This window comes from Saimiri boliviensis, chromosome X (assembly GCF_048565385.1).
Source record: "Saimiri boliviensis isolate mSaiBol1 chromosome X, mSaiBol1.pri, whole genome shotgun sequence".
Lineage (NCBI taxonomy): Eukaryota > Metazoa > Chordata > Mammalia > Primates > Cebidae > Saimiri > Saimiri boliviensis.
Window position 1 is genome coordinate 50,094,894 of NC_133470.1, and position 71,272 is coordinate 50,166,165.

General features: G+C 45.0%; 2 protein-coding genes across 4 annotated transcripts in view; one reads left to right on the top strand and one right to left on the bottom strand.

Annotated features, from left to right (window-relative positions):
- Positions 1-17,923: 17,923 nt before the first annotated feature.
- ITIH6 (inter-alpha-trypsin inhibitor heavy chain family member 6) lies at positions 17,924-57,032 on the bottom strand. Its single transcript, XM_003943707.4, has 13 exons — positions 56,855-57,032; positions 55,736-55,890; positions 50,736-50,846; positions 49,650-49,897; positions 47,317-47,486; positions 32,475-32,591; positions 26,745-26,916; positions 23,963-25,996; positions 22,060-22,152; positions 20,974-21,009; positions 20,697-20,810; positions 19,031-19,408; positions 17,924-18,135 (listed from the first exon to the last, which is right to left on the bottom strand). Exons 1-13 carry the CDS (start codon positions 56,954-56,956, stop codon positions 17,924-17,926), a joined length of 3,942 nt encoding a protein of 1,313 aa, XP_003943756.1. The 5' UTR covers positions 56,957-57,032.
- A 9,412-nt stretch (positions 57,033-66,444) lies between these two features.
- Positions 66,445-71,272, top strand: part of MAGED2 (MAGE family member D2) — an 8,315-nt gene continuing 3,487 nt past the window's right edge. Inside the window, exons 1-7 of one of the 3 annotated variants that reach the window (XM_010331561.3) lie at positions 66,445-66,549; positions 68,053-68,130; positions 68,471-68,968; positions 69,636-69,944; positions 70,065-70,128; positions 70,390-70,469; positions 70,967-71,061. In XM_010331561.3, the coding sequence (XP_010329863.1) occupies positions 68,086-68,130; positions 68,471-68,968; positions 69,636-69,944; positions 70,065-70,128; positions 70,390-70,469; positions 70,967-71,061 (1,091 nt within the window). In that variant the 5' untranslated portion in view covers positions 66,445-66,549; positions 68,053-68,085. Of the gene's footprint in view, positions 66,550-67,077; positions 67,185-67,828; positions 67,974-68,052; positions 68,131-68,470; positions 68,969-69,635; positions 69,945-70,064; positions 70,129-70,389; positions 70,470-70,966; positions 71,062-71,272 lie in introns of those variants that run through there. The other 2 variants (XM_010331562.3, XM_074392336.1) reach the window with 2 other exon arrangements.

Below are 71,272 nucleotides of genomic sequence, written 5' to 3' on the forward strand. Positions count from 1 at the left end.
CTAAGCTTAGTGCCTGGGTGATGATAAAATAATCTGTACAACACACCCCCCGGGACACATGTGGCACACATTTACCTATGTAACAAACCTGCACGTGTACCCCTCAACTTAAAAATTAAATAAAAAATAGTCAAAAGACCTGAATACACATTTCTCTAAAGAAAACATACAAATGACCAAGAGATATATGAAAAATGTTCAACATCACTAATCATCAGGGAAATGCAAATCGAAACCGCAGTGAGATATCACCTTACCCTTATTAAAATGGTTGCTATCAAAAAGAGAAAAAATAAATGCTGGTGAGGATGCATAGAAAAGGGAACTCTTACACGCTGTTGGTAGAAATGTAAATTTGTACAACAGTATGTAGGTTTCTCAAAAAATTAAAAATAGAACCACTGTTTGACCTAGCAGTCCCATTACTGGGTATATATCCAAAAGAAATGAAATCAGTATATTAAAGCAATGTCTGTACTCCCATGTTTATTGCAGCACTATTTGCAACAGCCGAGTTATGAAATCAGCCTACATTCCCATCTAAAGATGAATGGATAAAGAAAATGAAACACACACACACTCAACGCACACACAATGGAATACTATTAAGCCATAAAGCAGAATGAAATCCTGTCATGTGCAGCAACATGGATGAGCTTGGAGGATACTATATGTTAAGTGAAATAAGCCAGGCACAAGAGGGCAAACACTGCATGATTTCCCTCATATGTGGACCCCAAAACAGTTGATTTAATAGAAGTAGAGAGTAGACTAGTGATTACCAAAGGCTGGGAAGTGTAGAGACAGGGGCTGGGAGAGGTTGGTCAATGGGTACAAATTTACAGTTAGATAGGAAGAATACGTTCTTGTGTTCTATTACACAGTAGGGTTACTATAGGAAATAACAATGTGGTATGTATTTCAAGATAGCTGGAAGAGATTTTGAATGTTGTCACCACCAAGAAATGATATATGTTCAAAGTCAGAGACATAGTAATTCTTCCAATAATTACTCCCATTTGATCGTTATACAATGTATACACGCATTGAAACATCACACTGTACCCCAGAAATATGTACAATTATTATGTGTCAATTATCCATTTCAAAACTAATTAATTAAATAAAACAAAGTTCAGACTGTTTCCAAAGCTGCTCCAGGTTTTAATTTTTCTTTCGAGTCACCTAGGTGAACGCATGCAGCCTTAGGACTGGGCAGGAGGCTTGTGATCTCTCAGGCTCCACCCAGGAATATGCTTGTGACCACAACCTCGGGATAGTAGAGGCTGAACTATTAGGTTCTCACCCACTTGCCCACTGCCAAGCAGCCACTTCCACTGACAATAATGCTGATCATGGGCACTGTCTACTGCTCCAAGTCAAGTGAGCTCCCGTTGACAGTGGTAGGGACACTGCAGGTGCTCATTGCCTGCACCACCCTGGCAGAACTTCTTCACTTGTCTCGCTGAGGGATGGGGATGGGAGAAACCCAAGATTCCCACTGTTTTTGCTCCAAGTTCAGTAGTTTAAAAAATATAAACACTTCTTAGATTGTTGTATGCTTTTGGGCTCTGAAAGAGTTGTGTTTTGTCAATTTTGTCTAGCTTGATAGTTCCTCTTTTTGGTAGCGGGATTTGCTCATCTCCTTATTTAGCCATAGCAGGAAATCTCTCAGCATTATTTTACTCATACTACATAAAATTGAGAAACTGAGGTTATCTATACTGAAGAACTTCATTAATTATCATTCGATTTATGTGGGACGGATGAGCAGTTGATGGAGCTTATCCCGGGAAAGGCTAATACTCCACAAAGCCATCTCTAAGCCCCCTTATTACCTGGTATACACAAAACTCTCTCTTTTTTGTTTGCTCTTGTCTGTTTATATCTATCTCCTCTCAGGTTTTGGAATGTCTCAGGGCTAGGGATGAGGTCTGACTGCGCTCCGATTCCCAAACTTCTCCAGCAATAACCTAGCACAGAGAAGTTTTCTGTAAATGTTAAGATGAATGAATCCACCAACTGGGGAAGAGATCTATCGGAGGTGTGACCCACTGACTTTATCCCCGCAGTGTGGATTATCCCCAACATGACTCAGATAGACAGGATGAAAAACAGCCTTGGAGAAGGACTTGGTAAGTTTCTCTGCCACTAACTTACTGTGAGATCCCAGGCAAAGACTTTTCCCTCTCGAAGCCTCAGCTACTTCATCTAAGAAAGGAGAGTGTTGTAGTGGAGAGTCTTTAAGGTTCCTCCTACTTCTGCTTGTCTGTGAGGAATAATAATGACATTAAATACCATTTGTGTGTCAGAACTTGAGTTGGATAATCTGAATACTTGCATGTGTATATAAATCATATATTTCATTCTTAAAACCCTGCAAAATAGGACTGATTCTCTCCATTTTACAAAGCAGAGACAGACAGTGGGGAGAACTGGCTGACTTGAAGTCGCATAGCAGGGGAGAAGGAAATGATGTGTGCCCACACCTGCTCGAGTGGCTGACAGTAGAGGAGACTATTGCTGGACACTCTGTTCTGTACCATTCAGCTTTTTGTACCATATGTCTGTTTGCTCCTAGCCCTAGTGGTCCTTGAGCTCTAGCCCTGGACCCCTGGAGGGACAGGTTTAACCATCTCCTATGCGAATTTTCTTTTATTTTTTTTATTGCATTTTAGGTTTGGGGGTACATGTGAAGAACATGCAAGATTGTTGCATAGGTATACACATGGCAGTGTGGTTTGCTGCCTTCCTTCCCCTCACCTGTATCTGTCATTTCTTCCCATGCTACCTCTTCCCACCTCCCCACCTCCCCGGCCCTCCTCCATTTCCCCCCAACAGACCCCAGTGTGTAGTGCTCCCCTCCCTGTGTCCATGTGTTCTCATTGTTCAACACCCGCCTATGAGTGAGAACATGCAGTGTTTGATTTTCTGCTCTTGTGTCAGTTTGCTGAGAATGATGGTTTCCAGGTTCATCCATGTCCCTACAAAGGACGTGAACTCATCGTTTTTGATGGCTGCGTAATATTCCATGGTATATATGTACCACATTTTCCCTATGCAGTCTATCATCGATGGGCATTTGGGTTGGTTCCAGGTCTTTGCTATTGTAAACAGTGCTGCAAGGAACATTCGTGTGCATGTGTCCTTATAGTAGAATGATTTATAATCCTTTGGATATATACCCAGTAATGGGATTGCTGGGTCAAATGGGATTTCTATTTTTAGGTCATTGAGGAATCGCCACACTGTCTTCCACAATGGTTGAATTAATTTTCACTCCCACCAACAGTGTAAAAGTGTTCCTATTTCTCCACATCCTCTCCAGCATCTGTTGTCTCCAGATTTTTTAATGATCGCCATTCTAACTGGTGTGAGATGGTATCTCAATGTGGTCCTATGCGAATTTTCTAACGTAAACAGCCAGTTAGTGACCAGGTAGGGACCAGATAAGGAAAAAGAGGATTAGGTTGGGCGCGGTGGCTCACGCCTGTAATCCCAGCACTTTGGGAGGCTGAGGCGGGTGGATCACGAGGTCAAGAGATCGAGAGCATCCTGGTCAACATGGTGAAACCCCGTCTCTACTAAAAATACAAAAACTTAATTGGGCATGGTTGTGTGTGCCTGTAATCTCAGCTACTCAGGAGGCTGAGGCAGGAGAATTGCCTGAACCCAGGAGGCGGAGGTTGCGGTAAGCTGAGATCGCACTCCAGCCTGGGTAACAAGAGAGAAACTCCATCTCAAAAAAAAAAAAAAAAAAAAAGGAGACTTAAAGGTAGAGACAGAATGCAATGCTCTCTTCCTCTTCTCTTGCTTTTTGAGAAGTCTGTCCATCTCTGAAGGTCCAGAAGCTTCACTTCCTCTGGAAGCCCTCCCAGTCTTAAACCTTGTTCCAGAGGATTCGGTGCTATTTTCCTAAGAGTTCCCATGTAGGAGAAGCACTCATGCCAATCAGCCTCGAAGGAAGACAGGGAAGACATCTGTCTAATAATCTCCACATTTTTCTCCTAGTGTTGCTAGTTTACCATACTTGGGAAATGCTTATTGGGCAACTGGTCGCAGAGTATGTGGTTCCACTGTAGAAGCCCTGGGTAGAATGACAGTAAGCCAGATATAGTGGGTATTTTACTTCTGTTTTGGTCACCAATTCTTTTCCTGTGCTTGGTAATACACTATCTTATGAGGCAGAGCCTACCTGCCACCAGAGAAGCTGAAAAAGCCACTTACTCACTACCCAAACTTCTTTGAAACTAGGGCTTTGGGCACGTAACCAGACTCCACCAGTTACATTAATATATCCCTTGGAATCAGGAGTTAATGCTTAAGGAAGCCGGGAATGCATGGAACCTATTCTGGTGATGGGTGAATACAGCTGCAGATGGGACAATCTGGTTTCCAGAGGCAATGGAAGTGTCCAGTCTACCACTACAAATGGTGGCATCCAGTTTCTAGTGATGTTGTGAACAGTGTTTCCTCTTGGAAACTTCTGAGGTGAGATTTTGGGCATCATCTCTGGCTATGTTGCTTCTGTACCTGGTTCCCCAGCTCTTTCATACTCTGAACTATCCGATACCTGTTGAGCAAATTCCTTTCTACTTAAATCAGCCAGAACTTATTTCTATTGCTTATAACCAAGAACTGACACGTTGGGGATTCTACTCCTGGTTCTGCCATTGACTTGTTTTGTCCTCTAAAGTAAATTGTGCACAATTGCTTGGCCTCATTTTTATCCTCTGTTCACAATGGCATTGCCAAATTGCAGATTCCACCTGTCTGACATAAAGGAGAAGGGGATATGATGTTTTGACATCTATCATTGGTTGCTGTGAAGAAACAGCTACAGGAGGATCTGTCAGAGCTCATCAACGTGTTGTCATTTTGTGCCATGGCTTCTAGGAAGGTCAAGATTTTTGGCTACATTGCAATAGCTTTATGTTGACTTGATCTTCTGATACAAGTGCTCTTCCATTATTACTGAATACTTTTTCCTTTGAACTGGTTCACAGTGTTTACTGTAGCTAAACCATTTATTCCAATATAGTGCCATGCTTGGTAGTTTATCTAGCATCAATTTTACCCCTCATCCAATATACAGCAGCTATTCAATTAGGTGGGGTTGACATAATCTTACATTCAACAATGGGCCCATATTTGGCCTAAGCCAGTTAGCACAAATTCATATCCTAGGACACAATGATTGGTTCTGAAATGGACATGCACCCAAATTAGATCAACTTGCGTTCAGTGGTTGTTGCCAAAGGTAGTCACCCTGTGATCAGTAGCGTCAAGCTTAACATAGAGTGGCTTTGTGGAAGGTAGAATGGAGAGATGGAAGGAAGCTGGATCCTTGGTGACATCGCTAAGCAGCTGGACTTGTTTAGCATTCATCTGCACCCCGCTGTACTTCTGGATTCCTTTTCAGTTATGCAAGCTGATTAATTCTTGTTACTAAAGCGATTTGAGTTGGATTTGCTGTTACTTGCGATCAAAAACATCCTAACAAAAACATCTGTGAAATCTCAAGATGTTCAGAGAAAGAAGTGAAATTAATTAATGAATAAATGTTTTAGGAGGCCCACAGATACCTTAAACTAATATATGCTCCCTACCAAAGCTTGCTTCTTCTCCTGTGTTCCTCCATCTGAGGCAATGGCTCCAACATTCACTCAGTTGCCCAAGCCAGAAATAAACATAGAAGTCATGCTAGACTCCTTTCTCTCCCTTACCGCTAATCAAATCAGTTATCATAGCATCTGCTTTTTACCTTTTTGTTATCTCTGTAATCTGCCCTCATCTCTCCAATTCATTGCCACTGCTCTAGTCCTAATACCATAGTCCACAAGAACCTCCATGGTTTGGCTCCTGTTCCCCTCACATCTCATCCTCCTCTCCTGCCCCTGAATTCTCTGTTCTCACTATGCTGAACTGTTCCCTGCACAAAATTTGGCAATTTCATTTGTTCCGTTGTAGAAGGTCGGCTCTATGAGTGAAGGGACCATGTCCAGTTGTTCACTTCTGAATTCCCAGCATGCAACAACGTATTCAGTACATACTAGGAGCTTAATAATGTTAGTGGACTTAATGAATGAATAAAAGAATGAACTTTTCAGCCTTGCTCAAGATAACCCCTATGTCTGAGATACGCTTTTCTGATGCTGTTCTCCTCTTTGGCTAATTCTTTGTCCTTCTAGACTAAGCTTGGGTATTACCCTGTCTGGAAAGCCTGCCCTGACCCCCAAGCTGGATTCCTTGAACATCTGGGGCTCCTACAGATCCCTGCGCTTGCTTCTGTTCTAGCATTGGTTACATTGTATTGTCATTACTTCAACATCTGTATCGCCGGGCGCGGTGGCTCACGCCTGTAATCCCAGCACTTTGGGAGGCCAAGGCAGGTGGATCACGAGGTCAAGAGATTGAGACCATCCCGGTCAACATGGTGAAATCCCGTCTCTACTAAAAGTACTAAAATTAGCTGGGCATGGTGGCACGTGCCTGTAATCCCAGCTACTCAGGAGGCTGAGGCAGGAGAATTGCCTGAACCCAGGAGGCGGAGGTTGCAGTGAGCCGAGATCGCACCATTGCACTCCAGCCTGGGTAACAAGAGTGAAACTCCGTCTCAAAACAAAAACAAAAACAAAAACAAATCTGTATCACCAAGTAGTGTGATTTCGGTGTTCCTGGAAGTCAGAAGCTAGGTCACATTATCTGTTTTATTCATAGGGCGTAGCATAGGGTCAAGTACAGAGAGCCTGTGATGAAAGTTTGTTGAATGAATGAATGAATGAAAGATGTGCATGTGAGCCAAGAGTGGAGCATTTGTGTTTGTTCATTCCTACCCACTAACACCTCAGTGAGGCCCAACCTTCTCCCTTCCCTTCTCTTCTCTTCTCTTCTTCTTTAAGTCTGGCTCCAAACACCTCTACTCCTTGCCCCAAGCTGTACCCGTTCTACTCGACCTGAAAGAAAGCTCACGTTTCTCATGGACACCCCCTCCTTCCACTTCACTTTTTTCTCCCTGTTATCCATCTTCCTCTTCAGTCAGCACTCTCCTCACACGGAGCACTGTCATGTCCTCCTGTTTCAGGACTCAGGATGAGGCCCCTTTCTTCCCTATTCTCTCTTTTTCTCCTCTTTGATAACGGTAGAGCACTCTGATTCTGCAAGGCCTGGCATCAAAAGTATTTCAGACCCTTGTGTTCCACTGTCTGTGCATCTTTCTGTCTGTATGTCCCGTTGTTTGCGTATCCCAGTGTCTTTGTGTTCCAGTGTCTGAGTATCACAGTGTTTGAGTATATCCCAGTGACTGTGTCCAAGTGTCAGTATGTTTTTGCTTCTGTGCATTCTAGTGTCTTTATATCCTAGTGTCTTTGTGTTCTAGTGTCTCAGTGTCCCAGTGACTGTATGAGCTAGCTTTTCTCTATGCCTAAGTGTCTATGTGTCTTAGGGTCAGGTCAGTGTCTGTATATTGACCTCTATGGGTAGGTGGCAATGTCTCTGTGCCCCAGTGTCTGTGATGTCCCAGTGACTGTACTGGACAGTGTTCGAGTGTCTCAGTGTCTGTGTATAGATTTCGGTGTCTTTGTTTTTCCAGTTTCAATATGTCCCAGTGGCTGTGCACCTCAATGTCTATGTTTCCTAGTGTTTGTGTGTTGTAGGGTGTGGAGTATGTTCCAATGACTGTGTGTCCCAGTCTGTGTGTTCCAGTGTTTGCATATCTCAGTGTCTGTGTGTCCCAGTGTCTGTGTGTGCTACAGTGTCTGTGTGTGTCTGTTAACCATGTGTGGTCGGGTTTGTATGTTCCAGTCAGTATGTTCCATTGTCTGTATCTCCTAATGCTTGTTTCCCCTTGTCTGTGCCTCCAATTTTCTGTGTGTGATAGTGTTGTTTATTTCCCAGTGACTGTATGTCCACATGTCTGAGTGTTCTGGTGTCTGTGCAAGTCCAAGTGTGTGTGTGTGTGTTTCTGTGTCCCAGAGCCTGTGTATCTTAGTTTCTGTGTGCCCCATTATTTGTGCATGCCAGCACCCATGTTTCCTAGAGTTTGTGTGTCACGGAGTCTGTAAACCTTTCTAGGTTGGTGTGTCCCAATGTCTGTGTACCCTGTGTGTGTATGTGTGTGTGGACCATTATCTGTATGTCCCAGTGCCTGTATCTCTCACTGCCGGTGTCCTAGTGTCTGAATGTCTCAATGACTGTAGATCCCCATGTCTCTGTATATGCCAGCGCCTGTGTGTCTTAAGGGCTATGTATGTGTCTCAGTGTCTGTGTATGCAAATTTCTTTTTATGTAGATGAGGGCACTAGAGTTTGTGTGCCCCCAGCATCTGTGTGGCTGCATGTGGGCTGTGTATCTGAGCTTCAGTGTTTCTGTATACCTCAGTGTCTGTATCTTAGTCTGTGTGTCCTAGTGTCTGTATGTCTCAAAGTCTGTGCATTTCCATGTTTGTAACTTCCAGTGTCTATGTGTCCTGGAGTCTGTGCATGTCCCAATGACTGTTCCAGTTAGTGTCTGTGTTGATATCTGTATGTCCCAGTGTTTGTGTGTCCTACATAGATTGAGTCTCGCTCTATGTATACCAGATGTATATCTCCCAATGTTGATTTAACTCCATGTCTTTAAGTGGCAGTGTCTCTGTGTCCCAGTGTCTGTGCGTGTCTCAGTGTCAATGTTGCTAAGTGTAGGTGTTACAGTGTCTGTTTGTCCCCATGCCTATATATATCAGTGTCGGTGCACCCCAGTGTCTGTGTTTTAGGTGTCTCTCTCATGTCCCTCTGTGTGTCTCAGGGTCTTTGTATCTCAGTGTCTGTGTGTTTTACCATCTTTGTGCTCAAGAGTCTGTATATCTCTTTTTTTTTTGAGACATTTTAACAATATTGAGCCTTCCAATCCATTAACATGGAATATATTTCCATTTTTTAATAACTTCTTCAATATCTTACATCAATGTTTTATAGTTTTTGTTGCAGAGATCTTTCACTTCTTTAGTTAACTTAATTCCTAGGTATTTTATTTGTAGCTACTGTAAATAGGATTACTATCCTAATTTCTTTTTAAGATTGTCTGCAATTGCCATATAAAAATGCTGCTGATTTTTGTATGTTGGTTTTGTATTCTGAAAATTTACTGAATTTATCATTTCTAATGTTTTGCTTGTGGAGTCTTTAGGTTTCTCCAAATATAAAATCCTATTATCTGCAAACGGGTAACTCAACTTCTTCCTTTCCCATTTGGTTACTTTTTATTTCTTTCTCTTGTCTAATTGTTGTAGCTGGGACTTCTAGTACTACGTTGTATAACAGTGGTGAAAGTGGGCATGCTTGTTGTGTTCCAGAATTTAGAGGAAAGGCTTTCAGTTTTTCCCCAGTTAGAATGATACTAGCTGTGGGTCTGCCATATATGGTTTTTATTATGTTGAGATATGTTCCTTCTATAACCGGTTTTTGGAGGGTTTTTATCATGAAGGAATGTTGAATTTCATCAATGTTTTTTCAACATTAATTGAAATGATTATATGGTTTTATTCTTCATTTGGTTGATGGTAATGTATCACACAGATTGATTTGCATACGTTGAACCATACTTGCATCCCTGGGATAAATCCTACTTGGTGATGATTAATGATCTTTTCCATGTGTTGTTGAATTCAATTTACTAGTATTTTGTTGAGGATTTGCATCCATACTCATCAGAGTTATTGGCCTACAGTTCTCTGTCTCTCTCTCTCTCTCTTTTTGATGTGTCTTTGGTTTTGATATCAGGGCAATACTGTCTTCGTAGAATGAGTTTGAAAGTATTCCCTCTTCCTCTATTTTTTGGAATAATTTGAGTAGGATTTTTTTTTTTTTTTTTTTGAGATGGAGTTTCGCTCTTGTTACCCAGACTGGAGTGCAATGGCGCGATCTCGGCTCACTGCAACCTCCGCCTCCTGGGTTCAAGCAATTCTCCTGCCTCAGCCTCCCAAGTAGCTGGGACTACAGGCGTGCGCCACCATGCCCAGCTAATTTTTGTATTTTTAGTAGAGACAGGGTTTCACCTTGTTGACCAGGATGGTCTCGATCTCTTGACCTCGTGATCCACTCGCCTCGGCCTCCCAAAGTGCTGGGATTATAGGCGTGAGCCACCGGACCCGGCCAGGATTGCTATTAGTTCTTTAAATGTTTGGTAGAATTCACCAGTGAATGGAGATTCCTGAACCTCACACTAGACTTAACAAATCAGAATGTCTGGGTGAGGGCCCTGGGCTTTTCTTTACTGGGAGACTTTTTATCCAATCCTGTTAATAGTTATTGGTTTGCTCAGGTTTTGGATTTCTTCATGATTCAATCTTGGTAGGTTGTATGTGTCTAGGAATTTGTCCATTTCTTATAGATTTTCCAATTTATTGGCATACAGCTGCTCATAATAGCCACTAAAGATCCTTTGAATTTCTGCAGTATCATTTTGTAATGTCTCTTTTTTCTCCTCTTATTTTATTTATTTGGATAATTTCTCTTTTTTCTTAGTCTGGCTAAAGGTTTGTCAATTTTGTTGAACTTTTCACAAAAACAACTTTTTCTTTTATTCATCTTTTGTATTGTTTTCTTTATTTTAATTTCCCTTATTTCTACTCTGATCTTTATCATTGATTTTCTTTTACTAATTTTAGGTTCGGTTTGCTCTTGCTTTTCTAGTTCCTTCAGATGCATCATTAGGTTAAGTTTTTCTTCTTCTTTAATGTAGACATTTATAGCTATCAATTTCCCTCTGAGTACTGCTTTTGCTATATCCCATAGGTTTTGTGATGTTGTGTTCCCATTATCTTTTCTTTCAAGAAGAGTTTTAATTTCCTTCTTAATTTCTTCATTGATCCATTGGTTGACAAAATTTCTCCTGTTATTGATTTAGAAATCAATAGTTTTACTTCATTGTGGTCAAAGAAGATCCTTGATGTTTTTTCAGTTTTTTGAATGTTTTAAGACTTCTTTTGTGATCTAACATATGGTCTTTCCTTGAAAATGATCCAGGTGCTAAGAAAATAATTCGTATTCTGCAGCCATTGGATGAAACATTCTGTAAATATGTATCAGGTGCATTTACTCTATAGTGCAGATTAAGTCTCAGTTTGTTAATTTTCTGTCTGGATGATTTGTCCAATACTAAAAGTGGGATGTTGCAGTCTCCACCTCTTATTCTATCGAGGTCTATCTCTGTCTTTGGTTGTAATGATATTTACTTTATATATCTGGGTATTCCACTGTCGGGTGCATATATATTTAAAATCGTCATAGATCTTCTTGCTGAACTGATCCCTTTATCGTTATATAGTTTTTGCCTTGAAATCTATTTTTTTTCCTTATAAAAGTACAGCTACTCCTACTCTTTTTGGGTTTCCATTGTCATCGAATATCTTTTTCCATCCCTTTATTTGCAGTCTATGTGTGTCTTGATAGTTGAAGCGTGCTTCTTGTAGGCACCAGATCAATGGATCTTGTTTTTTAATTTTTTAAAATCTATTCAGCCACTCTATGTCTTTTGATTGGAGTGTTTAACCCATTTGCATTCAATGTTATTATTTTTTTTTATTTTTTTTATTTTTTTTTTTTTGAGACGGAGTTTCGCTCTTGTTACCCAGGCTGGAGTGCAATGGCACGATCTCGGCTCACCGCAACCTCCGCCTCCTGGGTTCAGGCAATTCTCCTGCCTCAGCCTCCTGAGTAGCTGGGATTACAGGCATGTGCCACCATACCCAGCTAATTTTTTTTTTGTATTATTAGTAGAGACGGGGTTTCACCATGTTGACCAGGTTGGTCTCGATCTCTCGACCTTGTGATCCACCCGCCTCGGCCTCCCAAAGTGCTGGGATTACAGGCTTGAGCCACCGCGCCCGGCCGTCAATGTTATTATTGATAAGGACTTACTCCTGGCATTTTGTTACTGGTTTTCCTATTTTTTGTGGTCTGCTCTGCCTTCTTTTTTTCCTTTCTGTCTTCCTTTTAGCAAAGATGATTTTCTTTGGTGATATGATTTAGGTTCTTACTTTTTTTGTTTTCTGTGTATCCATTGTGTATTTTTTGCTTTGAGGTTACCATGAGGCTTGTAAATACTATCTTATAACCCTGAGGGTTTTTTTTTCTTTTTTTTTTGGTGTGATCTCTTCTTTCTCCTTCCTATCTTCCTTTTAGTGAAGATGATTTGCTATAATGATATAATTTAGTTTCTTGCTTTTTATTTTTTGTGTGTCTGTTGCATGATTTTTGGTTTGAGGTTACCACGAGGCTTTCAAATACTATCTTAATAACCCATTATTTTAAGCTGATAACAACACTGTTTGTACAAAGAAACAAGCATAAATAAAATTATTAAAGACTTTTCACCTTAACTTCATCTCCTCATTTTCTAATTTTTTTTTTTTTGTTACTATTTAGGTCTTATTGTACTATGTCTTGAAAAGTTGTTGTAGTTAGTATTTTTGATTGGTCCATCATTTAGTCTTTCTACTTAGGATAAGAGAAGTTTACACACCACAGTTATAGTGTTACATTCTGTGTTTTTTTTTTGTGTGTGTATGTGTGTGTGTGTGTACCTTCAGGTGATTATTTATTGCTCAGTAATATCCTTTTCTTTCTGATTGAAGTACTCCCTTTAACACTTCTTGTAGTATGAGTCTGCTATGAAATCCCTCAGCTTTTGTTTGCCTGGGAAAGTCTTTATTTCTCCATGTTTGAAGTATATTTTCGTGTGATTTGCTTTTCTAGGGTAAAAGTATTTTTCCTTTTGCATTTTAAATATGCCATGCCACTCTCTCTTGGCCTTTATGGTTGGTTTCCACTGAAAAATCTGCTGTCAGACATATTGGAGATTCATTGTCTGTTATTTGTTTTACTGTTTTTAGGATGGTTTCTTTAACCTTGACTTTTGGGAGTTTGATTATTAAATACCTTGAGGTAATCTTCTTTGGGTTAAATCTACTTGGCGTTCTATAATCTTTTTGTACTTGAATGTTGATATCTTTCTCTAAGTTTGGGAATTTCTCTGTTATTATCCCTTTGAATAAATTTTCTACCCCTGTCTCTTTCTCTACGTCCTCTTTTAGGCTAATACTCTTAGATTTGCCCTATTGAAACTATTTTCTAGATCTTGCAGGCTTTGCTGTTTTTAATTCTTTTTTCTTTTGTCTCTGAATTTTCAAATAGCTTGTCTTGAAGCTCACTAATTCCATCTTCTGCTTGATCATTTCTGCTATTAAAAGGCTTTGAGGCATTCTTCAATATATCAATTGCATTTTTCAACCCCAGAATTTCTGTTTCATTCTTTCAAGTTATTTCAATCTCTTAGAATTCTGAATTCCTTCTCTGTGTTAGCTTGAATTTGAGTTTTCTTAACACAGCTATTTTGAATTCTCTTTGATATCACATTTCTTTAATATATGAAAGGTCACATATCTCTATTTCTCCAGGATTGGTCCTTGGTGCCTGATTTAGTTCATTTCGTGAGGTCATGCTCTTCTCGATGGTCTTGAGACTTGTGGATGTTTGCCTGTGTTTGGGCATTGAAGAGTTAGGTATTTAGTCTAGTCTTCACAATCTGGGCCTGTTTGTGCCCATCCTTCTTGGGAAGGCTTTCCAGATATTAGAAAAGACTTGGGTGTTGTGATCTAGGCTGTATGGGCATCAGGGGCACCCAAATCCCAGTAATGCTGTGGTTCTTGCAGACTTTTAAAGGTATTGTCTTGATGGTCTTGGACAAGATCTGGAAGAATCCTTTGGATTTCCAGGCAGACTCTTTTTCCTCTTCTTTCTCTTTCTCCCAAAAATAAGTCCTTCTGTTATGAGCCACCTGGAGCTCTGGGTGGAGTGAAACAAGCACCCCTGCGGCCAGCGCTATTAAAACTGCACTGTGTCAGACTTGAAGCCAGCACAGCACTGGGCCTCACCCAAGTCTTGGCATAACCACTCTCTGGCTACCACCTATGTTTGTTCAAGACCCTGGGGCTCTGTAATCAGCAGTGGCAACGTCAGTCAGGCTTATATCCTTCCCTTCAGGGCAGTGAATTCTCTCAGGTCTCAAGCAGGTCCAGAGATGTCATCCAGGTACCAGATACTGGAGTCAAAAACCTTGGAAATCTACTTGGTGTTCTATTTTACTACAGCTGAGCTGAAACTCCATCCACAAGACACAGTCCTTCCACTCTTCCCTCACTTTTCTAAAGACAGAGGAGCCTCCACTCCATGGCCACTCCCACCACAGGCTTGCGGGGAGTACTGCCAGACTACCACTGATGTTCCCTTAAGAATTCAGGGCTCTTCAGTCAGCTTGTGTTGGATGTTGCCTGGCTTGGGACTCACCATTTGGGGCAGCGGGCTCCCTTCTGCCCTAGGGCAGGTAGAGAAATGTAATCCAAGATCCAGTACCTGGAATTGGTGACCCCCCGTGTCCTCTTCATGCTCTACACTGCAAGGTTGAGCTGGTAGCTAAGGTGCAAGACAACTTCCACTTTAGCGGCAGGAGTCTTGCCCCATAGCCATCACAGCTGGGAATGTGTTGAGTCTTATCTGAAGCCAACATGTCGCAGAGTCCTACGGCTTTTGACATAGTGTCTGGGTATCACTGCTAATTATTCAGGGACCAAGGGCTCTTCAGTTAGCAGGTACGGAACTGGGTACTTGCCACAGCTGGGTCCTTCCCTTCAATGTGGCAGGTTCCCTTCTTGCCCAGGGTGTGTCTAGAAATGTTGTCTGGGAACCGCGGCCTAGAAAGGGGGCCTCACAACTCTGACCAGTGCCCTGTCCCATTATGCTTTGGTGGTTTCCAAGATGCAAGACAAAGTCCTCCCCAACCTTCCCTCTTGTCTCCTCAAGTGGAAGGAAGAAGTCTCTTTTGGAGCTGCCAGCTGTGCAGCCTGGGCTTAGGGGAGGTGTTGCGCCAGGACTCCCTTTGCCACCCTGGTTGCTGTCTCAGTCAGTTGAGTGCCCTCCCCTCCCCAGTCCACTGTCTCAGAGCCCAGGTCAGCACTGGGACTTGCTTAGGACTCGCAGACCTTGTGTCCTAGACTGCCTTTCATGTTTATTTGCGGCCCCAGAGCACTTTGGCCCAAGGTGGTGTGGCTTGTGGGAACTCGAATTTCAATGCTGGGATGAGCAATTCTCCTCTGGCTAGGGGTGGTTTAAATGCTCCCTCTCTATGCGGGCATCAGCCCAGTTCCTTATTTTGCTTTCTGCTGTGACAGGACAGCACTGAGTTCAGTGCCTCGCTTCAATTGCTGTGCTTCCCTCACCCAAGTAGTCAGATTCTCTCTCCACACCCCTCAGCCTCTGCTGGGCGATGGGGAGGTGGTGTTGGTGATTCGAGACTGTTTTTCCCACCACTTCAGTGCCTCTTTCAGTGACATGAAGTTAAAACCAGGTACTGTGAGTGCTCATCTGACTTTCTGTTCTTATGAAGCTGCTTTTTTGTGTGTGTAGATAGTTGTTTAATTTGTGTCCTTGTGAGGAAGGCAGGGGCTGATAGGTGCAGTCTTCTATTACTCCATCTGACATTGCCTCCCTCTGCATTCTTCTGTCTGGGTGTCTCTGAGGCTCTGTGTTCCAGGGTCTGTGTGTTCACAAATCTGCAAAGGCCTCTTTCCATATGCCCTGTGTTAGTGAGTCCCTGAGTCTGTGCGTTTCTGGAAGTTTGCTTGCCATGTCCGTGTCTCTGTCTGTGTTTCTGTATTTATCCTCTTCTCCATCTATTTTCCCCAGCTTTTGTCAATATCTCTCTATTATTGTTTCTTTATGTTACCGTGGCCGTGTCTTAAGTTGTTCTGTGATTCAGTCCCTCTTATTTTCAGTTCCTGTGTCTTTTTCTCCGGGCTCCCATGACTGCTGACATTTCGATCAGTCTGTTTGTCAGGCTGTCTTTCTGCATCTGTTTCTCTTTCTGTGTCACTCTGCCCCTGGTTTTGTTTTGGTCTGGCTCACCTCCTCTGTGTTCCTGCCTCTCTGTTTGCGTCTGGTGTCTGGTTCCATTATCTTTTTATCTGTAAGCCACTATCTCTGTGTACTTGGGTCTGATTCCCAGTTCCCATGCCTTCTGTTGTGGCCTTGATTGTCTATTTGTGCGTAACTTTTTCTGGTGCTGCCGGGTGCATTTTGGTTCTGTGTCTTCGCATCCTTCCTTGCTTCTCTGGATATACTTCTTTGTCACATGTTTATGCCCATTTCCTTATACTCTGTCTGTCTGTTTCTATGTGTTTAGGTTTCCTTGTTCCGGTTTCTATCTTACCAGACATGTCCCTGTGTTTCCGTGTCTGCGTCTAGCCTGTGTCCATATGACTGTGTTTGTGGGTTCACATCCCTATGTCTACTTGTTCTGGGTTCTCTGTCTCTGAATTCCCAATGTCCCTATCACTATGTCACCATGTCCCCATTTTACCTGGGTCTGCACCTTACCTCTCCTTATGTCTCTGGCTTGAACCTTATCTCTTTTCTTGTAACTGGGCAAAGTGTCTGAGTCTCCATGTCTTTATCTGTGGATCTGTGAACACATGAGTCTGTGCTCCTGTCTCACTCTTAGTGTATTCCTCTGCCTATGTCCCTATCTTTGTCACCAAGCCTGGGTCTGTGTAACATCTCTGTTTCTGTATCTTTATATGGCTCTGGCCCTGTGTTTCTGTGTTCTCTTCCTGTTCCCTGCCTCAAAATCAGCATGTCAGTGTATCTCTGAGTTTCTACCCTTCTGACCTTGGACTGTGGTCCTGGTCAGTGCCTCCCTGGTTACCTATGTCCCCATGTCTCTGTGTGTTTTCATATCTCTGCTCCTGTGTCTGGATCTCTGTATTTATCTATCTCTTAGTTTGTATATAGTTATATAGCAGTGTCTTTACATTACTTATTGTGCGTTTGTACCTAAGTGACCTTGTTTTTTACTGCTCACCTCTTTGTGACAGGGACAGTAACTGAAAACCACAAAGACACAGAGGCTCAGCAAGAGAGCATCTCTTCATTTCTCTCCGAGTTTATGTCCCTGATGCTGCCACTCTGGCTCCCTGCCCCCATCTTTTTATGTCTCTATACTCCTATGTCCATGTTTGTTTTGTGATTCCTGTGTTTCCATAAGTGTCTGTCCCTCTCTTCTTCATCCATGTCTGTGTCCTTGCCACTGTTTTTCTGGGTGTGATCCTGTGTCTTTGGTTGTGAGTGTGTATATATGTGTGTCTACTGCTATGTCATGGGATCCTTTTTTGTTAACTAATTAATTCACTCTTTTAACAAATAGTTACTAAGCACCTATTATGTGAGAGGCACTGGGGCTACATAGATGATTCAGAGAAGGTCCTTGCCCTCAAAGAGCTCACAGTCTAAGTCAGGTATCCAAGACAAGTCAACAGATGGTTACTACACAGTGTAAGTGCTGTGAGCTTGGAGGGCGGGGAGCTATAGGAACCCAGAGGACAGGACCAAGCTCAATCTAGGGCAGGCATCAGGAAAGGCCTCCTAGAGGAGGCAATAACTAGGACTTGAAGGATGAATTACATTCACCTACAGGAACGAAGGAAGCATGTCTCATGCAGAAGGAAAAGCACACGCAATGGTGGTCCCGTGGTAGGAGTGAGCATGGTTTGTTAGGGAAACTCTAAGAGCCTTAAATACATAGGAGTTAGGGAAAGTTGTGAGCAGAACTACTGACTGTTTTTTGTTTTACAAAAGTGACTTGTAAAGCTGGTGTGGATCTTGGATTTGGAGGGAGTGAGACTGGTGACATGACGGACCATGAAGATGCAGGGGTTTCTGACTCTAGGCCTCTGCATGTCTGTGTGTTTGTATACCCTTGTGTATGTGTTCCTTAGAACATGCGTGAGTCTGTGTGTCCCTGTGCGTGCTTCCATGTCCTTGGGTCTCTGTGGCTGGCTCACCCCATGTCGTGGTTTCTGGATCTCCCAAATTCAGGTCTCCTGGCTCTGCCATCACAGGACATAGGAGAGGTAGGGGTGACCCAGAAGCTGCTCTACATGAGAGCGCTTCACCAGCCAGCAGGAAGCCCAGCGGGGCAGCAGCTTCGGTGAGTCCTTCAGCAACCTCTTGCCTAGAATCACAGGCACATCTGGACCTTGGTGCCTTTGTAAGCGTGGCCCCATAGGTCCTGTCACCAGTCGGATGTCTGCGTGCTGGAACTGCCCTGAGGAAGAGAGATGCAGGGCTAGTCAGGGCAACGGCCTGAGTCCCTGTTCAGAGATTTACAAGGAACTTACAGAAGGAAATCCAGAGGGATTTAGAGGAGGAGGAAGGAGGCGCAGCAAAGGACCAGAGGAGGGCAGAGGCTGAGCATTGTGGGAACTGTGCAGGAGCCAGATGGGACTAGAGGGTAATATGGAAGTAGGGAGCCAAAGTGGATGGATGAAATGGCAGAGAAAGGGGGATAGCCAGGCTTGGAGGAGAAGACAGGGAAGATTAGGAAGCAGGAGACAAAAGGAGGGAGAAGGCCGAGAGGAGGGAAAAATATCTGTTTGACCCACTGTCAGTGCTCAGACTCTTTCGTGGGAGCCTCTGCCTCAGGTTCTGCCAGTGTCTCCTGACCTACAGCCTGGCTTCCTGCAACCTCTCTTCATAGCAGTCTCCAGAGGGATCTTTGTAACACCCAAATACGGCTGTGTCTCTCCTCTGCTTAGAACCCTTCAGGAATCCTCATTGCTTTCAAGATAAAGCCAAATTCTTCATCCTGGCATTCAACTCTGACCACTTAGCTCCATTTCCTCCAACTTCTGTTCCTTTTCTCCATACCCTTGTTTAGCCTTTCAGACGCGGCACGGGTGTCTTTCTCGAGCTCTGAGACTGGGCAAGTTCCCCCACTCTGGTTTTCTGTAGCCCCTGGGCAGCTTTCTGTCCTGCAATGATCCGTTCCTGTGTTCACTATCCCTAACTGGGTCTGTCCTCTCCCAAGATGAAGGGCTCCTCAAGGGAAGAGCCTGTCTCTGTTTCCTCTTCCTGGTTGGGGGCATGGGTGCCTTTCACCCTGGCAGGGTCTTTTTGGGGGCTGGTGCCCCCCGGCCCCTCTCAGCCTCAGCTGGACTTACCCATCAGGCCACGGGCTGAGGGGCTGAGGCCCAAGCCATTGGCCACGTAGAACCCCAGATGGGGTAGTTGCAGGGTACTGGGATGTCTGTAGCGGTGCCGGAGGACCAGGAACTCAAGGTAGGGCCCAAGGCGGATGGTAAGGCGGGCTGCAGCAGCCACGTAGAGCTCCAGCTGGGGCCTCTTCAGCATGGCAGGTCGGTCCCAGGACAGGCGCAAGGTACCCTCGCCTCGCAAAGATATAGAACTGCGGCTGACGGTGATAGTGTAGGCCCGGGGCTTGTCTGTAGTGACTGTGATGATCTGGAAGTAGGTGCGAGTCTGGTCCTCATGGCCCGGCCTTGGTGGTGCGCCAAGCAGCTTCCCACTCACATGCAGCCCTGGAGGGAGGGGAGTGTGGGCCTGGAGCAGTGGCTTTTGCGTGGTCATTTACATGGTGACCCACAGCATGGGCAGATGAAGTAGTACAGATTTGTGGCTTGAAAGCCCGCTCCGGAGAGAACTACATGTATAGATTCATGTGCTTGCCTCAGAGTGTGTAAATGTGTGTGTTTGGTTCTGCTCCTATGAGTAACTCTGGGCATATCAGTACATCTGCATGTTGGAGAAGGTGGTATGTTAGAAGGTGGTATGTTCTTGTGTGCCGTTTTGGTGGTATGTTTATGTGTGTGCCCCTAGATATGTTGGTGTTCTATGTCTTGAGGCAATAGTGTATGTTGTGTGTACCTAGTTATGTGTTAGTCCGTACTGATGTGTATCTGGAACATCAGTGTGTGTGCATTCAGATTTGTATCATTGTTTGGCTTGGTGGATATTTCCATGCATCAGTATGTTTCATATAACTAGAGTAGCAGAGTATGTTTGCCACCTGTACGTGTTGAATTCCTGGAAATTGGGATCAAGCTGGAGGTCTTCAGTGCTTGTATGCCCGAGGGTGTTGCTGTGCATGCCATTGTATATATCTGGGCATGTATTGTGTGTCACCATGTGTCTAGGTGCATATTATAAGAATGTTTAGAGAAAGTTAGCCAAAGTTTTAGCGGAAAAATGCCTGGGAAAGCTTCACCAGAGAATTCCTCTATACCATGACAATGCTTCTACTCATTTCTATCATCAAACAAGGACAATTTTTCAAGAGTTTTAATTGGAAATCATTAGGCATTTACCTTACAGTCCTGGTTTGGCTCCAATTTATGTTTCTTTCCTAATATTAAAAAATCTTGAAAGGACACCAATTTTTCTTCCTTTTTAAAATAATGCATAAAAGACTTTCATTAACATGGTTAAATTCCCAGGACCCTCAGTTCTTTAGGGATGGACTAACTGGCTGCTATTGTTGCTTACAAAAGTGTCTTGTACTTGATGCAGCCCATGTTGAGAAATAAAGTTTATGTTTTTAGTTTTTACCTTTTAATTCCATTTTACCACAAACTTTTTGAAGTCCCATCATATTTGTGTGAGTTTACTCCACGCCCTTTTGTGTGTCTGTGAGTATCTTGGTGTTTGAATGGATTCATGTGTGTTCCTTTGTGTCTTGGTGTGTTCTTGTGTGCATGTTAGAGAGGTGCATTGCTGTGTGTCTGGGGTATTAGTCCACAAATGTCTAAGGGTATTGACATGGATCTATCCAGCTGTGGTGTTTGGGGCTGAAGTTCTTGGGGCTCTTACCTGCCTTTGGGTCCTCTATGAGCTGTAGCAAGTCCCCGGGGTGCCCATTCAGTGTGAAGCAGATCTTCTCCTCTGAGTGTGGGATTTGGATCACAAAGTGGGGGTCCCCATCCACTGCAAGGCAGAAGATACAACTCTAAAGTTCAAGGAATAAATGGAAAGGAGAGGGAAGAGAGAGGAGGGGAAGGGAAGAGGTCATGTCTATTTCCCCAGCCCCAGTCCCAGTGCACAAGCTACCCTGTACTCAAACAGGGGAGCCATGGGGTGACTGGCTTACCTGAGGAGGAGAAGGTGAAGACGCTAGGCGATGTGCCTGCAAAGGAGAGAGACACTGTGTTGGGAAGGGAGTAATCGATCATATTCCTAGGAATTCTGGGACCTCCTTCCAGATAAGGGCCATACTCCCGTCAGCATTTAAGGCTTCTCTGAAATCCAGTCCCTGCCTAGCTCTCCAGTCTTTACGCTCTAGCCCAACCAAACTGTAGTTATGAGTGTCCTGCCTTCTCTTCCTAGTGACCCTTTACTCCTGGTTTTCCTGCCACCGGGGATGTTTTCCTTTCCCTTAACTATGAAGGATCAATTTCCAATTATCCTTCAAGGCTAGCCCAAATGCTATTTTCTCTTGCTCTCTGCCGGTGGTAGGTAGAATTCTAAGATGGCTCCAGGATCCTTTGGTGTACACACTCTGTAAAATTTCCCAGAGTTGTGAATATGATGAAATATCCTTCCAGAAACAGTTTATTTCATGTGACCCTATTGACCTTATGAAGGGGATTATTATCCAGGTGGGCCTGACCTAATCATGTAAGCCCTTAAAATTTGCATCTAGAGGTCAGAGAGAGAGGAATCAGAAAAATTTAAAGTGTGAGAAGGGTTTAGCGTTAGGGGAATGCTCCCTGGCTGCCTTGGAAGATGGAGAGGGACCACGTGACAAGGAATGCAGGAGACTTCTAAGCACTGAGAGTGGCCCCAGGTAACCTCTAGCAGCTGAGAGTGATCCCCCAGCCAATAGCCAGCAAGAAAACAGGGACCTCAGTTCCAGCAGCACAAAGAACTAAAATCTGTCAACAACGTGAATGAGAGTGGAAGAGGATGAGAGTTCAGTGTGACAGACACCTTCATTTCAGTCCTGTGAGACCCTGAGCAGAGAATTTAACTAACCTATTTCTAGACTACTGACTTACAGAACTGTGAGATTATTAAAATTGGTGTTGTTTTAAGCTACTAAATTTGTGGTAATTGTTACACAACCATAGAAAACGAATACATTACCTCCTTCTGGGCTCCCGCAATGTCAGTAAGAGTCCCAATGGAATGGAAATGAAGACCTAGCGGATCTTTGTCAGGGGAGCTCCTTGCTCACCTTTTGCTAACCCCACAGAACGTCCTTGAGATTCCATGCTGCCTCCAGCTCCTCCCAGGATCTCCTCAGAATCACCATCCCAGTTTGGACTTCCTGCCAAGCACAGAAGAAATAAGAAAACCCTTCTAATTCCTAGGGAAAAGGCTCACAATCCTTCTGACGAGGAGTGCCCTCACTGGCTTTGCAGGCTAACCTGTCCATCTCCAGGAATGGGACTTTATGCTCTCCACAGCCTCTTAGTCTCTCAAGCTCAGATATGTTCAAAGTTCTTCCTTATACCATTTATACATTCATTTGTCCATTCATTCATTCATTCATTCAGGCATTGCTTAGGTATCAGGTATATGGTGGTGAAAAAGAGAGACATATTTTCTGACCCGGTGAAGCTCATAGTTTAGTAGGGGGTGGCAGACATGAATGAAATAATCATTTATCACAAATGGTGATAAATGCTATCAGAAAAAATTAACGGGGTGACTGAGGGAGTTCAACAGAGACCTGAAGTAGCCTGCTTAGGGGAGGGTGGGTAAGGAGATCTGAGCTGAGATCTAAGGCATGAGCTGGAGTTTGAAGGGCGATGGAAGGGATGAGGGCCGCAGGAAGGGGTAGGTGACAAAGCCAGTCAGGTGATTATCAAGCAGAGAGAGAGAGTAGCTTGAAAAAAAGTCCCTGAGTGGAGACAGGATAGGGCATTCATTGGAGGAGCAAAGTAGAGACCAGAGAGGCTGGAGTTAAGAGAATGGGTGGGAGAGGGTGAGGTCATACAGGAATGAGGGTAGGGAGCAGATCACACAGAGCCTGTTGGCCCTGAAGAGGACTTTTAACTTCATTTTAAGTATGATGGGAAACAACTGAGGGATTTTTAAATAGGGAAGGGTCATGAAGTGATTTGTGTCTTTAAAGGATCCCTTTGGCTGCTGGGAAAGAGTGGCATGTAGCAGGACAGGAGAGGACGCAGGGAAACCAGTGAGGAGGCTGGAACAGTTTTCGAGGTGAGACGCAATGGTGGTCTGCTGTCGCATAGTGACACTGAGGTGGCGGGAAGTGGATGGATTCGGTAAATACATTAGAAGTAACACTGCCAATAATTGAGGCTGGATGGGGGGTGTCTGAGGAAACATGCACGTAGAGGATGTCATACCCAAATTTGCATCCCTGTGACTTAGGCACCCTCAACTGGTTCAAATCCTGCCCTATAAGGTCACGTAGGAAATGTCTCTACTTCTCTCAGGAAGGCAGGATACTGGAGTGCTGAATCACATTCATTCTGTGACCAGATGGTATGAGTTCAACTCTCTGACTAGCTGTGTGACATGGGGAAAGTTATTTTACCTCTCTGGGCTTCATTCTCCTCCTGTGTAAATGAAGATGTCAACAGTTTCTCGTGAGGTTTAATTGAGACACGGGTACAATATGTAGAGCAGTACTGTGCATAAGAAGAGCTTACAAATGTTGACTTATTATTTTATAGGTTTTTTTTGAAATTAAAGATAATTTTAATGATCTTCCCCAATCCTTCTACCCCTGTCATTAAGCAGGACTATTCACAGAGCTCAGAAAAACCAGTAAGACCTGACTTGCCAATGATACATCCCTCCCGTGCCTGGGAAACATCAGCAGTTCTCTTGTCCAACGTAATGAATGTCAAAGCTAACCCCTGGCTAATTTGTTTCTGTTCAGCCTTCCCAGTCTCAACATCTCTCCTCTCCCAAGGCCTCTAATTCCATGTATGTATACTGAAACCCAGAGAAGTTAAGTAACTGGTCCAAAGTCCCAAAGCAAGCAAGCAAGGAAGCAGCGATTCCAGTACTGGAGTCTGCATAAGCCTTGCAGATTCCCAGCTCCTGATACTGTCTATTCATACCTCACCCTCATGCCTCAACCTCTTACCCGTGGCACTCACCATCTGCATCAGGAGTGAGGAAGGTATAGAATGCTGGGGGGTTCAAGGACTCCACAAATTTGGATTCCACTGTTGACTCAGACAGCAGCACTAGCTCCTCAGGCAGAAGGAGCAGACTGATGGCCTCAGGGAGGTTGCTGGAAGGCAGCAAGATTGGCAGGTTTGGAGGGTTGCCTTCTGTTGCAGGCCTGGAGCTGTTGAGTAGGCTCATTGTTGGAACTCCTGGCCTAGATGGTCCCAGAACTTGCCTGGTCTTCTGGGGACGCAGCAGCAGGTCATGCTGATGCCAGAACTTTCCAGGGGGCAGAGTGGGGGCAAAGGGCATGGGGAGGGGTTCACCAAGGACAGAGGTGATCGTGGTACTGCTGGGACCTGTGGAACTTAAGATTGTATTTGGGAATGTGCTTAGGCTCTCAGGAGGTGGGGGTCTCGGTCTGTCAGATCTAGGAGGTAGCAGGGTTTGGGGAATGTGGCGGCTTGGGGTCTCCGGCTTGGAAAGTGGTACGCTTGTGGAAATTTGGTGTGGTGGGGCACTCGGTTTAAGAGATAATGAGATTTTAGGGGTCTTGGATAAGAGGATCCCAGGTCTGGGGTGTGGCATGTTGTTTCGGGTCTTGGGAGCAGGAACCCTAGGTCTGGTGTTTGGTGGGTACTTGGGAACCTGAAGTGTAGAGACGCCAGGTCTTGACAGTGGCAGGCCTTTAGGTGACTGTGATGTGACTGCCCCAAGTTGGGGGTGTGATGGAGCACCAGGTTTGGAATGCAGTGGAGTAACAGGTTTCACAGTGCTAGCTTTGGGCGAGGCTGGGATGCCAGGTTTCAGAGCTGGGCCTTGTGTCCTGGAGTTCATGGGTAATATATCAGGATTCTGCTGTGATGGAGTGCTGGGCTTCAGAGGCAACAGAGCACCAGAATTTGAGGGTACAGGAACAGTAGGTTTTGTCCTGAGAGTTGGCTGGGCCAAGGTGCCAGAATCCTGTTGTGCTGGAGTTTTGGCCTTTGGGTATGTGGGCGTCGGTAGGGTACGAGGGCTCACTCCCAATGACTCCAATTCTTTGGAACTGAGCATCTTCTTGGTAGAGGCTGTAGTAGTTGAGGATAAGTAGAACTTTGGTTTTACAGGTCTTGTTTTGGGGGAGATAACCTTGGGCACCAAGGCTGGCTGAGCTGTGCTTATCCCTAGGCCACGCCTGCTGCTGGATGGGGGCATTACAGTGTTTGGTCCAGCTGTGGTGGAGGTCTGTCTCCTGGTCTCCTCACTGGCCTCTTTGGGTTGCACCATGATCAGTGAAGTCAGAGGTGTGACAAAGCTGTATTCAAGGGACAGGTTGAGGACTTTGGCAGACAGCAGGTGGCGAGTGGTGGTGTCACGAGCTTGGAGGCGTGCATCCAACAGCTCTCCAATGGTGACATAGGCCCAGAGGCGGCGGATGAAGTGGGCCACATTTGGGGCTGGCTCCCCTGGGCAACCAAATGCCTTCTGGCTATTGTTGGTGGCCCGTTCACTGTGGTGGGCCACAAGAAGCTGATCCTTGGGGCCACGGGCTGCCAGGTGGATACCCAGCTCCTGTTTGCCTGGCTGCACTTGGCCTGCCACCACCAACTCTGAGCCACCAAAGTAGTTGGGGAAAACGGCCCAAGGGGAGGCCCCAACCAAGCCGCCCAGGTAGTCCAGACGCACATCTGCCAGCAGAGGCATGGAGATCTCCTCATAGAGGCCCTCCAGCTGTAGGGCTGCATCAGTGCTCTCATATATGCGCCGGGCTATTCCCCGGTTTTCCAGGGAAAGGCGGCGCAGCAGTGTAAAGTCAGCATCATCCCCAAAGGCCAAGCTGAAAAGGGATACCCTGTGGCCTAGTGCCTGACGGACATTGGAGAGGATCACACTGGGGGTCGTCACGCCGGTTGTGGGCTCCCCATCTGTCAGGAAGATGATAAGAGGGATCCTTCCCACACTGGGGACCCTCCCAGGCTCCTGGTTGCTATGGTTCAGCACTGAAGCAGCTGCCAGCAGAGCTGAGTTGATGTCGGTCCCTAATTGGGGAACAGATTGTGAGACCATCTTCTCTGGTCACTTTTACCCCCATTACAGACACACTGGGCACCTCACCAACCTCCCAGGCTCACAGCTCCTTATCTTTGCTCAAGCTGTATTCACTGTTTCTCCTTCCCAACTTCTTCACTCCCACCCAGACTTGCTGATATCTGACATTGGGGCCCACATGTCCTTGGCTTTTATCACTCTCTGTCTCATATTGTTCTTTGTTTCCTTGGTGGTGCAGGGTCGGGAGGGGAGATGTCTCATTCCCGAGTCAGACTGGCGGGTTCCCAAGGGTAGCACCCCCTCCCCCACACCTTCTTGCCACAGGGGAAGAAAGGACAGAGTTGACAGGAGGCAGTGGGAGCCTTCAGTAATTGTCAGAGATGATTGCTCAAAAGCCAGAGTCAGGGCAGCAGCTTGCTCAAATGCTTGGAAATAAATATCTAGATCATTGATTTAAAGAAAGTTTAGCAAATTCTTTCAAGGGTTTGCTTTAAAGATGAGGAAACTGAGACCAAAAAGAAATGCGCCCTAAGATACATGGAGAATCAGCTGCGCTCTTTCTTCAAGGAAAGGGTGATGGGAGAACACAGAGGACAAAGGACCGTATTTGTGCGAAATCTAGTCTTGATATTTCAGGCACTGTGAGAATTGAGGAGGATGGGGGAATGAAGAGGGGGTTTCAGGAATTTCCCATATCATCATAGCCTGTCCCTTTGGGTGGGTAGAGCTAATACTTACAGCCATCAGCTTCCATACGATGCAGGTAGTCTTTGGCACTGTGGACATTCTGGGTGGTGGCCTGGATTGAGCCTCCAGCTTTCCAGACACTAACTGTGTCAGAAAAGGAGATGATGTTGAAGTAGTCATTGACTTGAAGGTCACTGAGAATCACATTCATGGCCTTTTTAGTCTGTGGGATATGGATGAAATGAAGGGAATGGGACAAGACTTAAGGTCTATGAGATTGGAAGGTTCTTTCTACATAAGGCACTAAAATCTAAGCGTTACATGGTTTTAAGACCCTCTGATTGCAGGACTCTGTGAATCTAGGATTCTCAGGTGAAAGTACTCTATGGGTTCCAAGGCATAGAACTACACTGTTTAATATGGTAGCTAACAGGCACATGTAGTTACTTACATTTGAATACAAATTAGCTAAAATCAAAGAAAAATTTAAACATTCAATTCTTTACTTGCAGTAGCCACATTTCAAGTGTTCAATAGCCATATGTGGTCGGGGGCTACTATATTAGATAGCACAGAATTTTAGGTCATTTCCATCATCAAGAACTTCATATTGGGCACCAGTGCTCTAAAAGGTTCAAGCTCCATGTTTTGCTGTTGTTGTTGTTGTTTTTGTTTTGTTTTAAGATGGGGTTTCTCCATGATGGCCAGGCTGGTCTTGAACTCCTTACCTCAGGTGATCCACCCACCTCGGCCTCTCAAAGTGCTAGGATTACAGGAGTGAGCCACTGTGCCTGGCCAAAGCTCCATGTTTTTAGAGCTGGAAAATTCATTTGCTATATGATCTCTGGACTCCATGACCCAGGATTCAATGATTCCAGGACTCTAAAGTTTAGGACCTTTATGATCCTAGGTCTCTATAGCTGCCTTTCAATGACTTTGCACGCTTTGCTTCTGCTCTAATCCGCTTTTATGCCTCACCCTCCATTTCTTCCAGGCTAGTCACACCAGCCCCTAGAAAACTCAGATTCTAGTTCGACTCCATAAACCTTGCTCTTGTTGTGCTCTTTAGATAGCATACTCTCCCACTTCCCCTTTATTTATTCACAACTTTACTATTCTTTCATTTGCTCCTTCTCTGGACAGCTCTTCCTTAAGTTGCCAATCCTGACCCATGCCCTTCTCACTTACATATTCCGTTTCCCAGTCCGTTCACTGTTTTCCATGAAATATTTTTACTTTTCATCCAAATGTTAAATCCTGTGAGAGAAGGGCTTATAATGCTTCTCGCTCTTGTCTCCATGGCAATACTAGCATAGGGCTAGGCCCATAGGAGGTTCAGGTAATAGAGTATATAGGGTCTACTGTTCAGTATCATTTACAGGACACTTACTCACTTACTGTGTTCCAGGCACTGTGCTAAATACTTTAGATGCATCAGCTTATTTAATCATCACATCAACACAATGAAGAAGGTACTAATATTATCCTCATTTTACAGGTGATGACACTGAGGTTCAGAGAGATGATGACTTGCTTAAGGTCACACAGCTAGTCATTGATGGACGAAGGATTCAAATACACATGTGGGAGGTTTTAAATCAGTGATTCTAAGCACAGCATTATGCTTTCAATCCTTTATACAGGTATGGATTTCAGAGACCACAGGAAAGACACTTGCAACCCATTTTTCTCTACACCTCAAACTGATAGGAAATGTCTTGAATGCTTCTTTTTTTTTTTTTTTTTTTTTTTTTTTGAGACGGAATTTCGCTCTTGTTACCCAGGCTGGAGTGCAATGGCGCGATCTCAACTCACCGCAACCTCCGCCTCCTGGGTTCAGGCAATGCTCCTGCCTCAGCCTCCTGAGTAGCTGGGATTACAGGCACGTGCCACCATGCCCAGCTAATTTTTTGTATTTTTAGTAGAGACGGGCTTTCACCACGTTGACCAGGATGGTCTCGATCTGTTGACCTCGTGATCCACCCACCTCGGCCTCCCAAAGTGCTGGGATTACAGGCGTGAGCTACGGCGCCCGGCCGTCTTGAATGCTTCTAAGTGGATTAGAGTCTTTCCCGCCATAGGGAGAGCTCTGGGGCTAGGTTGTACATTCTGGGACAGGGAGCTAAGCACCATACTCTTGTTTCCATTGAGAGGGAAGAGACTTAAGAGGATGACCTTTCCTGAGAAGAGCAGAAAAAAGTGAGAGTCTATGAGGGTCTAGAAGTCAGAACCTCTTGTTGACCAGGAATAGATTGTTTGGAGAAGTGTGCTGTTTAATCTCCCGTTACTTTGAGATTTTGTAGCTATCTTTCTGTAAGTGACTTGTAATTTAATTCCATTTGGTTTAAGAGCACACTTGGTATAATTTATATATTATTTAAAATTTGTTAAGGTATGTTTTAAGGCCAAGGATATGGTCTATCTTGGTAAATGTTCCATGTGAACTTGAGAAGAATGTGTAATCAGCTGTTGTTGAATAAAGTATTCTAGAAATGTCAATTCAATTCAGTTGATTGATGGTGCTGTTCAGTTCAGCTATGTCCTTTACTGATTTTCTGCCTGCTGGATCTGACAATGACTGATAAAGGGATGGTGAAATCTCTAATTACAGTAGTGTTTTCATGTATTTTTACCTTCCAGATTAATCAGTTTTTACTTCTTACATTTTGGTATGTTGTTGGTCGTCGCATGCACATTAAGGATTGTTTGTTTTCTTGGAGAATTTCCCCTTTATCATTATATTTGTTTTATTGTTATATCATATAATGCAACTGTTTATTGCTGAGAATTTCCTTGCTTTGAAGTCTATTTTGTCTAAAATGAATACAGCTATGCCAGGTTTCTTTAATTTGTGTTAGCATGGTATAGCTTTCTCTATCCCTTTGCTTTTGATTAATCTGCATCTTTATATTTAAAGTGGGTTTCTTACAAACAACCTTTTATTATCCACACTGAGAGTCTTTGTCTTTTTTTTTTTTTTTTTTTTTTTTTTTTTTGAGACAGAGTTTTGCTCTTGTTGCCCAGGCTGGAGTGCAATGGTGCGATCTCAGCTCACCGCAACCTCCACCTCCTGGGTTCAGGCAATTCTCCTGCCTCAGCCTCTTGAGTAGCTGGGATTACAAGCATGCACCACCATGCCCAGCTAATTTTTTTTTGGTATTTTTAGTAGAGACGGGGTTTCACCATGTTGACCAGGATGGTCTTGATCTCTTGACCTTGTGATCCACCTGCCTCGGCCTCCCAAAGTGCTGGGATTACAGGCGTGAGCCACCATGCCCCGCCCGAGTCTTTGTCTTTTAATTGATGTATTTAAACCATTTATGATTACAGTTATTACTGGCATAGTTGGATTAATATTTGCCATAGTTGTAAATGTTTTCTATCCTTTTAAAATTCTTTATTCTTATGTCTTCCACTTAATTTCTGGCTTCTCTAGTTTTAATTGGGCATTTTACATGATGCCCGCTTTATCTTATCTTTAGCATATGCATTAGACTTAAAAACATTTAGCAGTTCCCCTAGAGTTTGCAGTATACATTTACAACCAATCCCAATCCACTTTCAAATAATATTATACAGCTTTATGCATGGTGCAAGTACCTTGTAACAGAGTATTTCAAACTATTCCTTCTCATGCTATACAATATTACTCTCATTAATGTCACTTATTCATAAGCTACATTCACTAAATACATTATCATTACTTTGAAAAAATATTGTCTGTTAGGTCAGTTAATAAGAAAACTAAAGTATTTTACTTTACCTTCATTTATTCCTTCTCTAACACTTTTCCTATCTTTATGTAGATCCAAGTATCTGAGTTATATCATTTTCTTTATGTAGAACTTCTTTTAACATTTCTTGCAAAGCAAGTTTATTGGTGACAATTCCCCCAATTTTTTTTTTTTGAGAAAGTCTTTATTTTTCTTTCATTTGGAAGAATAATTTGATGTATACAGAGTTCTAGGCTGGTGGGGTTTTTTCCTTCAACACTTGAAATATTTCACTGCACTTTCTTCTTGCTCCCATGATTTCTGAAGAAAACTCTGATATAGTTCATATCCTCACTCCTCTTGGGTAAAGTACTTCTTCCTCTGGCTTTAAAAAAATTTTTTCTGCTGTCTGAATATGATATGCCTAGGTATAGATTGTTTAGTATTTATCCTGCTTTGTGTTCTCCTAAGCTTCTTGGACCTGAGGTTTGGTGTGCATAATTTATTTTGAAAAATTTGTATCTATTATTACTTAAAATATTTCTTCTGTTCCTTTCTCTATTTCTTCTCCTTCTATTTTTCCATGATGTATATATAACACTTTTAAAATTGTTCCACAGTTCTTGGCTATTCTAAGATGTAGCTTAAAATTCTTTTTTATTTTTATTTTTTAGCTTTAGGAATTTCTGTGAACGTATTTTCAAGCTCACTGATTCTTTACCCAACCATGTCCAGTCTACTGATGAGTGAATCAAAGACATTCTTCATTCCTGTTACAGTATTTCTGATATCCAACATTTCCCTTTTATTTTCCTAGGATTTTCATGTTTCTGCTTACATTACCATGTGTTACCCTTATGTGTGGTATACTTTATCCACTAGTGCCCATGGCATATTAATCATGGGTTGTGCCATGTTGCCCAGGCTGGCCTCAAATTCCTGAGCTCAAGTGATCCACCTATCTCAGCCTCCCAAAGTGCTAGGATTACAAGTGTGAGCCACCGTGCCTGGCCAAAATTACTTCTGATGTCGTATTTTTGTTGTTTCAGTTGTCTTTGGTTTTCCCTCAGAACATTTTCTTAAATAGGGTTTGGGCTTCTAGTTCAATCAGCTGTAACTTTCCGTTATTGTGGAGAAGCACAGTTGATATGGTGACGGTGTGTGGAGTGAGAGGAAGCCTTCTATATTCTTATGAGGAGGTCTCAGTCTTTCAGTGAATTGGTGTCCCTGGGATACAAACTTACAAGGTTTTTTGAGATTTTACCCCTCTTGAGTGAAACAAGAAGACTAGAAAGGGCTGGATTTGGGGAGACCCATCCCTCTACACTGGGGCTTGGGAGCTGGCTTGGGGTACTACCCATTTTTCCTCAGGTTGCTTGACTCTGGTAAAACAAACTCAGCCTTCGGTCCCAAGGGCTCTGTGTCTGAAACATTAAGGAACAAAAAAGCTATCCATTTGCAAGACACCAGAACAAAGAGCTCCAAAGTATTATGGTATGAAATGCTGCTTGCAGAACTTTACGGATTCAGGGGATAAAGTGAAAGCCTCTTTGGTCTATGGCCTCTGATCCGTGGGCACAGTGGTAGAACTGCAACAAGATTAAAATCGATATGGCTTCCAACTCTACGGTTTCTAATTCTATAATGCCAATACTCTATACCTTTAGGCCTTTAAAGTAAAATTTAAAAAATTAACAAAGGCTCAAACCTTGTGGTCTGAAGAAGAATGAGAGTCTCTGTGGCCTAAGGTTTTCTTACTTCTGTATTCTAGGATCCCGAAGTGTTCTAGCTTGAGGGTCCTCTATGACCCTGGGCTTTTGTGGTTGAGGGTCTCAATGGTTTCAGTCTTCACAAACCAATGTGTCAATGTTCTTAGGACTCTATGGCTCCAGGTCCACAGGCTCCTGTTAGATAAGATACTGGGGCCCTAGGGTAGGTTCAAGCCTGTAAGACTCAATGGTCACGGGATGGTGGAACCTCTGTACCCAGGGTCCCATTGTTATCACGCTCTCTGCTTTCTGGTTCTTCTGATACCAGGACTAAGAAAGGTTTCCAGGATCCTTCTTACCTGCTTCATCTTGGTACCAAACATGGAGCCGCTTACATCAATAACAAAAACCACATTCTTCTCAATAGGTGGAAGGCCTCTAGGAGCAAAGTAGTGAACGAAATAGCCATCGTAAATCTGAACAAAAGAATTAAAACCAAGAAGGACTGTGAAAGCCAATCTAAATCAGGTCCCCTCTTATTCTCCTGCCTAACACTCTGAGGTTTGCTTCCCAGGACTTCTCACTTTTTAAACAGGCATGGGTTTGACTGTTTGCTCACTGCCCATCTCCTTCACTAGAACCGTGTCTCTGCTATTCAGACCTTCATCCCAGGGCCTGCCCCACAGCTATGGAGGGAATGAGACTGGCATGTAGCCCAGGACTCCAAGGATTAGGATCTCTGTAATATATGAGTTCCTGTCTGTGAGAGAGTTGGGCTTGCACAGCCTTGAGAGTCCCTAGGGATATTTTGCCTGAGCTGCAGAAACTCCAAGTATTGTTTTAACCTCCCCGTATAGAGTGAGCCTGGGGCCCAGCTCTTTGCTGCCAGGGGCTGGGAGTTGCAAGGCCTCCCTCTCCTCCTCAAACCTCTTTTCTGCTGTTGCTGGGCAGAACAGGGAGAGGAGGAGGAAGCCCAAGCAGAGTGCGCTGTTTATTCAGAGGGGATTGGTTAGTCCAGGTACAGATGCCTTGGGCTGTCCTGGATGTGATTGGCTGCCGACTCCCCTCCCCCACTCCATTCTTCCCTCTGCAGAGACTGGGGGCTGGGACAGCTGAGGGAAGGGGAGGGGGGCTGGGAAGGCCTCTCAGGACCTGTCTCTGTTCAGCTCAGGGGTGTCTGTGCTGGCTGAGGGTCTGTGCTCCCTGTGCTCCTGTGAAGCTGAAACCGGCTCTGCGCAGGGTCACAGGCTTGTGCTCCTCTCTGCCCTCAGGCACACTCTGACCACAAGGCTGGACATTGCCTCTTCCCCCTCAGGGGGAAAGAGGACATGGGAGGACATCCTGCTCTTCCCCCTCCACCTTGGCCTTTGAATTCATTCACGTGTGCAATTGCAGCCTCCGTCTCCACTAATCCTGGCACTCTGGTACAGTTCCAAAAGGCCTGCGTCACCCACTCTGCAACTGCCCAAGGGCAGAACCCAGTGGCCTCTGCACACTTCCCACACCTGGGCCACTGAGAGCTCCTGGGAAAATCATGCCTACCTTTCCCTGATCCCATGCCCACCGGGACCCCCACTCCCTATCACATAACTCAGGGGCAGGACCCTGCTCACCAACCTCTCCTAGTCACCTCAGCAGTCATTCCATCCCACCCACCTGACTCAGGAAGAAAATTAAGAGCACGGGACCAGGGACACTTTGACCGCTCACCCCACCCTTGTACAGGGTCCACATTCCCACATACTTCCTCCCTTAGCCTAAGAACAAGGAGGTCCTGCCTTGAACCCCACTCACACCAAGTACCCAGCCCCACCAGTACTCTTCAGGTCCCCTCTCTCCAACCTCCTTTAACATGTACCCCACTAGGTCTTTCCTGGAATATAGAATATTTTTGTCTTTTCCATCCGCTAAGACTAGCTCTCGTTCCCAATCCACTCCCAGACTTCTCTTTAGCCTCTTTTATTCCTGAAGCATCACAGGCTAAGAAAGTGGGCACCCTCAATGGGCTCAAATGCAGATCACTCCTGGAGACCACCACAGACTGGCTACCCTGCCCATCCCAGTTAGACACTTCCTTCACTAAAGGCAGCTGTGACTAGTTTCCTCCAAACTCAATGGCTGGGAGAGGGGTGAAGCAAGATGGTGGAATAGGAAGTTCCACCGATCGTTTCCCCAGGGAGCACACCAATTTAACCACCATCTACTCACAAAACAGCACCTTCAAAAGAACCCAAACCTCAGTACCCGGTTTTAACGTGATACCAATGAAAGAGGCACTGAAGTGGTAGAAAGAACAGTCTTGAACTGCTGACACCACCCCTACCCCACCCTCCACCTCTGCCCCCAGTGGAGCAGGCACGGTGTGCAAGGACATTTCTGTGTGTTAGGGGAGGGAGAATGCAGCTATTGTGAGGCATTGGACCTCAGTGTTGTCCTGTTAGAGCAGTAAGAAAAACTAAACCAAACTTGGTTGATGCCTACATATGGAGGGAGCATTCACCTGTAGCCCTAGCTACAGGTGAATGACGCATGTCAGCATGTCAGCAGTTGGCCCTTGGGTTCCTGCAAGCCTTGCCACCATGGGCTAAAGTGTTCTAGGGCTCTAAATAAACTCGAAAGACAGTCTAAGCACAAGGACTGCAACTCCTAGGAGGAATCTAGTGCTGAGCTGGGCCCAGAGACAGTGCACTTAGCAGGCGCATAACCTACTGAGACACCAGTGGGGGCAGCTAAGGGAATGCTGGCATCACCCCTCCTCTAATCCCAGGCTCCACAACTTGTGGCTCCAAAAGAGACCACTTCATTCTGCTTGAGGACAGGAGAGGGAAGAGTGGAAAAGACTTCGTCTTATTATCTTGCATGCCGGCTCAGTCGCAGCAGGATAGGGCACCAGTCAGAGTTGTGAGGCCCCCTTTCCAGGCTCTAACTCCCAAACCACATTTCTAGACACACACTGGGCCAGAAGGAAGTCCTTCCCTGCTGTCTTGAAGGGAAGGACCCAGTTCTGGTAGTGTTCTTCACCTGCTAAATAAAGAGCCCTTGGGCCCTGAATAAGCAGCAGTAATGCCCAGGTACTACATTGAGGGCCTTGGGTGAGACGCTGAGACTTGCTGGCTCCAGGTGATGCACATTCCAAGCTGTGGTGGCTATTGGGAGAGAGTGCTGTTGCTTTACAAAAGCAGAGAAAAAAGTAAATGATACATTGCCAGGAAGCTTAAGTATCAGCTTGACCACAAAGGTATAGAGCACCAGGCAGGCTCTTGGGGTCCTAGATTCTAGTCATTGGCTCTTGGATGGTCTAGAATCCAACTTCTGGGCCTGCCCTAGTCCAGAGAAGAGCCTACTGCCCTGAAAGGTGAGGCTAAGGATAGGCAGCATACACCACAAGCTGACTGAAGAGCCTTTGGACCTTAAGGGAACATTGGTGGTAGTCTGGCAGTACTCTTTGTGAGCCTGTGGTGGCAGTTTCCATGAGGTGAGGTGCTTCTGCATTTGAAAAAAGAAGGGAAGAGTGGGAAGAACTGTATTTTGTGGTTTGACTGCCAGTTTAGCAGCAGGACAATAGAACACTAGGTAAAATTCTAAGGTGTTTGACTCTAGTCTCTGGCTCCTGAATGGCACCTCTGGATCCACCTAGGGCTGGAGGGAACTCACTATCCCAAAGCAAAGGATGCAAGCCTGGTTGGTTTTGACACTTTCTGACTATATAGCCCCAAGGTCTTGATTAAACAGAGGCAGAATCCAGGAGGTGGTTACAGCAGGTCTTGGGTGAGACCCAGTACTGCACTGGCTTCAAGTCTGACCCAGTGCAGTCATAGTGGTGGTGGCCACAGGAGTGCTTGTGTCAATCCACCCCAGCTTCAGGTGGCTCCCAACAGAGAGAGAGAGAGAGAGAGAGAGAGAGAGAGAGAGAGAGAGAGAGAGAGAGAGAACTGAGACTCTGTTTGGAAGAAAGTAAGGGAAGCGAGTAATGGAGAGTATTCCTCCAAACTCAATGAATGGCTGGAAGGATTCTCTCCATTCTCTGCCTAGTAATGGAGATAATTCTCCCAGATATTGTCCAAGACCATCAAGAGAATATTTCCATGAATCTGCAAGAACCACAGCATTACTAGGCTTGGGGTGCCCCCTAAAGCAGATACAGCTTAGATCACAACATGTATGTACATTTGAATATCTGAAAAGTCTTCCCAAGATGGACGGGTACAAACAAGACCAGACTGTGAAGACAATAATAAATACCTAACTTTTCAATGCCCAGACACAGAAGAACATCTAAAAGTATCAAGATAATCCAGGAGAACATGACATTACCAAGTGAACTAAATAAGTCACCAGGGACCAATTCTGAAGAAATAGAGATATGTGACCTTTCAGACAGAGAATTCAGAATAGCTATGTTGAGGAAACTCAAAGAAATTTGAGATAACACAGAGAAGGCATTCAGAATTCTATTAGATGAAAGTAACAAAGAGATTGAAATAATTTAAAGAACCAAGTAGACATTCTGGAAAATGTAATTGACATGCTGAAGAATACACCAGAGTCTTTTTATTTTTTAAAATTTCGGTAGAGACAGGGTTTCATCATGTTGTTCAGGCTGGTCTCAAAGTTCCGGCCTCAAGTGAACAACCTGTCTCAGCATCCCAAAGTGCTGGAATTACAGGCATAAGCCACTGTGCCTGGCCTGTATCAGTCTTTTAAAAGCAGACTTGTTCAAGCAGATAAAACAATTAGTGAATTACAAGATAGGCTGTTTGAAAGTAAACAGTCAGAGGAGACAAAAGAAAAAAGAATAAGAAGCAATGAAGCCTGTCTACAGGATCTAGAAAATAGCCACAGACAGGCAAATTTAAGAGTTAGTGGCCCTAATGAGGAAATAGAGAAAGAGATAAGGGTAGGGTAGAAAGTTTATTCAAAGGGATAATAACAGAAAACTTCCCAAACCCAGAGAAAGACATCAATATCCTGATACAAGAAGGCAAAAGAACACCAAGTAGATTTTACCCCACAAATACAACTTTGAGGCTCTTAATAATCAAACTCTCAAAGGTCAAGGATAAAGAAGGAATCCTAAAAGCAGCAAGAGATGAGAAACAAATAACAGACAATACATCTCCAATATTTCTGTCAGCAGACTTTTCAGGGGAAACCTTAAAGGCCAACAGAAAGTGTCATGACATTTAAAATGCTAAAGGAAAAACTACTTTTACCCTAGGATACTATATCTGGAGAAAATATCTCTCAAACATGAAGGAGAAATAAAGAGTTTCCCAGACAAAAAAGAGTTGAGGGATTTCATAAATGCCAGACCTGTCCTACAAGAAATGCTAAAGGGAATCAGAAAGAAAAAAAACATTACTGAGCAACAAATAATCACCTGAAGGTATAAAACTTACTGGTAATAGTAAGTACGCAGAAAAACACAAAATATAACACTGTAACAGAGGCATGTAAACCACACTCATGCTAAGTAGAAAGACTAAATGATGACCTAATCAAAAGTACTAACTAAACAACTTTTCAAGACATAGTCAGCACAAGAAGATATAAATAGAAACAAAGAAATAAAAAGCAGAAGGACGGAGTTAAGGCATAGAGTTTTTATTAGTTTTTTGTTTGTTAGTGCAAATAGTGTTAAGTTGTTATCAGCTTAAAATAATGGTTTATAAGATAGTATTTACAAGCCTCATGGTAACATCAAAACAAAACACATACAACGGATACACAGAAAATAAAAAGTAAGAAACTGAATCATATCACCAAAGAAAATCACCTTGCTAAAAGAAAGACAGGAAGGAAAAAAAGAAGGATGAGCAGACCACAAAAAATAGGAAAACCAATAACAAAATGGCAGGAATAAGTCCTTACTTGTCAATAATAACATTCAATGTAAATGGGCTGAACTCTCCAATCAAAAGACATAGAGTTGCTGAATGGATTTAGAAAAATAAGATCCACTTATCTGTTGCCTATAAGAAAAACACTTCATCTATAAAGACACACATAGACTAAAAATAAAGGGATGGAAGATGATATTCCATGCCAATGGAAAGAAAGAAAGAAAGAAAGAAAGAAAGAAAGAAAGAAAGAAAAAATGAGGAGGAGCTATACAGAGACATTATCTACAAGAAGAGACAAAGAAGGGGTCTGATGATGATAAAGGGGTCTATTTGGCAAGAGGATGTAAAAATTGTGAAAATATATGTACCCAATACTGGAGAACCAAGATACATAAAGTAAATATTTATGAGAGAGACAGACTCCAACATGATAATTGCTAGAGTCCTCAAGACCCCACATTCAGCACTGGACATCTTCCAGACAGAAATCAACAAGGAAACATCAGACTCAGTCTGCACTATAGATCAGAAACCTAACAGATATTTACAGAACATTTCATCCAATGGTGGCAGAATATGCATCCTTTTCTTCAGCACATGATTCATTCTTAAAGATACACCATATATTAGGTCACAAAACAAGCCTGAAAATTCAAAACAACTGAATACCATCAAGCATCTTCTCTGACCACAATGGAACAGAAGTAGACATCAATAACAAGAGGAAGTTTGGAAGCTATAGAAATATATGCTCCTGAATGAGCAGTGGGTCAATGAAGAAATTCAGAAAGAAATTGAAAAATTTCTCAAAACAGATGACAATGGAGAAACAATATACCAAAACCTGTGGGATACAGCAAAAGAAGGACTCAGAGGGAACTTTATAGCTACAAGTGCTTACACCACATAAGAAGAAAAATGTAAACAACATAATGATGCATCTTAAGGACCTAGAAAAGCAAGAGCAAACTAAATCCAAAACTACTAGAAGAAAACAAATAATAAGGATTAGAGCACAAATAAAGAAATTGAAAAGAAGAAATACAAAAGATCAAGGAAACAAAAAGAGGTTTTTTTTTTAAAGTTCAACAAAATCGACAAATCTCTACCTGGACTAGCTAAAAAAAGAGAAGATCCAAATAAATAAAAGCAGAGATGAAAAAGTAGACATTACAAAATGACACTGCAGAAATTCAAAGGATCATTAGAGCCTACTATGAGCAATTATATGCCAATAAGTTAGAAAATCTAGAAGAGAATATAGAACCCAGAAATAAGGCCACACACCTGCAACTATTTCATCTTTGACAAACCTGACAAAAAGAAGCAGTGATGAAAGGGTTTCCTATTCAGTAAATGGTGCTGGGATAACTGGCAAGCCATTTGTGGAAATATGAAACTGCACTCCTTCCTTACACCATACACAAAAATGAACTCAAGATGGTTTAAAAACTTAAATGTAAAACCTAAAACTATAAAAACCCTGGAAGACAACCTAGGCAATACCATTTTGGACATAGGAAAGGGTAAAGATTTCATAATGATGTTGCAACTGCCGAAAGCAGTTGCAACAAAAGCAAAAATGGACAAGTGGGATCCAATTAAACTAAACAGCTTCTAAATAGCAAAGGAAACTATCAACATAGCGAACAGACACAAGAAAATGTTTGCAAACTGTGCATCTGACAAAGGTCTAATATGCAGCATCTATAAGGAACTTAAACAAATTTACAAGAAAAAACAGTCACATTAGAAAGTAAGGAAAGGGATGAACAGACACTTCTCAGAAGACATACATGCAGCTAACAATCATATGAAGAAAAAGCTCAACATTGCTGATCATTAGAAAAACACAAATAAAAACCACAATGAGATATTGTCTCACAACCAGTCAGAATGGCTACTATTAAAAAGTCCAAAACAACAGATGTAGGCAAGGTTGCATAGAAAACAGAATGCTTAAACACTGTTGATGGGAGTGTAAATTAGTTCCACTACTATCGAAGACAGTGTGGCAATTCCTCAAAAACCTAAAATCAGAAATAACATTTGACCCAGCAATCCCATTACTGGGTATATAATCAAAGGGGCATATGTTTTTCTATTATGAAGACACATGCATATGTATGTCCATTGCAGCACTATATACAATGGCAAAAACATGGAATCAACCTAAATTTCCATCAATGGTAGACTGGATGAGAAAATATGGTATATATACACCATGAAATAGTATGCAACCCTTAAAAACAATGAGATGGTTTTTAACAGGAACAGAGAAGAAGCTGGAGGTCATTATCCTTAGCAAACTAACACAGAAACAGAAAATCAAATACCGCATGTCCTCAATTATGAGTGGGAGCGAAGTGACAAGAACACATGGACACGTAGAGGGGAACAACACCCCCTGGGGCCTGTCAGAGGGTGGAGGGTGGTAGCAGAGTGAGAATCAGGAAGGGGGCCAGACGTGGTGGCTCACACCTGTAATTCCAGCACTTTGGGAGGCTGAGGCAGGCGGCTCACCTGAGGTTGGGAGTTTGAGACCATCCTGACCAACATGGAGAAACCTCGTCTCTACAAAAAAATACAAAACTGGACATACTATTGCATGCCTGTAATCCCAGTTTTTCGGGAGGCTGAGGCAGGAGAATCGCTTGAACCCAGGAGGCCGAGGTTGCTGTTAGCCAAGATTGCACCATTGCACACCAGCCTGGGCAACAATAGTGAAACTCTGTCTCAAAACAAACAAACAAACAAACAAACAAACAAACAAACAAAAATAACTAATGGACTGGGCATGGTGGCTCATGCCTGTAATCCCAGCAATTTGAGAGGCCGAGGCAGGTGACTGCCTTAGGTCAGGAGTTCGAGACCAGCCTGGCCAACATAGTAAAACCTTGTCTCTACTAAAAATACAAAAAAAAAAAAAAAAAAAAAAAAGAAAAAAGAAAAAAAAAATTACCTGGGCGTGGTGGCAGGTGCCTGTAATCCCAACTACTTGGGATGCTGAGGCAGGAGAATCACTTGAACCCAAGAGGTGAGGTTGCATTTAGCCAAGATTGCACCATTGCACTCCTGACTGGGCAACAAGAGGGAAACTCCATCTCTAAATAAATAAATAAATAAATAAAAACAGTAAAAACTAATAATGACTAATGGGTACTAGGGTTAATACCAGGGTGACAAAATAATCTGTGCAACAAACCTCCACGACCCACATTCACCTATATAACAAACCTGCATGTGTACCCCTGAACATAAAAGTTAAATTAACAAAAAGAAAATCTAGAACAAATGGACAAATTCTTAGACATATACAACCTACCATGAGTGAAGCATGAAGAAATTCACAGCACAAACAGAACAATAACACACAACAGGATCAAAGCTATGGTAAAAAGTATCCCAGTAAAGAAAGGCCAGGACCTGATGGCTTCATGGCTGAATTCTACAACACACTTATGCTTATTTTTGTTGTTGTTGTTGATTTTTGTCTTTTTGTTGTTTTTCTTTTTGTTCAGAACGGGGTCTCACTATATTACCCAGGCAGGTCTCAAACTCCTGGGCCCAAGCTATCCTTCCCCCTCTGCCTCCCTAAGAGCTGGGATTACAGGCTTGAGCCACAGCTCCTGGCTCTACAAAACAGTTTAAGAAGAGCTAATATCAATCCTACTCAAACTATTCCAAAAAATAGAAGAGGATGGAATACTTCCAAACTCATTCTACATGACCAGTATTGCCCTGATACTGAAACGAGACAAAGGCACATCAAAAAATGAAAACTATAGGCCAATGACTCTGATGAATATGGATGCACACATCTGCAACAAAATACTAGCAAATTGAACTCAATAACACATTCAAAAGATCATCACGACCAAGTGGGATTTATCACTGGGATGTAAGGATGGGTGAACATATGCAAAGCAATTTGATATATTATATCAACTGAATGAAGGACAAAAACCATGTGATCATTTCAATTAATGCTGGAAAAGCATTTAATAAAACTCAACAGTTCTTCATGACAAAAACCTTCAAAACACTGGGAATAGAAGGAACATACCTCAACATAATAAAAGCCATATATGACAGACCCACAGCTAGTATCATACCAAATGGGAAAAAATTGAAAGCGTTTCCCCTAAGGTCTGGAGCATGACACAGATGCCCACTTTCACCACTGTTACTCAACGAAGTACTGGAAGGCCTACCTAGAGCAATCAGACAAGAAAAAGAAGTAAAGGGCATCTGAATTGGAAAGGAAGAAGTCAAATTATCCTTGTTTGCAGATGATATGATCTCATACTTAGAAACCCCTAAAGATCCTATAATAAATATTAGAACTGATAAATAAATGCAGTAGAGTTGCAGGGTACAAAATCAACAAAACAAAATCACTAGGATTTGTATATGTCAACAGTGAACAATCTGAAAAAGAAATTTGAAAAGAAATCCCATTTATAATAGGCACAAATAAAATTAAGTACTAGGAATTAACCAAAGAAGTGAAACATTTCTATAATGAAAAGTATAAAACACTGTTAAAGGAAACTGAAGAGGACACACACAAAAAATGAAAAGATATTCCATATTCATGGATTGGAAGAATCAATAGTGTTAAAATGTCCATACTACCTAAAGCAATCTACAGATTCAAAGCAACCTTTATCAAAATCCCAAAGACATTCTTTACAGACATTGAAAAAGCAATTCTAAAATTTAAATGGAACCAGAAAAGACCCAGAGTAGCCAAAGCTATCCTAAGCCAAAAAGAACGAAACTGGAGGAATCACGTTGTCTAACTTCAAATTATACTGGAGAGCAATAGCAACAGCAACAAAAACGGATTGGTACTGGGAGAGAAACAGACACATAGACTTACGGAAAAGCATAGAGAACTCAGAAATACACTAATCTGTAGTGAACTGATTTTCATCACAGGTGCCAAGAACATACACAGGGGAGAGAACAGTCGCTGCAATAAATGGTGCTGGGAAAACTGGATATCCATATGTAGAAGAATGAAACTAGACCTCTCTCTCACCATAACAAAAAATCAAATCCAAATGGATTAAAGACTTAAATCCCAGAACTCAAACTATGATGCTATTAATACTACAAGAAAACCTTGGGGAAATCTCCAGGGCATTGGTCTGGGCAAAAATTTCTTGAATAATGCCCAATAAGCACAGGCAACCGTACTAAAAGTGGACAAATGGGATAGCATCAAGTTAAAAAGCTACCGCACAGCAAGGGAAATGATCAACGAAGTGAAGAGACAACCCACAGAATGAGACAAAATATTTTCAAACTGTCTATCTCACCAGGGATTAATAACCAGAATATAAGGAGCTCAAACAACTCCATAGGAAGAAATTTAAAAATACAATCAAAAAAGGGCAAAAGATGTGAAGAGATATTTCTCAAAAGAAGACATACAAATAGCAAACAGACATATGACAAGGTACTCAACATCAGTGATCATCAGAGAAGTGAAAATCAAAACTACAATGAGATATCATCTCATCCCAGCTAACATGGCTTCTACCCAAGAGACAGGCCATAAGAAATGCTGGCGAGGATGTGGAAAAAAGGGAACCCCATACATTGTTGGTGGGCATGGAAATTAGTACAACTGTATGGAGAACAGTGTGGAGCTTCCAATAAACTAAAACTAAGAGCTTCATCATACAATCCAGCCACTCCACTGGTGGGTACACACCCAAAAGAAAGAAAATCAGTATACCCGAGAGATATCTGCACCCTCCTTTTTATTACAGTCTGTTCGCAATAGCAAGACTTGGAAACAACATAAATGTCCATCAACAGATGAATGGAAAAAGAAAATGTGGTACATACGCACAATGGAGTACTATTCAGCCATAAAAAAGAATGAGATCCTGTCATTTGCAACAACATGAATGGAACTGAAGATCATTATGCTACATGAAATAAGCCAGGCACACAAAAGCAAATCTCACATGTTGTCAATCATTAGTGGGAACTAAAAAATGAGAGCAGTTGAAGTCATGCAGGTAGAGAGTAGAAGATAGGTTACCAGGGGCTGAGGGTAGAGGGTAGTGGGGAGATTGGGGGAAGGCAGGGATGGTTAATGGGTACAAAGAAAAGTGAGAAATAATGAATAAGACTTAGTATTTGATAGCATGGTAGGGTGACTATAGTCAATAACAATTTAACTGTACATTTAAAAATAAGTCAAAGAGTATAACTGGATTGTTTGTAACATGGGGACACATGCTTGAGGGGATGGGTACCCCGTGATGCGATTATTACGGATCACATGCCTGTACCAAAACATCTCACTTACCCCATGAATACACCTGCCATGTACCCACAAAAATGAAAAATAACAACTTTACTAAAACAAATAACCCCAATGGCTGTATTTTGAGTCTCTTGGGACTACCTCCCCCGCCCGTGTACGTCACAGTTGAACATGGATGACAAATGCTGTCTTGAAAAGGTGTTTCTCGCTGCCATCTGCGACAGCAAGCTCTCCCTATTCTCTGCCGCCTCTGTCTGCCCACTCCCTTCGCAGTGCTTCCCAATATTTGTCAGGTCAAAGCATGAGAAGAAAATGATCATGCTGGTGGAGCTCAATGGAGTGAACTGCTGGGGACTGGGGCTCTGGGTAGGCTGTGTGCAGCCGATGGGGTGGCCGAGGGGATCCATAGCTGCTGGATCGGGCCGTTCCACCTCAGCTGTGCCTTGAGGGATCGTCCCTTCTGGCTCCACACACACTCCCTGGGTGACCTCCCTCTGTCACTTGGCTTCCACCACAGGACCCCTACCAGTCACTCCAAATCTCTTCCCCCATCTAGGGCTCCCACAATTGCCCCTCACCGGTGGGTACACACTCACTGCTGGACCTGTGCCCCACTTGGTCTCAAGAAGCCTCCCATGCATCCTGCCCAAACAGTGAATTCGTTGTCCTGCCCCTACGTGGCCCTTGTATGCCTTCCCAGTCAGGGGCACCGTCATCCACATGGTCACTCTGGAGACAAATCTCAGCGTTGCCTTCAATCCTCGGGTGGGCCCCATTCCCTGCAGCCAATCAGCCTCCAATTCCTGTTGCCTTTCTCTGCTGGATACTTCTCCGGGCCACCCTCCTCTTCATCCCTCACTGACCAAGCCCACGCTCAGGTCTCATTTTTCTCAGGTTCCCCTCTTCTACGTGGCCTCTCCCATCCATGCTGCTCAGAGGCAGCGGCTGGGACCCTGTAAACACAACCTCGCAACGTCATTTTCTCTCATGGCTCCCTGGTCACCTACAGGACAAATGCCATGTTCCTTGTGTTGCCCTGCAGCACTCTCCAGCCTTCTATGTGGCTCTTTGGGTTTCTCATCTCACATCTCTGCTCCAGAATGCCAAGCTATTTGTAATTCCCTACACATGCTCAGTGAGTCTTAGCCTGTTTCTTTTCTCGTGCAGCCACTGCTCTGCTGGAATGCCTTTCCCTCCCACAGGCCGCCTTCCGTGGCCCACTTTTATTCATTCCTTAGATCACAGGTCAGCCTTGGTCTCCTCCAGGAAACCTTCTCGGACTGCCCTTCCTCTTCATTATGGCTTCCATCCTACCTGTGTGTCATGGAAGGGACACTTCTACCCTAGTGGCCGTATTGGGTTCCTGTGTCTCACCCAGAGACGGTAAGTAGGCTGCATGTGTGATACCCTTGGGAGCTCCCAACGTTGGCCAACGCAATAAAGTGTATGACACAGATTAGGTGCCTAGTGATCCCCAGCGGGTGCATGTGCTGAGCTGTGAATGAGGGGCACACTCAAGTAGGAAGTGGGCGCTGAACGGAGTGCTCCTGGTGGGGTAACAGCAGGGGTCAGGGCTCACGGTGCATGGGAGTTCCTGGTTGTACTAGTCAATGCCTAATCCCATGCCTTCCATCTATATTTCGACTGCAGGCAGCTGTGGCAATGGTAAAGAATGAACAGCGGAGGAATGCCTCCGTGACCTAAACACACCCACATGGCAGAACACCCGGGTAAAGCCCCTGCTGCCACCTGCTGGCAAGGTACCCTCAGCTCCTATCCTGACAAGAGAATAACTTCTACTCCCCCTACACAACAGACTGAGCCACACCTCTGTGCCTCTGCACATTCTGTTCCTTCTCTCTGCATGCTTTTCCCTTCACCTTATCAACCGACTTGCAGATACATCTGATTCATTTTTCCCATGCTCACTTAAATTATAACTCCTTTAGGGTGATGTTCCTGAAACCCTCCCCCGCTGGCACCCCCACAGAACCCATGACAGACTTATACATAGCACCTAAACATTCATGGCTGTCAAGGCTCTGCGTATCTGGCTGCTTCAGGATGGGGAGACGGCAGAGGGAGATGAGTGGCTGTGTCTGACTCGCTTCGGAGTTGTCAGAGTCAATGAGTACAGGACTGGCCTAGTCCTCCTATTCATTCAACAAATGAATGAATGAATGAATGGATGATGCATGAGAAGAGATTTAACCACAGGACACTTTTAGTCCAGGGCAGACAAAGGAATTGCTGATGGATTGCAGTCTACAAGGAGGAGGTGTTTTGGCAGGCTTTCAGGAACACAAGGATGCTGAGTAGTGGAGCACGGAGGAAGAAGTCATTCTCAGGGCAGCAGCCACCATGAGCAAATGCTCACACAGACGAGAGGCAGGCTCGGGTGCTTTGGAGAAAGGTGTGGTGAGGCGTGGGGCAGCTGGAGGGTGGTTTGTGTGCTGGGGTTGAGAGTCCTGTGGTGGGAGATGTGGGGTGGGAGCAGATGTCTCAGGCTGCCCCGTGATCCTCGTGCTCAAGCCAGACCCCTGGGATCAGAGCTCTGTGCATTCCCGTCTGAGAGAGCGTGGGACCTCTGCTGTTTTTCGTGAGTGTGGAAGCTCAGAATTGAAGGGCCCCCTGTTAGCCAGACGACTCCACTGAAGCAAAAAGGATTGTTAAAAGCCTAGAGAGAGCAAGGAAGCCCCAGAGAACACAGGAGAGCATAGGAGCTGCAGAACGCATGAGAGCCCATGAGCATGGGCGCCCAATTAGTGGCCAAGGGTTCACTTTGCAGAAGGACTTTCTTCGAGTGGGCTATGACTTGCTTCAGTTAGGGATGGGTCCTTTGAGCACTTGATTCAGTGAAGACAGTTCCAGGTCTCCAACCCTTTGGGGGATTCAGTGTGCCTCCCAAGGCGGAAGCCATGTGTCTTTTCACGTCAGTGTATCCTTGTTTGCTAGCTCTCGCTTACCCCTAGGGACACTAGAGTGAACAACTTGGAGAGGCCCGATCATTGCTCAGGCCTGTCTGACCCCAGAGCCAACCCTTTCTCCCCTTTCCCGAGACCCCCTCACCTGCACATCTCCAATGATGTCCTCCATGACCACATCGTACTGCACCAGGAAGTCGGCCATGATGCCTGAGCCAGAGAAGGCTGACTGGTCTTGCAACGTGGGGCAGTAGGTGATTCGAACACAGGTCTCTCCCCTTTCGATCTTGGTGGATGGGGGTGAATCCACCTCACCTGTATGAGTGGGGAAGATTGGGGCAGGGTGGTACAGAGGGCACACCAGACAGACGAGCCAGGGAAAGGGCAGCACAAGGGGTAAGGGGTGCTATCTGGGGAGGGTGAGAAGTGTAACTCCTGGCCAACCTCTGGCGCCTCCTGCCTACAACACCCTTCCACCTGCCCCGCGATCCTCTTCCAGTCCCACAGTCAGCTCCTTTCTGCCTCCTCCATCAAGCCCAACTGGACAGACTCAGCCTGGCCCTCAGCTCCCAGGCCCTGGCAGTGTGATCCTCACTGGAAACCTCACCCTGCCTCACTGCCCATGCAACCTGGGACCCAGTCTTTGGAGACACGGCGTGTCCTGAGGTAGACCAGCAGCCAGCGTCTCTTCCCAGAGAGGCAGTGCACTCAGTGTGTGTCCAGGAGACAGACAGACACACAGACAAGGTCTGGGTCTCCTCCCTTCCCCCCACTGCTGTGGGAGACAGCAGCCTAGCAAGGTTGTCTTCTGGATGAGATGTACTATTTCTTCTTTTCTTTCTGCCTGCTGACTCTGGGCATCACGTGTGAGAGCAAGCCTTTTAGAGTCTCATGAAATCACAGATGAATCTCTGGTCCCGGATGTTTGCTGAGCTGGCCACAAAGATCATCTCCTCTGGAATCCAAGACAAATGTCCATTTAGAAATGTCTCTGTGCCTCCCTTTTTACGAGAAAATGGAACCTTGGGAATTCTACTCCCCCTCCTTCCTGCTACAGCTGTCAGGAAGCTCAGGGGCACACGGAGCCCCACACTCTCTGAGGCGCCTGTTCACATACATTCCCTTGGCTTCCTTCCTCTCGGAGTTCTTTGTTCTGCTTTCTCCCCCACAGGATTGGTTCGACCCTCTGTTTTAACCTTTAAGGAGAATGGGGGAGGGACCTGCCATTTATAGCTTAGGGCTGAAGAGTTCAGGCTGCAGGGACGCAGATGGCCTGTGGGCCCAGGTCCCTGCTGCTGCTGTGTCCCTGTAAGCCTCTGGCTCCTCATCTACAGCACAGGCATGACCACGGCTCCTACTTCACAGGCAGTGCTTGTGGGAAATAAACGAGGCCATTCATGTAAAGTGTTTGGAGCCATAGCTGCATCTCAGTGAGTGCCACCTAATGCCACTGAGTACGGTGACCGCGCAATCTTCTCCCTACCACATAATGTGGAGGGAGGCATTCTCTCAAAGTCTCACAATGGTCCTGGGCTGTAGATGCCGTCTCATCCATTTTACACATGGGAAAAGTGAAGTTGAGCAACGGAGTGACTGGCTTTGATGGTCCCACATTAGGGGAGTGTCAGCACTGGGATTTGGTTCCAGTGTGTGTCTGTCTGTGTGTGCTACACCCGCTGTCCACCACAGGGCCTCTCTGGGTCAACAGGGTCGAACCAGGTGGGACCTCCGATGCTAAACAGCTTTATACGGGTGGACACATGCGCTGGGGATTTCTCTGTGCCTGTCCTCCCATCTCTCAGATGAGGTGAGCAGGCCAGCTCCGTGGTTCTCCAGCCTGGCTGGACATCAAGGCCACCTGACACTGGTTAAAGACACAGCTTCCCGGGCCACACCCCCATGCTACTGAACCAGACCCTGAAGGCTGGGCTCCAGGAATCTGCACTTCTAGGAGCCCATGTTGTGATTCTGATCTAGCCAGTCTGGCCTTCCAAAACGTCTGGGTGAAATGTGAAGCAAGCCTGTTCAGGCAGGACACCTCTTCCCTCCAGGGCATGAGACTGTGTCCTCCAGGGAGCCTGCACTTGCTGTGCGCTCACTGTCCTGCCATTCTCTGGGGATCCAGGGAAAAGCACGATTTGGCCAGCATGGCTTCTACAACCTTCAGCATGGTTAATTCATGATTTAACTTCATGAGCCCACCCAACAAGCCCTCCCTTATCACTAATGCTTTTTCCAGGGAAATCAATAGTCTGTAAAGTTTGTAATGTGCCAGGTCATACAACCTTTCAGGACCAGGCCAAAGTTAAAACCAACTATTTTCAACTTCAAACATGCCCTCTTCTCACTGAATCAGTAAGGAACTTGGCAGTGACTACATAGCAGAAGTGACACTAGAGGGAAACCCAATGGAATCGGGAAGGTTCTCAATCAGGGAAGGCCATGTCTGATGGGTGACCCATAGTGCTGCCCACATACTTGCATGGGTATTGCTGCACAGGCGGCTGGTCCTCAGGGGTGGTATGTGCACATAGGAGATGCCTGTCCTTTCTGACACTGTAACCTCTACGCTCAGCCTCTTCACCAATTGGCCGGGCCTGAGGCTCATCACCAGCTGGTACTGGCCCTGGTGCCGCTGAAGCAGTTCCTCATAGGTCAGGGAAAAAGTCACCTCTGTGCGTGCTGCCAGGCTGGTGGAGATGCGGAACTTCTCTGATTCCCGGTCTCTGGGCAGGAAAGGGAGGGTGGGAAGAGAAAGGTATCTTCTGAGGAGTACAGGGGCTATTAAATGGCCTAGTTTTGCTCCCCCTAACCCTGGTCCCAGCAGACCTGACTAGGCTTCTCGTTCAACTGAGTCACTGGCCCATGGTCTGTCATCCATGCACGCACTCATCAGTCTGTCTCTCCCTCCTTCCCTCATTCAACCTCCTAAATATTCTGCTTGAGAAATTATCTCACAGGTGGCCCAGTCTTAAGGGAACTTAGTCCGTGAAAATCTGCATCTAGAACAGATCAACTAGAGTCTAATGATTCATCTTACAAAAGAGTTTTCAATTTACCTACAATGCCTCATCCCCTTCTAACAGCCCCTCCCACTATCCCCTACCCTGTGATTTTGAAGGAGCTGGTGTATATGGCAGTAACTCAGTTTGCTGGAGGCAAAGCTCAAGTTTTTTGCTCCCGGAAACTCTCTTGGAAGCTGGGAGGAAACACTGAAGGAAGACAATACATTTCTGCCGGCTGAATGGAACTCAGGAAACAAAATTCAATTTAGAAAAATCTCACTTGCATGTAACCTTCCCGGAAGGTGCCAGTTCTTAAATAAGCCACAATCTGCTGACAGTAGAAAAGTGGAAATGGGGAAGTAAATTTCCATCTATTGACCACCCACTCTGTTACAGGCCTGGATATTCATTAATTCACATCATCTTCACATGATCCTGTGAAGCAGACGTCATGTCCCCACTTTACAGAGATGGAGACTGAGGCCCAGAAAGAAGGTGCATCTCCCCTGGTCACACAGCTAAGATGATTAAGTCATGTTTGGACTGGATGGGGCCTTACCTGATGCCTACGTGAGCAGCTGTTTTTCCCTGCTGATGGGATTCTTCGTAGATTCTCTTTGCCTGGTGCTTCTCTTTGACTTCTGCAATGTAGACTTTATTGTTGATGGTCCTGAGGGGTCAAGAAAGAGGAGGGACAGCAGAGACAGAAAATAAAGAGTTGGTCAGAGACAGAGCAAGAAGCACATAGGTAGAAAGAGGAGGGGGATAGAGATAGGGAAAGAGAAAGAACAGCACAGTGCCAGCAAGCCCCAGTGGGAGCGGCAGGAAAAGGAGAGAAAAGCAAAGGGAGATAAACAGAGCGCGGTAGTTACCGTTATCTCCGTGTGTCAGATGGGGAAACAGAGGCCACACAGCATATGGTGGATCTGGTGTTAGAGTTTCGTGTTTCCCAAAGTGTTGAATGAATTCTACCTTTGGCACGCAACGTAATGTTAGGTATGATATAACGGAATGTTTTTATTATAATTGTTCTGTATTTACAGTAATGTTTACTAAAAATACAACGAGCACATTAAACCCGTGATCTCATAGATATTGCTGCTCAGAATAAGACTAACCCAGAAAATATACCTATTGAAAAAAAATTCAGTAATGCCGCCATATTAATATAAAATATATTAAGTAAATAATACGGGTGGTATAAGTGGTAACAATTGTGAAAGAAGCGTACGAGTTGCTGCAAAGGCTTCTGGGCCTGACTAAGGAGGAGGCCTTGTCTGCAGGGAGCTCAGACTTGCTTACCCCCGTTTTCCCTATTTCTCTAAGGAAGCTAATAAAGTAAAAAGAAGCTCATAGAAGGGCGAGAACACTTTTGCCCAAGTCTTCAGGAAGGGGTCCCAGAGAACGTAGCCTTGAAGCCAGGCCTGAAAGACAGGGTGGATATGGTTGGATGATCCTCACTGGCCACACCTTCTCAGTTTCCTCTGTTGGCTCTTTCTCTTCCTGACCTCTAAACCTTTGGAACACTCCAAGGCTCTGTTGTCAACCTTTTATTCCCTCCTCTCCCCGTCCATCCTATGTTCTTTCTACGTTGACTCTCTAGGTGATGTCATTTAGCACCATGGCCTTAAATACCATTTAGACACAGATGACTCCCAAATCTCTATCTCCATTGTGGACTTGTGCCCTGAACTCCAGACCCATACAGCCAGTTGCTTACTTGACATCTCCACTAGAATGTTCCACAGACACCTCGAGCTGAACATATCCAAAACTGAGCTCCTGATAACTCTCCCCTCCCAAATCTGCTCCTCCTCTGGTATCCTTGTTTCAGGACATGGTTGCTCAGCTAAAAATCTTAGAGTCATGTTGGATACTACTCTTTGACAGTCCACATCCGATCCATCAGGGATTTTCACCTCCATCTTTAGAAGACATCCGCGATCTGACTGACTCTTACAACTTTATTTGCTGCTGTATCTGTGGTGCCTGGAATATGGCTTGGCACTGAGGAGGTACTCTACAATTATCTGTGGAGTGGACATCCTGGACAGACAGCAGGAAAACACAGAGTGTGTTTCAGGGGACAGCAAGTAGTTAAATTTGGCTGGAGTGGACGGTCAGAGAAGGGAGGTATGGAGAGAAAGTTGGAGTGGAAGAGTGGGCCTAGAGTATAGGGGGCTTTGAACACAAGACTCAATGAGCTCATACAGCCGCAAAGACTTTTTGCCATGGTGAATGGAGCGTTCTTGGACAAATCTTGCAAAGGGGAGGGATGGGTCCGAGCTGACCTTTGAGGAGTGATAGTTAGGTGTCCTAGAGAAAGTTAGTGCAAGTCCGTAGGGGGCAAGTACCACAGTTTCTATTTTACAAGTGGAGTAACTGAGGCACAGGTATCAGGAAAGTTGCTTGACTAAGGCAGGAGCTTCCAGGAACACTGAGGGAAGATAGGCAGGCGGCAGAAGAGACCACTCAGGCAGCTGAAACAGAGTATTGCTGTGGCTGGGCTAGTGTGGGGGTGGGCCGAGCTGGCACCTCCTCAAGGTCTCCTGGGGGGTGGGGGGGGCGGGTAGGGTGGAGCTGGTCTGGCAGCAGGACACTGGGGCCTCTGTGTGTGTGCTGCCTCCAGCCAGCATACTTTCCACAGAGTCTGCCCAAGAACATTTCCTCCAGCCTGCTTTGCTTAATTTTTTTTTGAAAATTCTTTTGGTGTTTTTTTTTCTATTGAAGCAAAAATCCAAATTCTGCTTGACTACTTGGCCCTCACATCATTTGACTGCTGGCCTCTCTGGTTAGCCCCCATACTCCAGACCCATGCCTGCTCTTTTTGGTCCTTGATTCCCCTGGGTCCCAACACGCAATGATCTTGTGCCCTTCAAATCTTACCCATATGGAAATCCTGCTTCCAGGAAGCCCTCCTTGACTGCCTCAGCACTTCTCCCCTAAGCTCCCTGGCTCTGATTCCATACCGGTCCCCTCCTCTAACGCAATCCTTTTCCAGGGGAAGTGCCAGGAGGTTCTTGACAGCACAGCCGAGACCTGCCCCAGGGCTGCTGTTTCAGGTGGTACAGATTATTGATGGCACAAGAACCTTCTCCCAACTAACAGGGACAAGTGGGGCTGAACAAGGGCAGATCTATTTGTGCTCAGCTCAGTAATCTAGTAAATCTGATAGTCCCTCTACCTTAAGGCAGGGGCCTTTTTGTAATTCACACTAAGGTGTGATACTGACTAATGAGGCCTCACTAAGCTTTCTCTTTATTTATTTATTTATTGCATTTCAGGTTTTGGGGTACATGTGAAGAACATGCAAGACTGTTGCATAGGTACACACATGGCAGTGTGATTTGCTGCCTTCCTCTCCTTCACCTATATCCGGCATTTCTCCCCATGCTAATGGATGAAGCTGGAAACCATCACTCTCAGCAAACTGACACAAGAGCAGAAAATCAAACACCGCATGTTCTCACTCATAGGTGGGTGTTGAACAATGAGAACACATGGACCCAGGGAGGGGAGCTTTCTCTTTATCTGCTCTGGCTTCCTTGTTTATCACCTCAACAGGGCACTGCCATCTACCAGGTCTAACAAGCTGCAAAAAGGTAAACACCATCTATATTGACTTACTCCCCACTAGTCAGGTTGTTTCTCTGTCGATGGCCTCTCAGATCCACCACTGCTGTTCTGCTCCCACCTTCCGCATCCCCAACGTGGGTTTTGCCCCTGTTTGCCTACTCAGCTCCTGGCCACCTAGCTGGCCCCTCCAGCCCACTACCACTTGACAATCATCTCTCCTTGTTTAAACCTTGCCATGTGTCCTCATTATGGGCCATACTTATTTCTAAAGAGGGGTGCACATGCCCCAGGGGACGCTGGAGACAAATGGAGCGGGAGTGGGAAAATAATATTCCCACTCTATTTATAGGGCTTTTCCCTCATCCTTTAGTGATTAATATTTATATGCTTCATAATGTACCTAATATATTTGCTCAGTAGTATATTTATATAATGCATAAATTACTAAGTACATATGTTTTGAGAGTATATGATCAAGTTTTTCCTGATAGGTGTGCAAACACATGAGATGGTTTAGAGACCATTAAGTGAGACCCAAGTAGGTGTTCTAACATCGGAGGCCCTCCACAGCCTCGTCTTTCTCTGCGTCTCATGTCTCACTTTTTACCACTCTTCTACCTCTTGTCTGTCCCTGACAGTACGGTGACATGGAATTACCTGCAGTTCCTCTGATTGAGGGAACATTTGTGCCTTTATTCCTTGTTCTTGGATTCCTCCAGGCCTGCCCTCACCCTGGTTGCCTGGTGAAGATGTCCTATGTCAAGCCTCAGTTTAGGTGTCATCTTTCTGAGGTTTTCTCCACCAGCCTGGGAATGGGAAACTCACCATGGTCTTCTGGTCCACCTCACCATTCCAACCATTTCACATTCAGACTTCCCTTTTCCCTAGCACACTTTACTAAAGTAATCTACTAGCTGCTCCTCAACCCAACGCTCTATTTTAGAGACAGTCTCACTCTGTCAGCCAGGCTAGAGTGCAGATCACAGTGCACTGCAGCCTTAACCTCGCATGCTCAAGTGATCCTCCTGCCTCAGCCTTCTGAGTAGCTGAAATTATAGGCATGTGCCACCACGCCCTGCTAATTTTTTTTTTTTTTTTTTTTTGAGATGGAGTTTCGCTCTTGTTACCCACGCTGGAGTGCAGTGGCACGATCTCGGCTCACCACAACCTCTGCCTCCTGGGTTCAAGCAATTCTCCTGCCTCAGCCTCCTGAGTAGCTGGGACTACAGGTGTGCACCACCATGCCCAGCTAATTTTTATATTTTCAGTAGAGACGGGGTTTCACCATGTTGACCAGGATGGTCTTGATCTCTTGACCTCATGATCCACGCGCCTCGGCCTCCCAAAGTGCTGGGATTATAGGCGTGAGCCACCGCGCCCGGCCCCTGCTAATTTTTAGTGTTTTTCTAGAGATGGGTTCTCCCTATGTTGTCCAGGCTAGTCTTGAACTCCTGGCCTCAAGTGATCCTCCCACTTCAGCCTCCCAAAGCTCTGGGATTACACGTGTGAGTCACTGTGCTGGGCCAGTTTCTTTTTTTATATCCCCCTGTTAAGCTGTGAACTTTTTGAGACTAGGGACTATATGCAGTTCACCTTCGTCTTTCTGTTGGACTCAGCAGTGTAAGTCACACAGTCAGCATCAGGAGACCTTTGTTTAAAAAGTAATAAAGCTAATATTATCAACTACTTAATATGTGCCCGGCGCTAATTTTAGCATATGTGTCCACATATATTAATTCATTTAATTCTTGAAAGTGGGTTCTAATTTTATCCCCACTTTGTAGATGTATAAAATGAGACTCCAAGAAATGAAGTAACTTGCCCTGGGTCCCAAACAGGCAGAGCCAGGATTCAGACTCAAGAATTCTGATCTCAGCATACGTTTTCTTAAGCGCTATGCTCTGCTGACAGAAAAAAAAAAATGCAAGAATGAACAAATATATGCACAAATGAATGAAGTGGTGACTTTGGAAGCAGACTCACATAGTGAAATTGGAGATAAAGGCAAGATGAGGCAGATCCAAGTCAAAGATGGCTTCATGGACTTCAGCATGTGGATTGAACAGGACAGAGGTGACCAAGGTGTGGGCATAGCGAGACACCACCGTGGAGCGCACGGAATAGCTTGTCATTAGCAGCTGAGAGAGAAGACAGGAAGAGGTGGTTTTAGGTGGACTATGTCCTCAGCCTAGATGGGCTACTACTTGGGAACCCAAGATTCCTGCACAGGGCTCAAAGTATACAGGTGGAGAAACTGAGGCCCGGAGAGGGAAAACAGCTTCTGCCATCCATTTTGTTTACCTGCCTGATTACTTCAGCAAGCTTTATCCAGTCTCAGAATGCAAGACTCACAGAAGATTAGAGATCAAGGGACCTCCCTGGACAAACGCTTCTCTAACTTTAATGTGCACATGACTCTCCTAGAGATCTTGTTAAAATGAAGATTCTGATCCCGCAAGACTGGAGTGAGGGCTGAGATTTTATCTTTCTAACAAGCTCCCATGGGATGCTGCTGCTGCTAGTCCACAGATTTCACTTTGAGTAGCAAGGCTTCAGAATATAACAGAGCAGCCTCCATTCATTGAATCCTACTCTGTACAAGGCACTGTGATAAATATTGATTTTTTTCTTCTTTAGGATCTCAGGTGTAAAGAATTGCGCTTATAAGCACAGTCATGCACTGCAAGCATGATAAGTAGCTGGCGTCCATTTTGAGGTCACACAGCAAGTACAAGATCTATCTCCCTCCTTCCTTCCCAGTGTGGGCCAGTGGGAAATGAGGACAATTTGAGATCAGATGGACCTAGGTTCAAATTCGGGTTCTGCCACTTCCTGTGTCTTAACCTTGGAACCTCTGTTTTCTCTTCTCTATAATGGGGATAACAATATAGCCCAGCTCACAGAGATACTGTGAGGACTAAATGAAATAATGATTCTGGGACCCCTGGTGTAGCACCTGACGTGTGCTCAGCAAATAGTACCTCTTTTCTCTGACTCTAGCTTCTCAGTCATGAAACGGACTGAACAACCTTCCCAAATTCCCCCCAAGAAGCTAATTTTATCACAAATCCCCAAGCTTTGTTCCCTCATCCCAGAACTGACCTTTGTGCTTGATGAAGGGGGTACAGGAGGTCCCTGGTATGTCAGTTCAAGAAGGATGGTCAGCAAAAAGCTCACACAGAAGAGGTACCTCCACCCAGACATGATACCACCTCTGGCCTGGATCTGTTGTTCATGTACAGAAGATCTGAGCCCGATTTCCAAACCCTTGCTCTTTTAAACCTCCAGGTATCCCTTCTCTTGAGAGGGAGGGACCATCCTGAAGGGTGGTGAAGGCTCTGAATGTGGCATTGAGGCTCACACAAGCCAGGATTGTCCAAGAGCTGGGACTGGCATCTTGCCTGGAGAAGGGCCGGTTCCATGCTTCCTTTTTTCCCCTCATCCAGCTGTAAGATGAATGGAAACTAAACATACCAGAGTGCTGGGTCTGTCTGTTTGGTGTGTTGGCTCAGGGTGGGGTTTTTCTTTCCTATAAACATCCACAGGAGCCCAGTAACTGGGGCCGGAGAAAGGTCACTTAGCATCGATCATCTTAAAAAGGTAGCAGAGATGAGAGAGGGATTGGCAAGGCAAGCGCCTGATGCTGGTCTTTCCTGGTATTTAGCCTAGTGCTGGGAGGGACTAACTCAGGATCCCATAACAGTTTAGGGGTCCCACAGACATAATAAGGTTACAATCTCCAGAATAGCCAGAGGCCAAGACAGGCTGGGGCAGGACTGAGAAAGCTCTGGACTCAGATCACCTGGGTTTGCATCTCAGTTCTGCCACTTACTGACTGTATAATATTGAGCAAGTTAACTAACCTCTCTGTAGCCTCAGTTTCCTCATCTATAAAATAAGAATAGTAATAGCACCTACTTCATAAAGTTCTTTTGAAGATTAAGTGAGTTTGTACTTTTAAAATGTTTGACATACGGTAAGTGATCAGTAAATAGCTGCTAGAAGGAGGGCCGGCTGAGGCATGACAGAGGTCAGAAGTGTGGAAAGCTCCCTGTCCCAGGGAGACCTGAGGGGAGGGAGAAGGGAGGAGCTGAGGTGCTCTGGACTCAGGATCTGCAGGTCCTGTGGAGGGTGGGGGTGGGGAGTGGGGCTGAGAAAAAGGAAAATACTTGAAGGTCTGCACAAGGACTATCAGCTTCAGTTAGAACCCTGCCGCCCCCGCCCCTCCCACCTCCACGCACCCACACAGGGAGCACTGACAGCTCCAGTACTTGCTCTCAGGGGCTAAATCTCTGACATTTTACAAACTGTCATTTCACAAACTGCCCCAGGAACACTCATGTTTGTCCTAGGGCATTTGGCATCACAACAAAGTCTTCTCATTCTGGCATCTGTGGGTCCCAAACCCGTCAGTTGCCACCTCCCACAAGTCCACAGCAAGTTTCCTCTCAGGATTTCCTCATGAGAGAGAACCCTAGCTCGAGAACAGCTCTGCTTATACGGCAATAGAGAAATATCCCACCAGCCACCCGGTCCTTTCCTCTTAAATATCAATGAGTAGCCAAGGAACCTCAAGCAAATTAAGGAAGCCTGTAGCATGGAAGCAAAATACTAAAAGAAATCATTAGAACTGACCCTAGAGCAATTTGGGGATCTGGGAAACAAAAGAGAACTTCAGGGGGAAAAACGGATACTATTCTCAACAACATTCAAGAAGATATAACATGCATAAAACAAGAACTAGATGCCATAAAACAGGAACAATCAGAGAAAACAGAGATTCCTTAGAAATTAAAAATAAGTTACCGAAATAATAAATGTTTCAGGACTGGGAAATGACTTTGAGGAAATCTCCCAGAATATAGGGCAAAAAACCCAAGGCAACAGAAAATGTGAGAGAAAATTTAAGAGAGCTGGATTAATCTAGCAAGTTACACATTTGAATAATAGGAGTTCTAGATAGAGAAAACAAAACAATGAAAGAAACTTTATCAAACACATATTAGGCCAGATGTGGTGGCTCACATCTGTAATCCTCCCAGCACTTTGGGAGGTTGAGGTATCCACCTGACTAGTTCTCTTACCCTATGCAAGTCTTTGCCCACATGGACCTTTTCAGTGAGTCGTTCCCTGACCGGCCTATTTACTTACTTTTTAATTTTTTGTTATTGATACATAACATTTGTACAAATTTATGGGATACATTGATGTTTTGTTACATGCACAGAATGTGTAATAATCAAGTCAGGGTTTTTATGGTATCCATTGCCTCGAGCATTTATCATTTCTATTGTGTTGGGAACGTTTCAAGTCATCTTTTCTAGCTATTTTGAAATATACAACATATTGTTGTGACCAATCTATTTCAAACTGAAATTTTTCTCCATAGCACTTATCACGCATTTTAATTTGAATACATGTTACTGATTTATCTGATTATTTTTCCTCTCTCCCTTACTAGAATCAGCTCCATTGGGCCAAGGATTGCTACCTGTCTTCTTCACTGCCCTAGCCTAATCTCCTAGAACGGTACCTGGCACGTAGTCGACACTCAAAAAATACTTGTTGAATGAGTGAATACAATAAAAGCATATGATTCAAGGAAAAAAGAAAGGCTTTTAGAAACTCTGTGTGTGTGTGTGTGTGTGTGTGTGTGTGTGTGTGTGTGTGTGTAATTATTCAAGAAAGTCTTGGCCAAATACAAGACAAAATGAAATGTAATGATTATGAACAGCTGATAGAGTATAAGAAAAACTCAATTTGACCTTGATGCTAGAAACATTCTCCTCTGAGAGGCTCAAAGATTGTGACATTGAACATGAAGAGAAGGAAGTATATTCCAGGCTCACTACTTGGCTAGATTTTGAAAAATATTTACATAGCCATGATAATGTGAATGCTGTTTATTGGTTTTCAGGTCGTAGAGTCAACGTGGGGAGACAAAGCAGGGAAGATCTGATTGTGGCTGCGCAACAGAATGTAAATGTTAACAACCAGGGCAATGTAAAAGGAAAGATAAAACTAACAATATGGGACATTGAATGGGCAGGGGAAGGGTTGTGGCCATAATATCCTTGTCTTAAAAAGTGGGGAGGCCGGGCGTGGTGCCTCATGCCTATAACCCCAGCACTCTGGGAGGCCGAGGCGGGTAGATCACGAGGTCAAGAGATCGAGACCATCCTGGTCAACATGGTGAAACCCCGTCTCTACTAAAAATACAAAAATTAGCTGGGCATGGTGGCGCGCACCTGTAGTCCCAGCTACTCAGGAGGCTGAGGCAGGAGAATTGCTTGAACCCAGGAGGCAGAGGTTGCGGTGAGCAGAGATTGTGCCACTGCACTCCAGCGTGGGTAACAAGAGCGAAACTCCATCTCAAAAAAAAAAAAAAAAAAAAAAAAAAAAAAAGTGGGGAGTCGGGCCGGGCGTGGTGGCTCATGCCTGTAATCCCAGCACTTTGGGAGGCCGAGGTGGGCAGATCATGAGGTCAGGAGTTCAAGACCAGCCTGACCAACATGGAGAAACCCTGTCACGCCCGGCTAATTTTTTGTATTTTTACAATACAAAAAATTAGCCAGGCATGGTAGGGCATGCCTGTAATCCCAGCTACTCAGGAGGCTGAGGCAGGGAATCGCTTGAACCCAGATGGCGGAGGTTGTGGTGAGCTGAGATCATGCCACTGCACTCCAGCCTGGCAACAAGAGTGAAACTCCGACTCAAAAAAAAAAAAAAAAAAAAAAGTTTGGAGTCAAAATTACCTGTCAAAAACGGATGGAATATGAAATAGAGGTCTGAGTACATTTTTTTCAAGTTACAAAATTAACCAAAACAAAAAATCAGTGTTAACCATTGCAGGGGAGTAGAGGGAAAAATGAGGGAGTGTACATAAACAAAGTCTTTATTGCCATCTCTGGGAGTCAGTAGGATATTGTCTATTTGTTTTTAAAAGAAAGGTAACATACATATTATCTAGAGTTATAAAGAGAACCAACAGTAGAGCTAAAACTAAAAACTGTTAAAAGTTGGCTTTGAGGGGCTGGGATGGAGATGGAGAGGGTTGAGGCAAGGGACTATTAGTTTTTATCATATGATCTTCTGTGCTATTTCGTTTGTTGTCATGTACAAGCATGAAATTCATAAAAATCAAACGTTAAAAACTGCATGTTGATTTCATAACAATGACGTAATTATATTTCCTATGACACTTTATGACAATATCTAAATGGGCACGTGGATATCAGGTTAGACTTGCCTCCATAGATGAAAAACATACTGTAATGTGCCTAGCACGTGTCTGTGAAGAGCGTTGGAAAGGATATTCTGGGACTTAAAAAACTGGACAAAGTATGGGGTAGTGGTTGAGGCTTTGGTATTTGATATTCCACTGACCTGGGTTCAAGTCCTCTCTGTGCCACCTACTGGTCGCTTTGCCTTGGGTAAGTTACCTCTCTCACTCTTAATATTGCCATGTGTGAAATGAGGTTAGTGTTCACGCAATATAAAAATAAGCCCCTTAAGAGCAATGGCCACCTCTGTAGAGGTGTCTAATACGTAGTTGGTGCTCATTTTCTGTTGAATGGCCTAATCATAGCTTGTGCTGAGGAAGGACTCGATACACAGAGAACAGGGGAGACTCAGAGTTAGTTCAAAAGTAGGTAGCGGGTTTCTTCATCCATGGGAAATTTGTCTTTTGTTTAACAAAATGTCATTTTTGCTGTGGAAAGATAGCCCTTAGGGCTTGGAATGAAACAAAGTAAATTAAACTACCCTACAGATAAAAGGGGAAAAATGAGACTTTACCAGCAGCTCAAGAAAGAGGACAAAGGCCAGTTGTGGCGGCTCATGCCTGTAATCCCAACAATTTGGGAGGCCGAGGCAGGTGGATCGCTTGAGTCCAAGAATTTGGGACCAGCCTGGGCAACATGGTGAAACCCTGTCTTTACCAAAAATAATAATAATAATAAATTAGCTGGGTGTGGTGGCATGTGCCTGTAGTCCCAGCTACTTCTGGAGGCTGGGGTGGGAGGATCACTTGAGCCCAGGAGGTAGAGGTTGCAGTAAGCCGGTATCACACTACTGCACTTCAACCAGGGTGACAGAGTGAGACCCTAGGGGTGGGGTGGGGAAGAGAGAGAGAGAGAGAGAGAGAGAGAGAGAGAGAGAGAGAGAGAACACAAGAGCCTGGAAATGGAAAGGAGAGAAGTTGCCAGCATGTTGGGGGACAGAAAGGGTCCAACAGGGATGTGGAATGGGGCCTCGGAGAAGGAACAATTATCAGGCCTTTTCAAATGGTGGGAATGGCTATGGAAATCTGAAGAACAAGAATGTCTGATGTCCAATTTAAAGTTGATTTCTATGCTGAGCTGCATGGTTTAAATGACTGAAGTGATGGGCAGCCTTAAAAGGAAACCCTTGCCACCCGCTCCCAGCATCACCTCTGCATTTTCCAAAATTCAGAGATACAGATTCTGTATATTTTGGGAGAAGGGAGATGTGCCAGGATAGGATTGGTGGTGGGGATATTCTGGACTTTCCATTTGAACTTCAGGGATCTGGAGTCTTGGATGCCTGTGGCATTAGACAGCTGTGTCCCGGCATTCTGCACTAAGCAATGCTTAGCTTGCCTTTCCTTATCTTCAGAACAGAGCTGCCTGATGATAACAGCCTTTCATCTTTCCCCTTAGTTGATACGTAGGATCTATATGGTCTCAGATATTTGTCTACCGATCTATGGGTGCTAGAAATGGGTCTGAGACCCAGTGACCTAGGTTCTTCAGAGTTTATGGGTGGATGCTGAAGATCAAGATTCCAAGAGTTCACAAGGAGAAGGTGGGAGGAAATATCTCTGGTCAAAGGGTAAAGATTATGAACTAATTTGTCTTTTCTCTCCTGATAAGGTTGCCTCCTGCCCTCTGATCCCCAGGTCATAAGATAAGGGTGTTTATGGTATTATGTTATGAAGGTGGTGGAATTGGAAGGGGTCTGGGGAAGTTTGGGTTTGACAATCTTTGGGAATTACTCTGATGGATTTGGATTGAGATTTTTCCTGACTTCCTTGAATCCAACAATATCTCCTAAGGTTCTGACTCTGTATTCCTTTAAGTTACCCCAGGATCTCAAAGACCCAAATGGGACCTAAAACATTGTGAGACTTAAAATGTTGGAGGTCGTAACAGAGCACAGATACACCAGAAGGGTAGTTGTAACAGAGGGTGCTCCCCATGGGGACAAAATTGCATGAGCAAAGGCTCCTAGGTAAGAGAAGGCAGGGCATATCTGGTTAAAATGAAGCGTTCTGTTTACGTGGAATATAGGCAACTGTATTTAGTACGCTCAGAAAAACAGAAGGAAAGGGCTATAAAAGCAGTCGGGGCTGGATTTTGGGAGAGCCTTGAAATCAATAAGCTAAGGTGTTTCTTGGGAAAGCATTCCATATCCATTGTCATGAATATCTGCTATTCATATCTCAACTTACTACGATCAGGAAACTGCTGCACGGAATAGACTCTGAAATAACAATGGCTTAAATAAGACATGCATTTATTTGCCTCACCTAAAAGAAATCCAGCAGTAGGCAGTTCACGTTGGCTTCATGAAATTGTTACGGATCCAGGTTCTTTCTAGTTTACTAACCCTGTATCCTTAGAGTGTGACCCTAGTCCTCTTGGCCTTTATTCGGGGATGCTATGTATCTAGCTAAAGATCAGATGGCTTATTACTAGGGAAGAAGAGGAGGATGGATAGCGGGGTAAGCAATGAGCAATCTATGTCACAAACATGTGCACTGAAACTGTTCCTTCCAAGGTCACCAGAGACCAACACTTGATCGTCAAAATTCCCAGACATTTTTTTCAGGTCTTACTTTTCTTGATTCTTGGCAGCATTCATCACTATTGACCTCGACACTCCTCCCTCCTTTTGAAACAATCTCTTCCCTTGGTTTTGTGACAGTTTCTACTGGGTTTTTATTTTTTTGAGATGGTGTCTCAGTCTGTTACCCAGGGTGGAGTGCAGTGTTGTGATCTCGGCTCACTGCAACCTCTACCTTCCGGGTTCAAGTGATTGTCCTGCCTCAGTCACCTGAGTAGCTTGGATTACAGGTGTGCTCCACCACACCCAGCTATTTGTGTGTGTGTGTGTGTGTGTGTGTGTGTGTGTGTGTGTGTTTTAAGTAGAGATAGGGTTTCACCAAGGCTGGTATTGAACTCCTGATCTCAGGTGATCTGCCAGCCTCGGCCTCCCAAAGTGCTGGGATTACAGGCGTGAGCCATCGCTCCTTGCCTGTTTTCTCTCTACCTCTTTGGTCACTCCTTATCAGACTCTTTCATGAGCTAATTTTCCTCCACCTATACCAAAGATGCTGTTGGGCTGCAGGGCTCTTCTGTGGGCCCATGTATCTTCTAGCACTCTGCATTCATTGGGGTGCTGTTGCCCTTTCTCATGAATTAAAGAACCAATAATGTGCTGATGACTCCCGGATCTATAACCTCAGCCCAGACCATTTATCTGAGCCTCAGACATGTATATTCAATTGCCTGTGGTACATTTCCACTGGGACATGCCACAGGTGCCTCAAAATCAATATTCTGTTCTCCCCTAACCTGCTCCTCAAATCCACTCTTCCTTCATTATTCCTGATAGCAGGGAAAGGGGTTACCATTCACACAATCTCTCAAATCAGATCCCTCAGAGTTCCCTTTGACACTCCCCTCCTCCTTGCCCTTCTCTTCACAATCCAGTTACTCAAGTTCAATTGCTTTTTACTTCTTTATTATCTCCTGAATTCAATCACTTCTCACTACCTGCCACCACTCTAGGCCAAAGCACAATCATTCCTTACCTAGATGACTACAAAAGTCATAAGTACTCTCCCTGTTTCCAAGACAACTTAATCCATACTCCATATAGCAGCTAGGTGTTCTTTCTAAAACACAAACCTATGCTGTATCCTTGCCTAAAATCCTGTAATAACTCCCGGGTGCTCTCAGGATCAAGATCAAAGTCCTTATCTTGGCATTCAAAACGTGCCAACTTGCCATGATTTGGAAGAAATGGGGAATTTGAGATATCAGAAGTAGAAAAAAAGGAGGGGCTATGTCTAGTGTGGATAAGGGAGAAAATCTAGTAGGCAAGAACATGGTAAACTGATATCACACACTCAGAGAAAGCAATCATTCAGAGAAAGGAAGAGACGGGAAAACAGAAGCCTGCCTTGAATATGCAAGAAATCTTTGTGTGTGTGTGTGTGTGTGTGTGTGTGTGTGTGTTTATCTTGAATTATCCATGGAACATAGGGATTCATGATATGTTATTTGCATAGTAAAAGGTAACCACATAAAGCAGACTTGTGACCATTTGAATTACATTTGGATGTGGAAAGGTATTGAGTACTATTTCTGCAACTAACCATTGCGCTGAATTTTACTATGGTTTCTAATAACTTTTTAGTTGATGCTCTTGGGTTTTCCAGGTCTGCAGTTATATAGTCAGTAATTAAGGATGATTTGTCTACTTCCTATTATTTCACATCTTATTTTGTTCTCTTGAATAGACCCAATTGCTTATGTAAATTTATTATGTTGATCCGGTAAGATCAGGTCCTTATGGTAGGTTTTCTCCAGATCCCAGAGGGTGGGGCCTACCCTCTAGTGGGGCTCTCATGGATAGAGAGCCATTTCAAAGGCTCTCTCAATGGATAGAGGTGCCATTTCAAAGCAGAGAGGGAAAAGATGGATTAGTTTGCACATGATGTAGGGGTAAGAGACTATGATTTTGGAGAGTAATCAAGCTGCATCCGTACAGAAAATAAATTTTGAAATGATCAAACATCTAAATGTAAATAATAAAGCCCTAAAAGCGCTTGAAAAAAACGGGGATTGTTATAGGAATGTGAAAAGCATCTTTAAGCAAGCAGCAGAATCCAGTTGTGATAAAGGAAAAACAGATATATTTGACTACATACTAATTAAACATTTTTGTTTGGGAAAAGTTATCATAAAATGACATGAAAAATATTTCTAATACGTAACATGTACACAAGAGACAATGTTGGTGGGAATGTCATTCCATGTACTTTTTAGGAATAAACCGAGAAATGTTGTGTCAAAATGGAAGACTTTTTTGTAGCATTTGAGCTAGCAAAAAAATACCATAAATAACAACAAAAAAAGTGCCCCAAATGTATATGTGTACTGGACTGGTTCAATAAATTATGGGACATCTATACAAGAAAAGATCATGCAGCTGTTTAGAAAAATGTGCGCTAACAGAAAGATCTATAACTGGAAAAAAATATGTATAGTGTACCATTTGTTGGAGAGAGAACCTGAATAATTAGTATAGGAATAGAAAAAAAATTTGCATAGCAAACTGTTAATAGTGGTTATTTCTGGGAGATAAGAGTGGCCTTTCATTGGTCTGTTACATATTTCTGCATTGTTTGAATTTTTACAACAACAACAACAACAACAACAACAAAACAACACATTACCTTTGTCATAAGAAAAAAATGAAGGTATAAAAATAAATAAATTCAATGAATGACTTGCTTTCAGGGGGCGGTTTGGGTTGGAAGAGCTTCAGACTGAGCCTGGTACAGTGGCATAAACATGGGCTTTGGCGTCAGACAGCCCTGAGCGGGGCCCCATTGCCCCACCCCCGAGGAAGGCGAGGGGGGGTGGCAGGGGGCTGCGGAAAGGGGCTGGGCTGGGTTGGGCTGTCTGCAGCTCTAGTCCAGGAGGCTGAGACTTCGAGAGGGACTGAGAGAAGGCAGACGCATCCCGAACTCGCTGGAGGACAAGGTGAGGGGCGTTGAGATTGCGGTTTTACGGCGGTCAGTTAATGGTTCCAGACCCCTCGAACCCATAGCCAGGCAGATGAGCAATTCTTACTGCACCACTGCAGCTGAAGCAGAGGTGACCTGAAGTGGGGTGGAGGCAATGAGGACGACTGAGAAAGTAGTAGGCTGCACAGACTGGGAGCAGAGACTAGCGGAGGAGGAGGGGAGAAAAACGGGGAACCGGGAATGTTGGGAGGGGGATGAGGAATACAAACGGGGAGGAGAACACTGAGGGGTAGTGAAGATCCTGAGAAGAGTTAATCAGGGATGCAGAGAGGGGTTAAGGAATACTGAGGGGCAGGGTGTGCAAACGTAACACGGAGGAGGATGTAAGGAATGGGAAGAGGGAATTCTGTGGAGTAAATAGGAAATGTTAGGTGGGAGTAGGGAGTAGGGAGCGAGGCTAAGGGAATACGGAGGGGGGCAAAAGGAATGAGGAGCAGGGAGCGGGGGAGGGGCAGACAGGCTGGGACGGAGGCCCCCTAGGGAGGCGGAAAGGGGCGGGACCACTTCCGGCCTAGAGCGGGGAGGGCAGTCTCCCGAGTTTCGGAGGGGCTTGGAGTAAGTGGACGCACTCGGGAATCGTAGGAGGACGAGGTGAGCGGCCGGGCCGTCTTTTGGATGAGAGCCCCGCTAGGGGTCGGCCCCACCCTCTGGGATCTGGAGAAAACCTGCCATAAGGACCGGATCGTACCGGATCCATCCGGCTGAGAAGGGAGGGGACTGGACCCGGTTTGGCCGGGCCCAAGATGGAATCGCTAGCTCAATCTTTATTTGAGGAGGGGGTGTAATAGGGAAGGAGCGGAACCAAGATGCGCCTGTTTGGAGGGGGGCGTGTTAGGAAGAAGGGCGGGGCCAGGAGACACGACTTGGTAGGGCGTGAGTAGGGGAGGGGCCGGGACCACCAAACACTGCGACAATTTTGGAGGAAGGCTTGTTGGGGAGGGGGCGGGACCGAATGGTACTGCGGACCCGGAGAGGGGCGTGTATCGGGGCAGAGTGCCGGGCTGAGACCACGACCATCGCGCATGCGCAGTATGTATCGCTAGAAAGGGGCGTGTTGAGAAGGGCCAGCCCTGAGACGAGCCAGCTGCTGAATGCGCATGTGCACGGTGGACATCAAAGAAAGGGCTCGTGCTGGGAAAGCGGGCGGGGCTGAGATCGGCCCCGCAGCCGACGCGCATGCGCTCTATCGACCTGCGGCTGGGTGGGGGGTGCACTGGGAAAAGGGGCGGGGTCCTCAGAGCTGCCGCGCTGGCACATCTTCCTGGAGAAAGGGGAGGGTGCGGCTGCAGAGAATTGAGACTTAGACGCTTTGGATTCCTGTATCTGAGAACGGAGTCGTTAGGGGTGGTGGAGGGGGTTGGAATTGGGGACCTACGGAAGGTGAGGATCAGCCTCCAGTCACAGCAGGGGAGAGGACATTCAGTGGGCTTCAACTTGACCCAGGCCTTCTCCCCTTCAGGCTCAGCTCTTTCTTGCCAGGCCAAATTGAGACATGTCTGACACAAGCGAGAGTGGTGCGGGTGTAACTCGCTTCCAGGTAAGGCCTCTTTCTGTCCTTTCCCCAACTGTTTTTCCTCTCCAGCCCTTGTTGCCACCACACATCCCTTGGCTCTTCCCCTCCCATCCTTGTCTTTCTCCACCTACTTTACTGCCTGGGTGTCCCCCTGCCCAGTGGAGGGAGGGAGAGAAGGTGGGCGGGACCCTTTTCTGCCATCAGTTCTTGCTCAGAGGAAAGGGAGGCCTTGTTGGGTTGAGGTGGTCAGAGCACACCGGTAGGAGTCAGTACAGGTCAAAGAAGTGTGGCCTTGGAATTTTGGGCCATTTGCTTAGTTGGGGGTGGGAAGAAGGTCCGTGAACTTCCCTGCTTCCTCTTGCAGGCTGAAGCTTCAGAAAAGGACAGTAGCTTGACGATGCAGACTCAATTGACAGTGACCCAGAATGTGGAGGCCCCGGAGACACCAAAGGCCTCCAAGGCACCAGAGGTCTCAGAGGATGTGAAGGTCTCAGAAGCCTCTGGGGTCTCAAAGGCCACGGAGGTCTCAAAGACCCCAGAGGCTCAGGAGGCACCTGCCACCCAGGCCTCATCTACTACTCAGCTGACTGATACCCCAGTTCCGGCAGCTGAAAACAAGAGTCCAGCAGCTGACACCAAGAAGCAGAATGCTGACCCACAGGCTGTGACAATGCCTGCCACTGAGACCAAAAAGGCCAGCTGTGTGGCTGATACGAAGGTCAATGCAAAGGCCCAGGAGACTGAGGCTGCTGCCTCTCAGGCCCCTGCAGATGAACCTGAACCTGAGCCTGAGAGTACAGCTGTCCAGGCTCCCGAAAATCAGGATACTCGGCCCAAGGTTAAAGCCAAGAAAGCCCGCAAGGTAAGACCTCTGCAGTAACCAACCTTGGGTTTCTACTCCTCTCCTCCCAGTTGGTTCATTTGTTCTACAAACATTTAGAGAGATCCTTGTGCTTATCAGGGCTGTGGGGGGCACTGAGAGGAATGTGATGTAATTCTTGTCTTCAGAGAGCTTGACTGATGGGGAGATGAGACAGGAATACACCTAGCTGCAATCTGAATATAATGCAATTTATGTTTACATAGTAGCTGCCCTGTGTTAGGCCTTGAGCTATGCACATTTATGCAGATTATCTCATTAAATCTTGAAAGTAAGTTAGGCCTTGAGCTAAGCACATTTATGCAGGTTATCTCATTAAATCTTGAAAGTAATTCTTATAGCCCCAATTTTATAGAGAGGAAGCTGAGTCCCAGAGAGGCTTGTCTAGGATGGTTCAAGCAGAGCCAGTAGTGGGCACAGAAAGAGAAGACGACTCAGGCCCCACCCACCCTTGGTTTGTTCCTAGCCTGCTGGGCAGGTGAAACTCCTGCCTGGAAGTCAGTGAGAAACGAAGCCGGGATTCAGCATGGCCAACATCAGGTTGTTACTACAGGAGTGGGATTAGCGGGTGCTTCCTGGAAGAGACAGGGAAAGGAAAAGGACCACCTGCTTCATCTGGTGATGTCGAGCTTCCTCTCTGTTGATGCAGGTGAAGCATCTGGATGGGGAAGAGGATGGCAGCAGTGATCAGAGTCAGGCTTCTGGAACCACAGGTGGCCGAAGGGTCTCAAAGGCCCTAATGGCCTCAATGGCCCGCAGGGCTTCAAGAGGTCCCATAGCCTTTTGGGCCCGCAGGGCATCAAGGACTCGGTTGGCTGCTTGGGCCCGGAGAGCCTTGCTCTCCCTGAGATCACCTAAAGCCCGGAGGGGCAAGGCTCGCCGCAGAGCTGCCAAGCTCCAGTCATCCCAAGAGCCTGAAGCACCACCACCTCGGGATGTGGCCCTTTTGCAAGGGAGGGTAAGAATGCTGTCCTTTTTGCTCTGCCTTTTCTACTGCCTCGGCTGCCCTTTTCTTTGCCATCGTCTCAAGTTTTCTGCAACCTTGTTTTGGTCTTTCCATCTTTTTCTACTCTGCCAGGCAAATGATTTGGTGAAGTACCTGTTGGCTAAAGACCAGACGAAGATTCCCATCAAGCGCTCAGGTAAAGTCCTACCAATTCTCCCTCTGCCCTGAGCTCTGCCCTCCACTGCCCTCGCACCATTGTGCTAGGAGTATCCCGTGCTCTTACGCTTATATCCCTGTCCTCCCAAAGTTCTAATTTGGCAGTGCTAGCATCTCTGTTGATAAGCTCAGAACCTGGTTATGCCACCCATGGTGTGCTTGGCAAAGAGTCTATAGCTTGGGCATGGGGGCCACCTGGCATCTCTTCAGTCCAGGTGCTCGTGACACTCTCCCATTGCAGACATGCTGAAGGACATCATCAAAGAATACACTGACGTGTACCCTGAAATCATTGAACGAGCAGGCTATTCCTTGGAGAAGGTGAAGGGGCAGCCCTGGGGGGTGGGTACAGTGGGGAAGCCTTGAATTGAACAAAGATGTACAAGTCCCTTCTCAGGGAAACCAAAGAGGCCTCCTAATCCAGCCCCATCACTATGCTGATGGGCAGACAATGGCCTAGGGAGGGGTGTAGACGAGCGATGGGTCACACAGCAAGTCACTGGTAAAAGCACAGGTAGGACCCAAGCCACCCAACTTAGTCCTGGCTTCTGTCTGCAGCTCCCGCCATGCATTTCAGATCTCACTTCTCCCTTTCATTCCCCATTCTCTGTCTCCCTAGATTCCCACTCATCACAAAGATGCCGATGACAATAGTACATTTGCTGCGTGGTTACTGGGTGCCAGGCACTTAGCTGTGTCTTTTAAGTGCGTCAGCTCACTGATTTCTCACACATACACAACTCCTAGGTACATAGGGCGTTGCAGCATGCCCCGGAAGCTGAATTTGTCATCTCACAAGCTGTTCTCCCCATCCACAGGTATTTGGGATTCAATTGAAGGAAATTGATAAGAATGACCACTTGTACATTCTTCTCAGCACCTTAGAGCCCACTGATGCAGGCATACTGGGAACGTAAGCTGGGAAAGGGCTGAGGTGTGGGGGGCTTCTGCTTTTGGCCGTGTGCTACTGCTCCTTCTTTGTCTTGCTTCCTTCATCCTCTTAGAAAGTCAGGAAAAACAGGGTCTCAAAAGCCCTGTCCCAGCTCCCATGCATAGTTGGAGCCTTGCTCATCATAGTGATGCCTGATTTATGATTGAAGGGTATAGGAGCCTGGGATGGGACA

Excerpts from the sequence above, each read along its gene's own strand:
- ITIH6 (XM_003943707.4), bottom strand. The coding sequence starts at position 56,956 with ATGTCTGGGTGGAGGTACCTCTTCTGTGTGAGCTTTTTGCTGACCATC. Across the intron at positions 49,898-50,735 it reads GCTGCTCACGTAGGCATCAG|AGACCGGGAATCAGAGAAGT; the intron begins GTAAGGCCCCAT and ends TTTCCTGCCCAG. Across the intron at positions 25,997-26,744 it reads TCGTATGGAAGCTGATGGCT|GGACCGACATCAACTCAGCT; the intron begins GTAAGTATTAGC and ends TTCCCCAATTAG.